This window comes from Ranitomeya imitator, chromosome 2 (assembly GCF_032444005.1).
Source record: "Ranitomeya imitator isolate aRanImi1 chromosome 2, aRanImi1.pri, whole genome shotgun sequence".
Lineage (NCBI taxonomy): Eukaryota > Metazoa > Chordata > Amphibia > Anura > Dendrobatidae > Ranitomeya > Ranitomeya imitator.
This window is the reverse complement of record NC_091283.1, coordinates 306,463,710-306,528,750: the sequence shown is the minus strand read 5'-3', so window position 1 is coordinate 306,528,750 and position 65,041 is coordinate 306,463,710. Positions and strand designations below refer to the sequence as shown.

General features: G+C 45.8%; 1 protein-coding gene across 2 annotated transcripts; it reads left to right on the top strand.

Moving 5' to 3' along the window:
- Positions 1-12,650: 12,650 nt before the first annotated feature.
- Positions 12,651-56,479, top strand: LOC138666943 (oocyte zinc finger protein XlCOF7.1-like). 2 transcript variants are annotated; one of them, XM_069755138.1, is made up of 7 exons: positions 12,688-12,748; positions 13,725-13,871; positions 14,001-14,180; positions 14,264-14,387; positions 14,471-14,568; positions 22,621-22,711; positions 53,737-56,479. In XM_069755138.1, the coding sequence occupies exons 2-7, from the start codon at positions 13,794-13,796 to the stop codon at positions 55,680-55,682; spliced, it is 2,517 nt and encodes an 838-aa protein (XP_069611239.1). In that variant the 5' UTR covers positions 12,688-12,748; positions 13,725-13,793; the 3' UTR covers positions 55,683-56,479. The 2 variants fall into 2 exon arrangements, with proteins under 2 accessions (XP_069611240.1, XP_069611239.1); XM_069755139.1 differs by lacking the exon at positions 22,621-22,711 and having other exon boundaries at positions 12,651-12,748.
- The last annotated feature ends 8,562 nt before the right edge of the window (positions 56,480-65,041 follow it).

Below are 65,041 nucleotides of genomic sequence, written 5' to 3'. Positions count from 1 at the left end.
ACAGGGCGTTGCCGGCAACTGAAAATGACCAGACGGAGACATGTGCCTCTGTATGGGGGATCAAGCAGATCTCTGGCCCCCGTTTATTGTGTATGACTTTTCATAGTTATAGAAATTATACTTCAACCAATCAGCATAAGAACACGCTCACAGTTCTTAACCTATAAGAATGCAGGAAAAACTTAACCCATGAGGATACAGAAAAAAACGGAAACTACAGATATGGTCGTGTCTTTTTGGCATAGAAAAGACATACTAACAGGTGCCTCAGTCTTGTATAGCGATACACCCCCGAGTCCCCTCCCTGGCACGAGTCAGAACACTCAAGGTCTTTATACCAATTATGAACCATAGCCTAGTTGAATAACAGACTTAAGAAAAACAAGATAAAATTACTTCATGGCAGCTGTAACCTTTTACCTAATTAAATAACAGAATTTATCTTTAACCAACAAGAAAATGGAGTCAAAGCACAAAATGGAGAATCTTTCTTAATTTGTTCCTTCACACATTCAGCTACACATTAAAAACCTCAACAAACAGAGGAAACACTATACAGTAATGAAGTATGTAATTACCCCATTCCCCGCTATGCAGTCCAGCAAAGTTCTTAGCTGCATCCACTTGAAACAAGAGCTGCACTCGGTGCTGTTCGGAGGTCCTTGGCGAAATAAAGAAGCAAGTAGAGCTGCAATGTAGCAAACAGGCGGGCCTGGACGGTGACGTGTCTGAACACAAAAACCAATGCAATATGGGCACAGGTACAGCAGCGTGTGACGTCACATAGTCCACAGAGCAAGATAACCAGTCCTAGTCTTACACGTTTTGGAAAACTCAATTTCCTTCTTTAGAGGATGTAATGCCAGTGGGTTTGTACCTTGTTTCTCCGGTGTTACTCTGCATGTCTCTGCTTTAACCCTTTGCTCCTCTCCGCCTAACTAGCAGGGATACTGTTGTCTGTTACCTGTATGGATGCAGCTCAGTTCCCTGCTCCTCTGTGTAGCTGTACATGTGTTGTGATGGCTTTGCTCTGCTGCGTGACCATCCGCATGTGCGGTTCCTGGCTGCCGCTGTGGAAGCTATCCACGGGTTGCAAGGCCCTCTGCAGCTGGTGCATGACTTTCCACATGTGTCCAGGCTTGCAGCCGCTGTCAGGTGCCCTAAGCCTCAGTTCCTGTGTTAACTGTTCTGTAATGGTTTCTGTTTGTGCTTAGGGTGGTCGTGGCCACACCTTCCCTGCTTTTATTAGGGTTAGTGTGTGCACCTGAGTTGCCTTCCCCAGCCTATTCTTGAGGGGCAGCTCCTACATAAACTCCCTCTTTCCTGTTGGGCGTTGCCAGAGCTTTACAATAAATCTGAGTCTTGCCATGTGTGTGCGGTGTTCAGCTCCTGTTCTGTCTGCATTCAGTTCTGGGAAAGCTGACCCTGTTCTTCCGCCTGCTCTGGGGGCTGAGTACCCAGATCCGCCTTTCCTGGAGGTTACAAATCCAGGCCCGTTTCTGTTATGTTTTGTTTTCCGCCTCCTTGAGGGCTGCATTCTCAGGTCCAAACCCTTGATCCTGTTTCCATTCCTGTACCCTGTCTGAACTGTGTCCTCTGTGTTATGTTCCTGAAGTCCCTCTGTGTCTGAAACCCTGTACCCAGTGACTGTGAACTAACCTGGGTTCGTCCTTTAAAGATGGAATCCGGTGTTTTTGCTGAGCTTTTACTATGCTGTGCTCAGCCTGCTATGCAGTGCTAACTCAGTCTGGCCCCAGTCCAACTCGGCGGTGCTGGCACATTCCAGCTTGAGTACCTTCCTAGGTCCGATTTCTGGAGCCTGACTGCCGTAGTTAGAGACCTGACAGCCACTGTCTGGAGATGGTGTCCAATGGCTGGAGACTGGCGACCGCTGTCTGGTTCCCGGAGACCAACAACCGCTGACTGGTTCTGTGCCATCCGTGTCCCAGCTGATGACCTAGGCCAGCACAGCGGTGTCCCGATGTCATGCCAGTGCTCCAATGTCCTGCCTGTGTCCAATGTCCTGATGTCCAGTCTGTGCCCTGATGTTCAGCCTGTGTTCAGATGTCCTGATGTCCAGCCCGTTTCCAGATGTCCTGATGTCCAGCCTGTGTCCAGATGTCCAGCCTGTGTCCTGATGTTCAGATGCACAGCATATGTCCAGATGTCCAGCCTGTGTCCAGATGTTCTGCCTGTGTCCCGATGTCCCGCTGGTACCCCGGGGTCCACACTGTGATGTCTGTCCTGGGTCGGTGTCTGATGTTATCCTGCTGAGCCTGTGCTATGCTTAAGGCCTGATAGAGAGGCAGTCCTAGTATGCCCATGCTAGATGACCCTGGATTACATCAACCTGTGATGACCCATGCTATTGTCCGATGTCTGTCCGAGGTCGGTGTCTGATGTTCTCCCGCTGAAGCCTGAGAGAGAAGCCATCCTAGTATGCTCGTGCCAGATAACCCTGGACAGCATCAATCCGTGATGTCCTCCTGCCTTCGTCTGTTTCCCTGAGACATGTACCCTTTCTTGACGTGAGTAATCTGGAGCCTGGCATAGTTATGTTCTGTTTATGTACTGTGATTTTGTTAAACTTTATCTTTGTTACCTGATATTGTGCGGTCAGGGGTGGATTAAGGGTAGCCAGGGCCCCGGGCTGTTCACACACTGTGGGCCCCCCCGGTCATGTGACGGGGGTCATGTGACGGGGGTCATGTGACGGGGGTCATGATATACCCGAACCAGATTATACCAGAAAAATGGCCGGGCCCTACTCTACTGTAACCTATTAAATATTTGTTAAAATCTGCAATACAATTTAGGTATATCTTGACCAATAATATCACATACAAGGAACAAATACAACCGCACCGTGACCAGACCACAAATTACAACCACAGTGATCGAATAATATCACATACAAGGAACAAATACCACCGCACCATGACCAGACCACAAATTACAACCACAGTGATCGAATAATATCACATACAAGGAACAAATACCACCGCACCATGTCAAGACCACATATTACCACTTGGTGACCAAATAGCACATACAAGGGACAAATACCACAACACCATTTCCAGACCACATATTACCACCACATAGTGACTGAGTACCACAATACTGATCAGTAATAAAAAAACAAAAACACAATACTATCACCATAAGTGCCAGTATTCACAGGAGATCTGTACTTAGTATGCAGTGTCTGTGTAGAGGTAATACAGTGATCACTGGTGACATTGTACACAGGACCGCTGTATATAGTATACAGTGTATAGTGTCAATGTATAGGCAACACTGACTCACCAGTGATGTCTCTAGGTGAACTCCTTCATCTTTCATCCAGCACAGACTGCCATCATTTCTTCCAGCCAGGACTCGTTTCTGCAGGAAATAACACAGTTATCTCGAGCTCCACTTGCAGAACACATTACTTAATTTTTCACAACTTCTACATTACACCACATGAAGAAAAAAAGGCGATATAGTGTCACTCTGCACAGTATCAGGACCGCTCCCCCATTTAAAACAGTATACTCAAAAAATAAAATAAATACATCACTGCAGTAATAATATCCCTTAATTAGCCCCTATGGTAATAATATTCCCCACCCTGGCTCCGTTTATCTCATTCCTGGCTCCAGCCATATGTTCTCCCATCCTGCACTCATGAGTATCCATTCTACCCCATATGATCTCCACATCCTGCCCCATCTGTCTCCATCGTATCCATCCTGCCCCATGATCCAATCCTGCCCCATGTCTCCAATCATGCCCCGTGTCTACATTCTGCCCATGTAAAGAAGCTGCGGAGACACCATCACGTGTTTCTCGACGCAAGCAGTGAATAGCCAGGCCTTTCCCCGGGAAGGAACAACCACGGGAAGGGCAGCATCCTATGAAGGAAAGCCACCTATGCCAAGCATGGTATCCATCCACAGACAGCTGTTTCGGGGTTTTTGCCCCTCATCAGTGTGGAGTAGGAATCTGGCTATTAGGAGCAGTGCCTAGTAAAAAGGCTATAAAGGCACAGATGATTGGCCTCGGGGAGACCAAAACATCCAACACTGCGGAGACACCATCACGTGTTTCTCAACGCAGTGATTCCAGAACACTGCCCCCATCCCTTATGGGAAATATGCAGATGCATGTAAAGAAGCTGCGGAGACACCATCACGTGTTTCTCGACGCAAGCCGTGAATAGCCAGGCCTTTCCCCGGGAAGGAACAACCACGGGAAGGGCAGCATCCTATGAAGGAAAGCCACCTATGCCAAGCATGGTATCCATCCACAGACAGCTGTTTCGGGGTTTTTGCCCCTCATCAGTGTGGAGTAGGAATCTGGCTATTAGGAGCAGTGCCTAGTAAAAAGGCTATAAAGGCACAGATGATTGGCCTCGGGGAGACCAAAACATCCAACACTGCGGAGACACCATCACGTGTTTCTCAACGCAGTGATTCCAGAACACTGCCCCCATCCCTTATGGGAAATATGCAGATGCATGTAAAGAAGCTGCGGAGACACCATCACGTGTTTCTCGACGCAAGCAGTGAATAGCCAGGCCTTTCCCCGGGAAGGAACAACCACGGGAAGGGCAGCATCCTATGAAGGAAAGCCACCTATGCCAAGCATGGTATCCATCCACAGACAGCTGTTTCGGGGTTTTTGCCCCTCATCAGTGTGGAGTAGGAATCTGGCTATTAGGAGCAGTGCCTAGTAAAAAGGCTATAAAGGCACAGATGATTGGCCTCGGGGAGACCAAAACATCCAACACTGCGGAGACACCATCACGTGTTTCTCAACGCAGTGATTCCAGAACACTGCCCCCATCCCTTATGGGAAATATGCAGATGCATGTAAAGAAGCTGCGGAGACACCATCACGTGTTTCTCGACGCAAGCAGTGAATAGCCAGGCCTTTCCCCGGGAAGGAACAACCACGGGAAGGGCAGCATCCTATGAAGGAAAGCCACCTATGCCAAGCATGGTATCCATCCACAGACAGCTGTTTCGGGGTTTTTGCCCCTCATCAGTGTGGAGTAGGAATCTGGCTATTAGGAGCAGTGCCTAGTAAAAAGGCTATAAAGGCACAGATGATTGGCCTCGGGGAGACCAAAACATCCAACACTGCGGAGACACCATCACGTGTTTCTCAACGCAGTGATTCCAGAACACTGCCCCCATCCCTTATGGGAAATATGCAGATGCATGTAAAGAAGCTGCGGAGACACCATCACGTGTTTCTCGACGCAAGCAGTGAATAGCCAGGCCTTTCCCCGGGAAGGAACAACCACGGGAAGGGCAGCATCCTATGAAGGAAAGCCACCTATGCCAAGCATGGTATCCATCCACAGACAGCTGTTTCGGGGTTTTTGCCCCTCATCAGTGTGGAGTAGGAATCTGGCTATTAGGAGCAGTGCCTAGTAAAAAGGCTATAAAGGCACAGATGATTGGCCTCGGGGAGACCAAAACATCCAACACTGCGGAGACACCATCACGTGTTTCTCAACGCAGTGATTCCAGAACACTGCCCCCATCCCTTATGGGAAATATGCAGATGCATGTAAAGAAGCTGCGGAGACACCATCACGTGTTTCTCGACGCAAGCAGTGAATAGCCAGGCCTTTCCCCGGGAAGGAACAACCACGGGAAGGGCAGCATCCTATGAAGGAAAGCCACCTATGCCAAGCATGGTATCCATCCACAGACAGCTGTTTCGGGGTTTTTGCCCCTCATCAGTGTGGAGTAGGAATCTGGCTATTAGGAGCAGTGCCTAGTAAAAAGGCTATAAAGGCACAGATGATTGGCCTCGGGGAGACCAAAACATCCAACACTGCGGAGACACCATCACGTGTTTCTCAACGCAGTGATTCCAGAACACTGCCCCCATCCCTTATGGGAAATATGCAGATGCATGTAAAGAAGCTGCGGAGACACCATCACGTGTTTCTCGACGCAAGCAGTGAATAGCCAGGCCTTTCCCCGGGAAGGAACAACCACGGGAAGGGCAGCATCCTATGAAGGAAAGCCACCTATGCCAAGCATGGTATCCATCCACAGACAGCTGTTTCGGGGTTTTTGCCCCTCATCAGTGTGGAGTAGGAATCTGGCTATTAGGAGCAGTGCCTAGTAAAAAGGCTATAAAGGCACAGATGATTAGCCTCGGGGAGACCAAAACATCCAACACTGCGGAGACACCATCACGTGTTTCTCAACGCAGTGATTCCAGAACACTGCCCCCATCCCTTATGGGAAATATGCAGATGCATGTAAAGAAGCTGCGGAGACACCATCACGTGTTTCTCAACGCAAGCAGTGAATAGCCAGGCCTGCCCTTCCCGTGGTTGTTCCTTCCCGGGGAAAGGCCTGGCTATTCACTGCTTGCGTCGAGAAACACGTGATGGTGTCTCCGCAGCTTCTTTACATGCATCTGCATATTTCCCATAAGGGATGGGGGCAGTGTTCTGGAATCACTGCGTTGAGAAACACGTGATGGTGTCTCCGCAGTGTTGGATGTTTTGGTCTCCCCGAGGCCAATCATCTGTGCCTTTATAGCCTTTTTACTAGGCACTGCTCCTAATAGCCAGATTCCTACTCCACACTGATGAGGGGCAAAAACCCCGAAACAGCTGTCTGTGGATGGATACCATGCTTGGCATAGGTGGCTTTCCTTCATAGGATGCTGCCCTTCCCGTGGTTGTTCCTTCCCGGGGAAAGGCCTGGCTATTCACTGCTTGCGTCGAGAAACACGTGATGGTGTCTCCGCAGCTTCTTTACATGCATCTGCATATTTCCCATAAGGGATGGGGGCAGTGTTCTGGAATCACTGCGTTGAGAAACACGTGATGGTGTCTCCGCAGTGTTGGATGTTTTGGTCTCCCCGAGGCCAATCATCTGTGCCTTTATAGCCTTTTTACTAGGCACTGCTCCTAATAGCCAGATTCCTACTCCACACTGATGAGGGGCAAAAACCCCGAAACAGCTGTCTGTGGATGGATACCATGCTTGGCATAGGTGGCTTTCCTTCATAGGATGCTGCCCTTCCCGTGGTTGTTCCTTCCCGGGGAAAGGCCTGGCTATTCACTGCTTGCGTCGAGAAACACGTGATGGTGTCTCCGCAGCTTCTTTACATGCATCTGCATATTTCCCATAAGGGATGGGGGCAGTGTTCTGGAATCACTGCGTTGAGAAACACGTGATGGTGTCTCCGCAGTGTTGGATGTTTTGGTCTCCCCGAGGCCAATCATCTGTGCCTTTATATTACATTCTGCCCATGCCTCCAGTCCTGCCCCCAGTGTGTCCAGCATATTACCCCCAGTGTGTCCAGCATATTACCCCCAGTGTGTCCAGCAATCTGCCCCAGTATGTCCAGCATATTGCCCCCAGACAGTGTGTCCAGCAATCTGCCCCAGTGTGTCCAGCATATTACCACCAGTGTGTCCAGCAATCTGGCCCAGTGTCTCCAGCATTGCCCCAGTGTGTCCAGAAATCATCTGCCCCAGTGTATCCAGCATTGCCCCAGTGTGTCCAGCAATCATCTGCCCCAGTGTCTCCAGCAATCATCTGCCCCAGTGTCTCCAGCAATCATCTGCCCCAGTGTCTCCAGCAATCATCTGCCCCAGTGTCTACAGCAATCATCTGCCCCAGTGTCTCCAGCAATCTGCCCCCAGTGTCTCCAGCAATCTGCCCCCAGTGTGTCCTCCAGCAATCTGCCCCAGTGTCTCCAGCATTGCCCCACTGTCTCCAGCAATCTGCCCCACTGTCTCCAGCAATCTGCCCCACTGTCTCCAGCATTGCCCCCAGTGTGTCCTCCAATCTGCCCTAGTGTCTCCAACATTGCCCCCCAGTGTGTCCTCCAATCTGCCCCACTGTCTCCAGCATTGCCCCCAATGTGTCCTCCAATCTGCCCCAGTGTCTCCAGCATTGCCCCCCCCCAGTGTGTCCTCCAATCTGCCCCACTGTCTCCAGCAATCTGCCCCACTGTCTCCAGCAATCTGCCCCACTGTCTCCAGCAATCTGCCCCACTGTCTCCAGCAATCTGCCCCACTGTCTCCAGCAATCTGCCCCACTGTGTCCTCCAGCATTGCCCCCCCCCCAGTGTCCTCCAATCTGCCCAACTGTCTCCAGCATTGTCCCCCAGTGTGTCCTCCAATCTGCCTCACTGTCTCCAGCATTGCCCCAAGTGTGTCCTCCAATCTGCCCCAGTGTCTCCAGCATTGTCCTTAGTGTGTCCTCCAATCTGCCCCAGTGTCTCCAGCATTGCCCCCCAGTGTGTCCTCCAATCTGCCCTACTGTCTCCAGCAATCTGCCCCACTGTCTCCAGCATTGCCCCCAGTGTGTCCTCCAATCTGCCCTAGTGTCTCCAACATTGCCCCCCAGTGTGTCCTCCAATCTGCCCCACTGTCTCCAGCATTGCCCCCAGTGTGTCCTCCAATCTGCCCCAGTGTCTCCAGCATTGCCCCCCCCAGTGTGTCCTCCAATCTGCCCCACTGTCTCCAGCAATCTGCCCCACTGTCTCCAGCAATCTGCCCCACTGTCTCCAGCAATCTGCCCCACTGTCTCCAGCAATCTGCCCCACTGTGTCCTCCAGCATTGCCCCCCCCCAGTGTCCTCCAATCTGCCCAACTGTCTCCAGCATTGTCCCCCAGTGTGTCCTCCAATCTGCCTCACTGTCTCCAGCATTGCCCCAAGTGTGTCCTCCAATCTGCCCCAGTGTCTCCAGCATTGCCCTTAGTGTGTCCTCCAATCTGCCCCAGTGTCTCCAGCATTGCCCCCCAGTGTGTCCTCCAATCTGCCCTACTGTCTCCAGCATTGCCCCCAGTGTGTCCTCCAATCTGCCCCAGTGTCTCCAGCATTGCCCCCAGTGTGTCCTCCAATCTGCCCCAGTGTCTCCAGCATTGCCCCCCAGTGTGTCCTCCAATCTGCCCTACTGTCTCCAGCATTGCCCCCAGTGTGTCCTCCAGCATTGCCCCCCAGTGTGTCCTCCAATCTGCCCCAGTGTCTCCAGCATTGCCCCCAGTGTGTCCTCCAATCTGCCCCAGTGTCTCCAGAATTGCCCCCCAGTGTGTCCTCCAATCTGCCCCAGTGTCTCCAGCATTGCCCCCAGTGTGTCCTCCAATCTGCCCCAGTGTCTCCAGCATTGCCCCCCAGTGTGTCCTCCAGCATTGCCCCCCAGTGTGTCCTCCAATCTGCCCCAGTGTCTCCAGCATTGCCCCCAGTGTGTCCTCCAATCTGCCCCAGTGTCTCCAGAATTGCCCCCCAGTGTGTCCTCCAATCTGCCCCAGTGTCTCCAGCATTGCCCCCAGTGTGTCCTCCAATCTGCCCCAGTGTCTCCAGCATTGCCCCCCAGTGTGTCCTCCAGCATTGCCCCCCAGTGTGTCCTCCAATCTGCCACAGTGTCTCCAGCATTGCCCCCCAGTGTGTCCTCCAATCTGCCCCAATGTCTCCAGCATTGCCCCCCAGTGTGTCCTCCAGCATTGCCCCCCAGTGTGTCCTCCGGCATTGCCCCCCAGTGTGTCCACCGCACCGATAACTGATCCAAAAAAAAAAACAAAAACAAGCAGTCTCCTCACCTGTCCGCGCTCCAGGCGGCGAGCTCCCTGCAGCAGCGCACACTCGCCGGCGACTGACAATGACGTCAGACGCCGGCGACGTGTGCGCTGCGGCCGACATCAGCTGCCAGCCTCCAATTGGCTGGCGGCTGTTGTTGTTAACTATTGATGTGCGGGCGCGCGCCCGCACATCAATAGGAAACCGCCGCAGCGCCGGAAGGGGCCCTGTGAGCAGATGAGAAGGGGCCCAATGCGGGCCCCCTCTCTCTGCCCACTGGGTCCGGGGGGCAAATAAACGCCGCCCGGCGGGCAGTCACAGAGGATTATCAGAGGGTTAATCTGCGGTAGCCCAGGGCCCCCCCAGACCACTGGGCCCTGGGCTACCGCCCATATTGACCCTCTGACAATCCGCCCCTGTGTGCGGTGTTATCTAGTTCTGCATGTCACCATCTTGTCCACAAGCTCAGCTGCCACAGTCCCTGCTCACTGCCCTTCCCTAGTCTGGGTAGGTCCAGGTTCCCTTCTGTGGTCCAGTGGGTCCACATTCCATTCCCACCTGGGACGCTCACCCCACGTCATCGTGGTCTGGCGACGTGGATGCGTCTGCGTTCGCAGCTGTAACAAAGGGGACTGGTAGCAAGCTATACTGAGAGGCTTTTGTGTCCCTTTAATGCAGCAGAAAATGTAAGTAAAATATGCAAATTATTGATATGCAAATACTGCCTGCACTTCAGAAGATGAATATATAGATGCATACACACATCATAAGATATTAATTGCAAAATATATGGGTGTCTACAAAGGATACACACAGCCATCTGCACATGCTGCCCGCAAGAGGGAAAGACATGTTTAAAAATCTATATACAGTATCCACATCTCAAGTCAAAACTATAGACTCCACAGCTAAGCTCTATGGGGCTAAGGTCAGGCGAGTTTGCTGCCAATCAAGCACAGTGATACTGTTGTTTGTAAACCAAGTATTGGTTCTTCTGCAGTGTGGACTGGTGCCAAGTCCTGCTGGAGAATGAAATTTTAATCTCCAAAAAGCAAGGGAAGCATGAAATGCTCTAAAGTTTCCTGGTAGACGGCTGCACTGACTTCGGTCTTGATAAAACACAGTGGACCTACACCAGCAGATGACATGACTCCCCAAACCATCACTGATTGTGGTACTTCCCACCAAACCTCAATTAGCTTGGATTGTGGCCTCTCCACTCTTCCTCCAGACTCTGGGACCTCGATTTCCAAATGAAATGCAAAATTTACTTTCATCTGAAAACAACACCTTGGACCACTGACAACAGTCCAGTTCTTTTTCTCCTTGGCTCAGGTAAGACTCTTCTGGCATTGTCTATTGGTCAATAGTGGCTTGAGACAAGGAATGCGACACTTGTAGCCCATGTCCTGGAGATGTCTGTGTGTGGTGGCTCTTGAACGAATGACTCCAGCAGCAGTCCACTCCTTGTGAATTTCCCCAATTTTATGAGTGGCCTTTTCGTAGCAATCCTGTCAAAGCTGCGGTTATCCCGATTGCTTGTGCACCTTTTTTTTACCACACTTTTTTCTTCCACTCAACTTCCCATTAATATGCTTGGATACAGCACTCTGTGAACAGCCAGCTTCATTAGCAATGGCCTTTTGTGGCTTACCCTCCTTGTGGAGTGTGTCAGTGACTGCCTTCTGGACATCTGTCAAGTCAGCAGTCTTCCCCATGATTGTGGAGCTACTGAGACAGACTATGGGACCTTTTTAAACGCTTAGGAAGCCTTTGCAGGTGTTTTTTGTTAATTATTCTAATTTACTGAGATAATGACTTATGGGTTTTCATTGGCTGTAAGCCATAATCATCAACATTAACATAAATAAATACTTAAAATAGATCACTTTGTTTGTAATAACTCTAGATAATATATGAGTTTCACTTTTTGTATTGAAGAACAGAAATAAATTAACTTTTTGATGATATTCTAATTTTGTGAGAAGCACTTGTATTTGAGTTAGTCTGGAAAAGGGCTGTTGGTTTAATGTAACATCAGCAGAAACTCTCCCTACACTATGTCCGTGTACAATGCTCCAAACATGGCGTCACCAGGTCTTATACAGACTTGATGGTACTATGCGGCGGGCAGTCACAGTAATGCCAGTAGCCAACATGTTTATGTCATTACTGTGTATGGCGGGCAATCCCTGAGTGTTTATTGGCCGTCTAATAGGTGGTAAACATGTGAGTGTGACCCCCAAATACATGGATACTTGATCAAGTACTGAGCACGCTCTCCCATCACCACACACCAACCTTCTTCATGCGTATCAAATTATAAGCCCCTCTAAGGTCAAGGATAGAAAACCATTTAGCCCCCAAAGGCTGATTGTAATCATGGCTCTGCTCCATCCACCTCGTACACACGGCTCTGCTCCGTACACCTCGTACACACGGCTCCGCTCCATCCACCTCGTACACACGGCTCTGCTCCGTACACCTCGTACACACGGCTCCGCTCCATCCACCTCGTACACACGGCTCTGCTCCGTACACCTCGTACACACACGGCTCTGCTCCGTACACTTCGTACACACACGGCTCTGCTCCTTACACCTTGTACACACACGGCTCTGCTCCGTACACCTCATACACACAAGGCTCCACTCCATACACCTTGAACACACACGGCTCTGCTCCATACACCTCGTACACACACGGCTCTGCTCCTTACACCTTGTACACACACGGCTCTGCTCCGTACACCTCATACACACAAGGCTCCACTCCATACACCTTGAACACACACGGCTCTGCTCCATACACCTCGTACACACACGGCTCTGCTCCTTACACCTTGTACACACACGGCTCTGCTTCGTACACCTCATACACACAAGGCTCCGCTCCGTACACCTCATACACACAAGGCTCCACTCCGTACACCTTGTACACACACGGCTCCGCTCCGTACACTCCGTACACACACGGCTCTGCTACATCCACACTGTAAACCCCTCCTGACCCCACACATAAACTTCCCCTCATCCAGCACCATGACAACCAGCACAGCAGAGTCCTGCATACACTGAGGCCCCTGATCATGTGACCCCTGACTCCTCCCCTCCTGTGACCTCATGACAGGTCCTGTGTGCACAGAGCTGCCATATAGGTGGAGTGCGGGTGGAGGGTCCACACCAGATCTGTAGCAGGTAAAGACCCCAATATCCACAGGTGTCCCTTCTAATTGGGGGAAACTATCACCTCTAATAATCCTCGGACAGTTCTGACAAACACAGTAAAGTGCCCCTTTATGGAGGTGACAGAGTCTGTTTAGTCCCTTTAGCTTCATAGTATCAGCTCTAATCCAATGGGGAGAGAGCGATTTACCCTGAAGAGTCACAGATTGTGGGGTTGTTATAAAATGTTATATTTAGGGGGTTTGTGTTGTCTCCTTATAAGAATCACAATGGTTTTGTTGCTTTTCCGCTGATAGATACAAACGACCCAACTATGAAAGTCGGGAACCAAGGAAACATGTATTACTCTCATAGTTCGGGGCTCATATACAGTATTGTCGGGAAACCTTCATATAGAGGCCGGTGGTGATGGAGTCAGTGACGGACTCTGGCCAAATCTGTTCCTAGAGCCGTAGTAGAAGATGAAGATGTCGTCCTCATCATGAAGTAGTTATTTCTCCTGTCACGTGTAATGAATATCTCCTGCAGTATTACTAATGCCGATTCCAGGGTCGGTAAATGAGACGAGAATTAGCGTTATGGAAGATGAGTCTATGAGGAACGTATTCAGCTGCCGACTCCGAGGAAGAAACTGCTTGTTGTCTGTGGCCTAAATATATAGGTTTTATTAGTAGATGGAAAGAAGAAAACTAAACACTGTAAAATAGCAAATATACCATTGCTGCTTGGGTTCCCGCCAGTCTCTGTATTTTCTGCTCAGTCCTAACGAAGTTATGATTCTTACAGCCAATCAGTCGCCAAAGCAGTGAGTAACATAGGCAGTGATTGGGAGCATGGAGGAGATGTCTTAGTCAGCAATTCAACTTACGTTCCAGTCCATACAAGACTAGAGAATACAACATCTACAAGTTCTATCTTCTTATATGTTTCCCCTTATTATCTACAGGATTTTTATGATGTTACATCGGCTCATCTTCTTCTCATTCAGGTATCTACAATATCCAATCCTCTGTGAAGATCTACTATTGAGGGAATTTTCCTTATTAACCCATCAAAGATGGATATGGACAGAGACAAGATGGCGGAGAGGATATTACACCTCACCCTAGAGATTCTCTTCCGGCTTACTGGAGAGGTGAGAGATTCTGATGATGTCACATTACATCATTCTTATCTATGGGAATAACAGATGGACAGAACTGGAGAGGTGAGGACTCTGGAAATGTCTGTAGTGAGAATTATTAATGTTTCTCTCCATAACCAGGATTACACAGTAGTGAAGAAGACCTCTAGTGAGCGCTGTCAGGACCCTGTGTCTGAGGGATGGGGAAGACCCCTGAGCCCAATCACGGGGCCTCAACCTCACCCCCTGATCCATGAGGACATCAATGACCAGAAGATCCTAGAACTCACCTACAAGATGATTGAGCTGCTGACTGGAGAGGTGACACTGCTGGGAATGCTGGGACATTATACAGTAACGCTATGAAGGGATCGGGGGGATGACGGTATCATTGTATGTGTCAGGTTCCTATAAGGTATCAGGATGTCACCGTCTATTTCTCCATGGAGGAGTGGGAGTATTTAGAAGGACACAAAGATCTGTACAAGGACATCATGATGGAGATTCCCCAGCCCCTAAAATCACCAGGTAATGGACTGGACTAAATACAGACAGCCTATAATTATCTGTATGTAAAGAATGAATTCAGTCCCTGTATGTGTTTCCTCCAGATCTATCCAGTAGGAGGACAACACCAGAGAGATGTCCCCGTCCTCTTCTACCACAGGACTGTAAACAAGGAGATACCAATGTTCCTCAGGATCATCAGGTAATAATAATAATATAATAATCTTTATTTTTATATAGCGCTAACATATTCCGCAGCGCTTTACAGTTTGCACACATTATCATCACTGTCCCCGATTGGGCTCACAATCTAGAATTCCTATCAGTATGTCTTTGGAATGTGGGAGGAAACCGGAGTGCCCGGAGGAAACCCACGCAAACACGGAGAGAACATACAAACTCTTTGCAGATGTTGTCCTGGGTGGGATTAGAACCCAGGACCCCAGCGCTGCAAGGCTGTAGTGCTAACCACTGCGCCACCGTGCTGCCCAGGTAGATAGAGAGGTGTCATGAGATCTCCCCTATGATGTGTAGACAACTGTGAAGGTTTTGTGTTCAGTTTTGTTCTATCCACCAGTAGTATTATGTTGTTTTTTTTTATTATCGCTAACAGCACCCACTGAGAGAGGGGATCCGCCCCCAGGAACAGGAAACCTACAGATAAAAAGGGGCTGTCCCTCTCACCTCCTCAGTTGGTTTCTTGTTCCTGCGGGAACCTGCACAGGAAAGGTTACCTGGGCCTGTGCATGCCACCTGTGTGGTGTCTGGGGAACAGCAGGGGCTGCGGCACCAGAAGCAGCGTCTGGAGATCCCTGCCTGTCAGACTTCCCCCTCGTCTGATGGCTGTCCTGGCTCACGCGGTGCAGTAGGACCAGACCGGCACTCATCTTGTGGAGCGGGATGCGTGCATCGGCTGCCCTGCTCTTCCATCGGGCAGTGCTTCTGAGTTTAGGCCCACGTATGCGCACTGCCCATTCAGCATTACTGAACTGAACTGAAATTGCTTGGGTTCACTTCCTGGGGTCCGGGGAGGCTTGTTCTGGAGATGGACAGGCTGTAAGTATAAGATCCGGCGGCCTCCTGCTGCCAATGTGTCCCAAAGATGTCCTCTCCAGGAGAATCTGAGGTGCACCCACAGGTGGTGGAAGTGCAGCCGGACAGCAATCCCAAGAACAGCATTGGGCGCTCCCAAGAGGGCAACTCCACTAACAAGAGTGTACGGAGTAAGCTGTACCATCTAGAACTCGTGCTGTGCCTCCACTTCCAGAACCGGTACCACATCACAGCTTCACTGGGTGAGTGTAAGGGTACCGTCACACAGTGGCATTTTGATCGCTACGACGGCACGATTCGTGACGTTCCAGCGATATATCCGTGACGTTCCAGCGATCTCGCTGTGTCTGACATGCTCCTGCGATCAGGGACCCCGCTGAGAATCGTACGTCGTAGCAGATCGTTTGAAACTTTCTTTTGTCGTCTAGTGTCCCGCTGTGGCGGCATGATCGCATGGTGTAAGAAAGGTGTGCACGATATTGTATACGATGTGCGCATAGTAACCAACGGCTTCTACATCGCACATACGTCATGAAATTATCGCTCCAGCGTCGTACATTGCAAAGTGTGACAGCAGTCTACGACGCTGGAGCGATAAAATGCCACTGTGTGACGGTACCCTTACATGACTCTGCCTACTAAGCTGATTCACCTTCTTTCTGTGTACCTCCCTTTCAGGCTAAGAAAACTAAAAAAGCCAAGCACAAAGAATGTGCCTTGTGCTCACAACCCCTTCCTGACCTCTATCTTAAAAGACTGTGTCAGAGTTGTATTAGCCAGACTTTAGAGGAGGAGTCCTCAGTTAGATCTGCTGATATACGATTAATGATGAGAGGAACTTCAGTCCTTAGGATGCTCAAACAGGCCTAACAAACATAAGTCTAAAGCAAGGAGTGTTACCCCTGTCTCCAGTTCTGCTTACGGTAGTGACCAGGCTGGATTCTCTGGTGCTTCTGATTCATCGTCATCTGGTGAAGAAGGGCTATCTTTTTTTTCCCATAGAAAGTATGGATAACCTGGTGAAATCAGTTAGAAATATGATGGGGCTTTTAGTGGTGAAAGAGGTTAGATCTACAAAGGAAATTATGTTTGCAGGTCTCTCGCAGAAAAAGATACGAGCTTTCCCGGTTATTGGTGTGGTGAAGGATTTGGTCAGGATGGAATGGAGCAAGCAGGGACAGCGCGAGGGTTCCTCTCTTCATCTTCCAGGAGGAGGTATCCCTTTGTCCCTTTGAGGAAGATGACCTGACAGCTTGGTCCAAGGTTCCCAAGGTGAACTCCGTAGTGGCCTCGACTTCTAGACATTTTGTCCTGCCTGTAGAAGATTCTGTGGTCCTATCTGACCCTCTAGACCAGTGTTTCTCAACTCCAATCCTCAAGACCCACCAACAGGTCATGTTTTCAGAATTTCCTTAGTATTGCCCAGGTGATGGAATTAATGCTTGAACAGGTAATGAAATTATCACCTGTGCAATACTAAAGGTACCGTCACACATAGCGACGCTGCAGCGATACCGACAACGATCCGGATCGCTGCAGCGTCGCTGTTTGGTCGCTGGAGAGCTGTCACACAGACAGCTCTCCAGCGACCAACGATCCCGAGGTCCCCGGTAACCAGGGTAAACATCGGGTAACTAAGCGCAGGGCCGCGCTTAGTAACCCGATGTTTACCCTGGTTACCATCCTAAAAAGTAAAAAAACAAACGCTACATACTTACCTACCGCTGTCTGTCCTCGGCGCTCTGCTTCTCTGGTCTGGCTGTGAGCGCCGGGCAGCCAGAAAGCAGAGCGGTGACGTCACCGCTCTGCTTTCCGGCTGACCGACGCTCACAGCCAGAGCAGGAGGAGAGCAGAGCACAGCGCTGGAGGACAGACGGCTGTAGGTAAGTATGTACTGTTTGTTTTTTTACTTTTAGGATGGTAACCAGGGTAAACATCGGGTTACTAAGCGCGGCCCTGCGCTTAGTTACCCGATGTTTACCCTGGTTACCAGCAAAGACATCGCTGAATCGGTGTCACACACGCCGATTCAGCGATGTCTACGGGGAGTCCAGCGACGAAATAAAGTTCTGGACTTTCTTCCCCGACCAGCGATCTCCCAGCAGGGGCCTGATCGCTGCTGCCTGTCACACTGGACGATATCGCTAGCGAGGACGCTGCAACGTCACGGATCGCTAGCGATATCGTCTAGTGTGACAGTACCTTAAGTAAATCCTGAAAACATGACCAGTTGGTGGGTCCTGAGGACTGGAGTTGAGAAACACTGCTCTAGACTGCAAAGCAGAGACATTTCTTAAAAGATCATGGGAGTCCTGCACCAGAGCCTTTAGACCGGCTATATCCAGCACATGTACAGGAAGGTCAATGCTTGTTTGGGTGGACCAGCTGGAGGAACAGATCAAGAAAGGATTGTCTAGAGAGAGGCTGATGTCCTCTAGTCCAGTGATTTTCAACCTTTTTTGAGCCGCGGCACACTTTTTATACTTAAAAAATCCCGAGGCACACCACCAACCAAAATGGCACAAAATGGTGCGTCCAGGTTTGAGATGAAAGTCTGCAGTCATTCTATGCGACTGCAGGCTTCTGAATTCTCACAGCGCAAGCACTGCACACTTTCAGGATTCTCCCTTGCCTGTGGCCAGAGTGGACGGTCATGACAGCACAAGTATGTGATTTGGATACTTCTGGCCACATTCTAACTAGACGTGTCCGGCCTCAGTCAATTCATTTTCATTGAATGAGGCCACACATGTCTAGTCAGCACGTGACCGCATGTATGTAAATCACCAACATCAGAGAATTATGATAGCAGTGTGCACTGTGAGAATTCAGAAGTCTGCAGTCACATAGTATGACTGCAGACTCATCACAACCTTGGACATCCCCTTTAATGTTCCTAACAAATAAAAATGAGAATTAGTATCACAAAAAAAAACACATTTACATCCAGGTACCTGATAGATGACGTTGTTTGTGCAGTCGCCTCTTTCTGTTCATCTTCACCTTGTCCAGATGCCATGATGACTCTTCTCATCCACCGGCAGAGCTCGTTTCTGCAGACTTCCGTCTTCTCCTGTCTTCTGCAGCACATCCTGACACAACACCCTTAAAGATAGCAGTGTTATTATAATGCTCCGGAATAACAATATCTGCCCTAGGCTGAGCCCCTGAGTAAATAATTGCCCCTCACTTTATTCCCAGCACATAATATGACCCTCACTGTCCCTCTTATGGTACATGCCATCCACACTACCCTCTCTCTCTTTTCCATACTTCACACTGCCTTCTCATACGTTGTCCCTCATAGAGAGCCCAGTCTCTCTACTGTGCCCCTTCATTACACGCCTCCTACTTGGCATACTGTCTCCTCCTGGCTGTTACCCTCACACTACTCAGTATCTATTATGTGTCCACTCACACTTTCATCCCCCCATACTGTCTGCACACATTTCTAATAGCCTCTTCCTGTACATCCCCCCCTGCTAACATACCCCTTTGCTCTCTCCATATTTCCTCCTCACACATTCCCCCCTCACACATTCCCCCGACCCCCCATACTGTCCTCACACATCCCATCACCAATGCTCCCAATACTGTGTCAGCACACATTTTTCCCCTCGCTACTGTGTCCACCCCCATCTCCCCACTCACCCCCACAGAATATATCCACTGCCCTTCCACAGAATAAATGCACCCTGCCCCACACATGCTAAATAAATTCCAGCCCCCCCCACGTACACACTGAATAAATCCCCCCCACACACTGAATAAATCCCCCCCACACACTGAATAAATCCCCCCCACACACTGAATAAATCCCCCCCACACACTGAATAAATTCCCCCACTCACTGAATAAATCCCCCCCACACACTGAATAAATCCCCCCCACACACTGAATAAATCCCCCCCACACACTGAATAAATCCCTACCCTCACTGAATAAATCCCCCCCACACACTGAATAAATCCCCCCCACACACTGAATAAATCCCCCCACACACTGAATAAATCCCCCACACACACTGAATAAATCCCCCCACACACTGAATAAATCCCCCCCCACACTGAATAAATCCCCCCACACACTGAATAAATCCCCCCACACTTAATAAATTCCCCCACACACTTAATAAATCCCCCCACACACTTAATAAATCCCCCCACATACTCCCCATAAACCCACCCCACGCTGAATCTTCGGTGTCTTCAGCTCCACAGCACAGGAGCACTTACCACCAAGTGTCTTCTGTCTCCTGCGCGCCGGATAGTGACGTCAGCAGCGTGATCACATGACTTGATCATGCTGCTGGCGTCGCTCTGACCCAGCGGTCAGAGCCTCAATTGTACTCGCAGCTGGTAGATGTCTGCGAGTACAATTGATCTCCGGGAGCCGGCGCGCTGCAGCTTCTCTGTGCCGGCTGTCAGCTTGACAGTCGGCACAGAGAACAGCTGACTCCCATTCCCCGCGGCACACCCGACCATGTGTCGCGGCACACTAGTGTGCCGCGGCACACTGGTTGAAAAACACTGCTCTAGTCCATTGATCAGGGGAACTACAGCATATCTAGCTGATGCTTCTGTGGACTCCCTACGCCTGGCAACAAGGTCAGCTGGTCTTGTGAATTCTGTTCGTCGTGTCCTATGGCTGAAGGGCTGGAAGGGGGATGCGCAAAGTCTAAATTGTGCACAATTCCATGCCAGGGTGAGTTCCTGTTTGGCAGCGTGCTCGATTAGATCCTCACCAAGGCGGGAGAGTGACAAAAAGGGTTCCCTAACCAGTCTGTTCCGTCCTACAGGAGGGCCTTCAGAAAGTGACCATTCGGTAGAAGGTGGAATTATGAAAACTGAGATCGCTGGGAGACAAAGGAGACCAAACAAAAAGGTTCCCATTTTAGCGGATCCTCTCCCAGGAAGAGTAATAAATTCCATTGACCCTGACCCTCCTGTGGGCGGCAGGTTAAAAATTTTTTGACACAGATGGCGGGAGATCACTTCTAATCCCTGGACCCTGGGCTTAGTAACATCGGGGTTGAAACTAGAGTTTTGTCCGAATCCCCTCAGATTCCTTTGTCATCACCTCTCTTAGATCCCCGGCACAACAGGAGCCTCTTGAGTTGGAGGTTTTATGTCTGTTATCTAAGCATGTCGTGGTGGAGGTCCCGGGAGACCAGGAGGGAAGGGGATTCCATGGGTAGTGAAACCGTCCAGGATAGTTACTACGGATGCTAGCCCTGATGGATGGGGAGCTCATATGGATGATAACCTGGCCCAGCGGCAGAGGTCCATAGAGGAGGCTGATGACTCCTCAAATCTAAAGGAATTAAAGGCAGTCAGTCATGCTCTACATCACTTTCTCCCACAGCTGCGGGGGACGCATGTGAGAGTTTTGTCGGACAATACCTTGTCAGTTGCATACGTAAATTGGCAAGGCAGAACTTGATCAAAAGTGCTGATGTCTACTGTGGTGGATATTCTCGAACTGGCCGAAGCCCATCTCTTGTCTCTCTCAGCCCTTCACATCAGGGGAGTGGAAAATCTTAAAGCGGCTTCCTCAGTCGCCATACGTTATATCAGAGAGAATGGGGTCTCAGTCACCAAGTATTCAGGAATTTAGTGGACTTGTGGGGGCTTCCGGAAATGGACTTGTTTGCTACCAGGGACAACAGAAAGGTCCAAAGATTTGCCTCCCTGAACAGGGCAGATCAGCCGGAGTTGGTCGACTCCCTCCAGTTCCCTTGTCGCTTCAGTCTGGCCTATGCGTTTCCTCCAATGATGGTGCTTCCACAAGTCATCAGGAAGATCAGGGACGAGAGAGCAAGGATAATTCTCTTCGCTCCTTTCTGGCCCAAGAGACCTTGGTTTTCATGGCTCAGGGCCATGTCCATATCCGACCCCTGGATCTTCCCATCAGATCCGGGCCTGCTCTCTTGGGGTCCATCCTGTCATCCTTGGGTGAGAGGTCTCCACTTGACGGCGTGGAACTTGAGGCAGTTGTTGAAATTAAGGGGGTTTTCTGACAACCTGATTAGTACCAGTCTGCAGAGTAGGAAAGAATCCACAACCAAGATATACAGTAGAGTGTGGAGGAAGTTCCTTAATTTTCATACTGGGCCTTTTTCTAGTGAGGTTCCAGTTGCTGCAATTTTCGAGGGTTGGGAGCTGGGTTTTTCAGTTAACACATTAAAGGTTCAGATATCAGCTTTGGGAGCCCTATCTAGTCGTAATATTGCTGGAGTTAGATGGGTTGCATGGTTTATTTCAGCATGTGAGCGTAGTGACTCTGTACACATTGCTCGCTTGTCTCCCTAGGACCTGAATCTGGTCTTTGATGCCCTGATAGGTCCGTCGTCTGTCTGTCGCATTAAAGTACATGTCATTAAAGTACATATTAAATATCCCTGAAGGCAGAGTAGGGCTCTGTTTGTGTCTTTTCAGAGCCACAGGAAGGGGTTTGGAGTCACAAGGAGCACTTTATCACGTTGGATCACAGATACAATCTGTCTGGCTTATTCAGCAAAGGGTGAAGGTCCTCCGGATGGAATAAGGGCACATTCGGCACGGTCTATGGCATTCTCCTGGGCTAAGAAGGCGGACATCTCGATTGATCTGATAGGTAATGCTGCAACATGGTCTTCACCATCTACCTTTTACAGCCACTATAGACTCAATTTGTCATCATCTTCTGACTTGGTTTTCAGGAGACCTGTCCCCAATACGGTGGTCCCTCCCAGATGATGGTTCTCTGAAGTCTCTCAGTGGGTGCTGTCATGGCGAGAATAAAAAACGGATTACTTACCGTAATTGTATTTTATGGAGTCCATGAAAGAACCCACTTCCCTCCCTTAGTAGCACATAATAGAGATGTGTAAGTAATTCACTCTGGGTGATGGTGGTATATGTTTATACATATTGAGTAGTTTTTATGAAGATGTTCTAATGTTTTCTTGGCGGTTCCTCTTGTACTCTGTAATCTAACTGAGGAGGGGAGGGGGACCACCCCTTTTTATCTGTAGGCTTCCTGTTCCTGGGGGTGGATCCCCTCTCTCAGTGGGTGCTATCGTGGACTCCTTAAAATACAATTACTGGTAAGTAATCCGGTTTATCCTGTTTGTAATAAGAATGGTGGAGATGGCAGGATTAGAGCTGATCATAGATGTGACTTCTCCATCTGTCTGTGACTTTTACAATATTTGTTTCAGGGTGAAGATCTGACCCATATTAATACTGCAGAGACATGTGTGAGGGGTGATGAGAGGTGTAAAGAGAAGATTCCTCCAGATGACTACCCAGGTGAGTAGTAACCACTAAATGCAGAGAAGTCACAGATTCTTCTCAGCCACTGGCTGTGGCTGCTTTATCGGTGGTGTAGTCTGGCTGTATCACAATCGTGTGATCACCATTTTGCCTCTAGACCACAACATTCTCCTCCACCCAAAACTGTTCAAATGACTTTGGACTTTAAAATCCCTTTCTATAGAATATATAGCCTGGAGGGCCAACCTACACCCTGAAATCAGGAGATGCTGGTCGTAACCTGCCCAGATCTGTAAACTGCAAAGTCAAATGACAGTGTACGTAGAATGTGCTGACAAGTTAGAAAGCCACTTGAAGAAAAATACTATGATGGGCCTGTAAGAGAAATCGGAGGGTAATGATGCTGTTGGAATCCTATAACCCTGTTATCTTATTGGATGAATTTATCTTCTCCCCCTTCTGTGCTGCTGAATGTGCTCATATGGTCCCTACAAGACCAGGTCCAGTCTTTCTGGACAAACTTTGCTTTTATGATCGACAACATTAAATGTGCAGTGAGGGCCAAGTGTGAATTTCTGTACTGTAACAGTTTCCCTTTATACTGAATTTTAAATTTTACCCCTCGCCACGACCGCATCCACTTGAGAGAGGGACCCGCACATAGGAACAGGAAACCTACAGAGATAAAAAGGGCGGTCCCCCTCTCCTCAGTTGGTTTCCTGTTCCTATCGGAAATCCCTGGATTCCTACAGATGGAGGTGGTTGGAGCACCTCCAGATTACCTGAGCCTGTGCACCCGCCTGTGTGGTCCTCTCGATAACAGCAGGGGCTGCGACATCAGTAGCAGTGGCAGGGGAGCCACTGCATGCAGCCTCCCCCCTCGTCTGGTCACCATCCGGCAGGTTCCGGGCGACAAAGCCTGGCCTATGGAGGAGGCATGTGTGTGGGGCCGATCTTCCAGTTACCAGTGGTGGAGTGCGCTGCTAGGAGGCGGTGGCGGCTGCGTTGAGCGGGTAAGTCCGTGCTGCTTCATTGAAACGGAAGTGGTCGGAGCACTTCCGGTTCGCGGCAGGCGGCGCAATGCAGATGACTGCGCAATTGAAATGGCAGGCCAGGGCACAGAGCTATTCGCTCAGTATGCTGTCCCCGTCGCATAACGAGCATCCACCAGCGGTGGAGCAAGATAGCGCTGTCAAAAGCAGCGCTAAGGGCTCAAAATCATCGGCAAAAAGGAGTGGTCGTTCCATGGAAGGATCTGACACTCACATGAGCAGTAAAACGAGGAGTAGAGATCCAGATCTACTCAGACCCCACACACCGTCTCCACCTCCAAAACCGGTATGATGATGATGAAGATGATAGCTTCACTGGGTGAGTGTTTATGATCCTCTACCTATAAGCTGATCCCTTCCTTCTCTGCCTCTCCCCTTAGGCCAAGAAGACCAATAAATCTAAGCATAAGGAGTGTGCTCTGTGTGTGCAACCCCTGCCCGACACGTATCTTAAAAGGTTGTGTCAAAGCTGTATAGATCAGACCTTACAGGATGAGGCGGCTGTTACGATCACAAATATCAGAGCCATAATAAGGCAGGAGATCAAGTCTCTGGGATCAAAATCCCTAAAGAAACCTGGAAGTAAGCGCCTTTCTCCCGTCTCCAGTTCAGAGTCTGGAGAGGGCTTAATCTGATCCTCCAATACCTCAGGATCATCTCCCAGCTCTTCTGAGGATGAAGGCGGGAGCATGTTTTCCAGTCGACAGTATAGACAACCTTATAAAATCCGTTAGGAACACTATGGAGTGTCCAGATACTAAGGAGGTCAGGTCGGTTCAGAATATCATGTTTGCAGGACTAAGCCAGAAAAAACAGCGTGCCTTTCCAGTCATTTCCGCTATTAAAGACCCTGTCAAAAAAGAATGGGACAAACAGGGCAAAGGGTTTCTCCCATCATCTTCCAAAAGGCGTTACCCTTTTAGTGATGAGGAATTAGCAGTGTGGTCTAAAGTCCCTAAGGTAGATGCGGCGGTAGCATCCACCTCAAAGCAATCTTCCCTTCCGGTAGAAGACGCAGGAATCTTACTAGATCCACTAGATCGTAAGACTGAAGCTCCCCTTAAAGGATCTTGGGAGACGAACACGGGAGTCTTTAAACCGGCCATATCAGGCACATGCACAGCTAGGTCACTATTAGTTTGGATAGACCAGCTGGAGCAACAGGTAAAAGGCAAGATCACATGAGAAAAAATTCTCCAGACAGTTCCACTGATCAGAAGTGCTGCGGCATTTTTAGCGGACGCTTCAGCGGATTCTCTCCAACTGGCAGCGAGATCAGCAGGCCTGGTCAACGTGGCTCGTCAAGCCCTCTGGCTGAAAGGATGGAAGGGGGATGCACAGTCAAAATCCAGACTATGTAAAATCCCGTGCCAGGGTGAGTTCCTGTTTGGAAAGGTTCTTGACGACCTACTCAATAAAGCAGGAGAAAGAAGGAAGGGATTTCCTAAACAGTTTCTTCCTTCTTATAGGAGAGCGTTTAGAAGACGGCCATTTAACAGGAGAAGGCCATATGAGCCACAAAGGGATCGCTGGGAAGCAAAGGAAACAAAACAGAAAGGTGCCTTATTTAGTAATCCCGAAACATCCAGATGTGGTAGATACCATCAGTAATGAAATCCCCGTGGGTGGAAGACTGAAATATTTTCACCACAAATGGGAAAGTATAACTTCAAACCAGTGGATCCTTCGTCTAGTAAAATCCAGACTAAAATTAGAATTTTCCCAACTACCAAGGGATAATTTTATTGTAACATCACTGAGAGCGCCGGAACAGCAAGAAGCGCTTCAGTCATCTGAGTCTTTTGGCTAAGAATGTTCCTACAGAAGTACCAAAGGATCAGGAAGGGAGAGGATTTTATTCCTCTTTGTTTCTGGTTCCTAAACCGGATGGTTCTTTTCGTACTATAATTAACCTAAAAAGATTAAATTCCTTTTTGCATGACCACACCTTCAAGATGGATTCAATAAGGTCCACTATTAAACTTTTGTTTCCTAGATGTTTCATGACGGGTCTAGATTTGTAGGATGCATACTACCATCTTCACATCTATGCAGAACATCAACAATACCTCAGAGTGGCGGTCAACCTACAGGGCTGGATCCGTCACTTCCAATTTACGGCTATGCCATTCGGCCTTTCCATAGCTCTTCGGTTTTCACAAAAGTCATGCTCGAGGTGATGGCTTATCTGCGTCATCAGGATACGTTAATCGTACCTTACCTAGATGACTTTTTAATAATTGGAAATTCAGCCTCGCAATGTTAAGAACGTTTGGCTAATACCATTTCATCTTTGCAGGCTTTAGGTTGAATTGTGAACTTCAAAAAATCCAGGCTTCATCCAGAAACACTTCAGTCCTTCCTAGGACTAATCTTGGACTCTGTAAGTCAAAAATGTTTCTTACCAGAATCCAAAAAATTAACCATAATTTCAAAAGTTACTATGGCAAGGTCTAATCCTCAAATGTCCCTAAGAGATGCCATGTCTCTTTTAGGCTCACTCTCCTCCTGCATCCCTGCGGTTCAATGGGCCCAATATCATACTAGGGCCTTGCAACATGAGATTCTGTATGCACAATCACATTGTCACGGTCATTTAAATACAAAAATTACCCTATCAAAAGACGTGATTAATTCACTGCATTGGTGGTTTAGATAAAAATCATTTGTCCAGAGATGTCTCATGGACAATAATCTCCTCTAAAATAGTCACCACTGACGCAGGCCCAGAGGGGTGGGGAGCCTATTTCGGTAAAAATATAGCTCAAGGTCGCTGGAATACGGTAGAGATTCAGCAGTCCTCCAACTGGAAGGAACTAAAAGCGGTTAATTATGCCTTAAATGCTTTCCTTCCTCAGCTCCAAGGATCCCATATGAGAATCCTATCAGACAACACAACAACCGTCGCATATTTAAATCGTCAAGGCGGAATGTGATGAGGAAGTCTAATGTCTTCAGCGGCAAACATTTTCAACCTAGCAGAACCCAATTTTCTGTCACTCACGGCTCTCCATATTAGAGGAGTAGAAAATTCAAAAGCCAACTTCCTAAGTCGCCATGCACTCCGCCAAGGAGAATGGACTCTCAATCCTCAAATATTCAGGAGCATAGTGAAGATATGGGGTCTTCCACAAATCGACCTGTTCACCACCAGAAAAAACAGACAAGTGCAGATGTTCGCCTCCTTAAATGAAGTAGATCATCCAGACATAATAGACTCGCTCCAGTACCTGTGTAACTACGACCTAGCCTATGCCTTTCCTCCAATGATGCCGATTCCGTTGGTCATCAAGAAGATAAGGGAAGAAAAGGCCAGGATCATTCTGACAGCACCATTCTGGCCAAAAAGGCCTTGGTTCTCTTGTCTTCGAGCGATGTCAGTTTGCGATCCTTGGATTCTGCCAGTGATCCCAGACCTACTGTCTCAGGGTCCATTTTACTATCCACAAGTGAAAGGCCTTCACCTAACGGCGTGGAACTTGAGAGGCAAATACTGATATTAAGAGGGTTTTCTCAAGAACTAATTAACACCTTACTGTTAAGCAGGAAGAAATCTACAACTTTAGTATACAGTAGAGTATGGAAAAAGTTCCTGACTTTCTATACAATACCCTTCTCTAGCAAGGTTCCTATTAAAGCCATGCTAGAGTTCCTACAAAAAGGCCATGCATTGGTTTTGTCAGTCAATACATTAAGGGTTCAGGTGTCCGCTTTAGGAGCCCTCTATAGTGCTAACATAGCGGGGGACAGGTGGATAGCAAGATTCATTAGAGCATGCGAAAGATGTACCCCAGTACATATCCCACGTTTACCTCCCTGGGACTTGAATCTAGTTCTTGATGCTTTAACTGAACCCCCTTTTGAACCCTTACATTCTATTTCTCTAAAAAATCTCACGTATAAGGTCGCCTTATTGATAGCCTTGACCTCGGCCAGAAGAGTAGGGGACATCCAAGCTCTCTCCATAGACCCTTCTTTCTTTTTTTTTTTTTGAAAATCTGTTTATTAGAGTTTTATGAAACAGTACAAATCATACATTTCCAAATATTGATAATACAGTAATGTAACAATGTTAATGATATTGTATCCCAAAACCCTCCCTCCCCTACATAAACCAAAACATGAACCTCCAGACTCTGCGTACACTTGACCATAGAAGTATCTTGTGAATTCTGTTGTCGGGCTCCCTCCTGTGGTCATGAATGGTACTTCGGCTGGTTCTGTCCATGGACTTCCTCTGGTGGGTGTTTCTGAGTTTCCTTCCACAGGTGACGAGGTTAATTAGTTAGCTAACTGCTCTATTTAACTCCACTTAGATCTTTGCTCCATGCCACCTGTCAATGTTCCAGTATTGGTCTAGTTCACTCCTGGATCGTTCTTGTAACCTGTCTTCCCAGCAGAAGCTAAGTTTCAGCTTGTATTTCTTTGGTTTACTATTTTTCTGTCCAGCTTGCTATTTTTTATTGTTGTCTTGCTTGCTGGAAGCTCTGGGATGCAGAGGGAACGCCTCCGCACCGTGAGTCGGTGCGGAGGGTCTTTTTGCGCCCTCTGCGTGGTCTTTTTGTAGGTTTTTGTGCTGACCGCAAAGTAACCTTTCCTATCCTCGGTCTGTTCAGTTAGTCGGGCCTCACTTTGCTAAATCTATTTCATCTCTGTGTTTGTATTTTCATCTTTACTCACAGTCATTATATGTGGGGGGCTGCCTTTTCCTTTGGGGAATTTCTCTGAGGCAAGGTAGGCTTTATTTTTCTATCTTCAGGGCTAGCTAGTTCCTTAGGCTGTGCCGAGTTGCATAGGGAGCGTTAGGCGCAATCCACGGCTATTTCTAGTGTGTTTGATAGGATTAGGGATTGCGGTCAGCAGAGTTCCCACGTCCCAGAGCTCGTCCTTATTATCAGTAACTATCAGGTCATTCCGTGTGCTCTTAACCACCAGGTCCATTATTGTCCTGACCATCAGGTCATAACAGTACAGGTGGCCCAAAGTACTAATGCATCTCAATAGAGGGATAAGAGAAGTTCTGAGACCATTTTTTTTTCTTTGCAGTGTGTTTTGTCTCTCTTTTCCCCTTTACCTCTGGGTGGTTCAGGACACAGGTGTAAACATGGATATTCAAGGTCTGTCCTCTTGGATGGATAATCTCACTACAAGGGTACAAAACATTCAAGATTTTGTGGTTCAGAATCCGATGTCAGAGCCTAGGATTCCAATTCCTGATTTGTTTTTTGGTGATAGATCTAAGTTCTTGAATTTTAAAAATAATTGTAAATTGTTTCTTGCCTTAAAACCTCGCTCCTCAGGTGACCCTGTTCAACAAGTAAGGATCATTATTTCTTTGTTACGTGTTGACCCTCAAGACTGGGCATTTTCCCTTGCGCCAGGAGATCCGGCATTGCGTGATGTTGATGCGTTTTTCCTGTCGCTTGGATTGCTTTATGACGAACCTAATTCAGTGGATCAGGCAGAGAAAATCTTGCTGGCTCTGTGTCAGGGTCAGGATGAAGCGGAGATATATTGTCAGAAGTTTAGAAAGTGGTCTGTGCTCACTCAGTGGAATGAATGTGCCCTGGCAGCAATCTTCAGAAAGGGTCTCTCTGAAGCCCTTAAGTATGTCATGGTGGGGTTGCCCATGCCTTCTGGTCTGAATGAGTCTATGTCCTTGGCCATTCAGATCGATCGACGCTTGCGTGAGCGTAAAGCTGTGCACCATTTGGCGGTACTATCTGAGCATGGGCCTGAGCCTATGCAATGTGATAGGACTTTGACCAGAGCTGAACGGCAAGAACACAGACGTCGGAATGGGCTATGTTTTTACTGTGGTGATTCCACTCATGCTATCTCCGATTGTCCTAAGTGCACTAAGCGGTTCGCTAGGTCTGCCACTATTGGTACGGTACAGTCTAAATTTCTATTGTCTGTTACTCTGATTTGCTCTTTGTCATCCTATTCTGTTATGGCATTTGTGGATTCAGGCGCTGCCCTGAATTTGATGGACTTGGAGTATGCTAGGCGCTGTGGTTTTTCCTTGGAGCCCTTGCAGTATCCTATTCCATTGAGAGGAATTGATGCTACGCCTTTGGCCAAGAATAAGCCTCAGTACTGGACCCAATTGACCATGTGCATGGCTCCTGCACATCAGGAGGATATCCGCTTTCTGGTGTTGCATAATCTGCATGATGTGGTCGTTTTGGGGTTGCCATGGCTACAGGTTCATAATCCAGTATTGGACTGGAAATCTATGTCTGTGTCCAGCTGGGGTTGCCAGGGGGTACATGGTGATGTTCCATTTTTGTCTATTTCGTCTTCCACTCCTTCTGAAGTTCGAGTTTTTGTCGGATTATCGGGATGTATTTGATGAGCCCAAAGCCAGTGCCCTACCTCCTCATAGGGATTACGATTGTGCAATTAATTTGATTCCTGGTAGTAAGTTTCCTAAGGGCCGATTGTTCAATTTATCTGTGCCAGAGCACGCCACTATGCGGAGTTATATAAAGGAGTCCTTGGAGAAAGGCCATATTCGCCCGTCGTCATCACCATTAGGAGCAGGGTTCTTTTTTGTGGCCAAGAAGGATGGTTCTTTGAGACCTTGTATTGATTACCGCCTTCTTAATAAAATTACAGTCAAATTTCAGTATCCTTTGCCGTTGCTGTCTGATTTGTTTGCTCGTATTAAAGGGGCTAGTTGGTTCACCAAGATAGATCTTCGAGGGGCGTATAATCTTGTGCGTATTAAACAGGGCGATGAATGGAAAACAGCATTTAATACGCCCGAGGGCCATTTTGAGTACCTGGTTATGCCATTCGGGCTTTCTAATGCTCCATCTGTGTTTCAGTCCTTTATGCATGACATCTTCCGAGAGTACCTGGATAAATTCCTGATTGTGTATTTGGATGATATTTTGGTCTTTTCGGATGATTGGGAGTCTCATGTGAAGCAGGTCAGAATGGTGTTCCAGGTCCTTCGTGTGAATTCCTTGTTTGTGAAGGGGACAAAGTGTCTCTTTGGAGTTCAGAAGGTTTCATTTTTGGGGTTCATTTTTTCCCCTTCTACTATCGAGATGGACCCTGTTAAAGTCCAGGCCATTTACGATTGGACTCAGCCGACATCTGTGAAGAGCCTGCAAAAGTTCCTGGGCTTTGCTAATTTTTATCGGCGCTTCATCGCTAATTTTTCTACTGTTGCTAAACCGTTGACTGATTTGACCAAGAAGGGTGTTGATGTGGTCAATTGGTCTTCTGCAGCTGTAGAGGCTTTTCAGGAGTTGAAGCGTCGTTTTTCTTCTGCCCCTGTGTTGTGCCAGCCAGATGTTTCGCTCCCGTTTCAGGTTGAGGTTGATGCTTCTGAGATTGGAGCAGGGGCTGTTTTGTCGCAAAGAAGTTCTGATGGCTCGGTGATGAAGCCATGTGCTTTCTTTTCTAGAAAGTTTTCGCCTGCTGAGCGTAACTATGATGTTGGTAATCGTGAGTTGTTGGCCATGAAGTGGGCATTCGAGGAGTGGCGTCATTGGCTGGAAGGAGCCAAGTATAGCGTGGTGGTCTTGACAGATCACAAGAATTTGACTTATCTTGAGTCTGCCAAACGGTTGAATCCGAGACAGGCTCGATGGTCGTTATTTTTCTCCCGTTTTGATTTTGTGGTTTCGTACCTTCCGGACTCTAAGAATGTGAAGGCTGATGCCCTGTCAAGGAGTTTTGTGCCTGACTCTCCGGGTGTTCCTGAGCCGGCGGGTATTCTCAAAGAGGGGGTAATTTTGTCTGCCATCTCCCCTGATTTGCGGCGGGTGCTGCAAAAATTTCAGGCTGATAGACCTGACCGTTGCCCAGCGGAGAAACTGTTTGTCCCTGATAGATGGACTAGTAGAGTTATCTCTGAGATTCATTGTTCAGTGTTGGCTGGGCATCCTGGAATCTTTGGTACCAGAGATTTGGTGGCTAGATCCTTCTGGTGGCCGTCTTTGTCACGGGATGTGCGTTCTTTTGTGCAGTCCTGTGGGACTTGTGCTCGGGCTAAGCCCTGCTGTTCTCATGCCAGTGGGTTGCTTTTGCCCTTGCCGGTCCCGAAGAGGCCCTGGACGCATATTTCTATGGATTTTATTTCGGATCTCCCCGTCTCTCAAAAGATGTCGGTCATTTGGGTGGTTTGTGATCGCTTTTCTAATGATCTAACGATTTTCTAATGATAAAGATGGTCCATTTGGTACCTTTGTCTAAATTGCCTTCCTCCTCTGATTTGGTGCCATTATTTTTCCAGCATGTGGTTCGTTTACATGGTATCCCGGAGAACATCGTTTCTGACAGAGGTTCCCAGTTTGTTTCGAGGTTTTGGCGATCCTTTTGTGCTAGGATGGGCATTGATTTGTCTTTTTCCTCGGCTTTCCATCCTCAGACAAATGGCCAAACCGATCGAACTAATCAAACTTTGGAAACATATCTGAGATGCTTTGTTTCTGCTGATCAGGATGATTGGGTGTCCTTTTTGCCGTTGGCTGAGTTCGCCCTTAATAATCGGGCCAGCTCGGCTACTTTGGTTTCACTGTTTTTCTGCAATTCTGGTTTCCATCCTCGTTTCTCTTCAGGGCAGGTTGAGTCTTCGGACTGTCCTGGTGTAGATACTGTGGTGGATAGGTTGCAGCAGATTTGGACTCATGTGGTGGACAATTTGACATTGTCCCAGGAGAAGGCTCAACGTTTCGCTAACCGCCGGCGCTGTGTGGGTCCCCGACTTCGTGTTGGGGATTTGATTTGGTTGTCATCTCGTTATGTTCCTATGAAGGTTTCCTCTCCTAAGTTTAAGCCTCGTTTCATTGGTCCGTATAAGATTTCTGAGGTTATCAATCCTGTGTCATTTCGTTTGGCCCTTCCTGCTTCTTTTGCCATCCATAATGTGTTCCATAGGTCGTTATTGCGGAGATACGTGGCGCCTGTGGTTCCATCCATTGATCCTCCTACCCCGGTGTTGGTTGAGGGGGAGTTGGAGTATGTGGTGGAGAAGATTTTGGATTCTCGTGTTTCGAGACGGAAACTCCAGTACCTGGTCAAGTGGAAGGGTTATGGTCAGGAAGATAATTCTTGGGTTTTTGCCTCTGATGTTCATGCTGCCGATCTGGTTCGTGCCTTTCATTTGGCTCATCCTGGTCGGCCTGGGGGCTCTGGTGAGGGTTCGGTGACCCCTCCTCAAGGGGGGGGGGGTACTGTTGTGAATTATGTTGTCGAGCTCCCTCCTGTGGTCATGAATGGTAGTTCGGCTGGTTCTGTCCATGGACTTCCTCTGGTGGGTGTTTCTGAGTTTCCTTCACAGGTGACGAGGTTAATTTGTTAGCTGGCTGCTCTATTTAACTCCACTTAGATCTTTGCTCCATGCCACCTGTCAATGTTCCAGTATTGGTCTAGTTCACTCCTGGATCGTTCTTGTGACCTGTCTTCCCAGCAGAAGCTAAGTTTCAGCTTGTATTTCTTTGGTTTACTATTTTTCTGTCCAGCTTGCTATTTTTTATTGTTGTCTTGCTTGCTGGAAGCTCTGGGACGCAGAGGGAGCGCCTCCGCACCGTGAGTCGGTGCGGAGGGTCTTTTTGCGCCCTCTGCGTGGTCTTTTTGTAGGTTTTTGTGCTGACCGCAAAGTAACCTTTCCTATCCTCGGTCTGTTCAGTTAGTCGGGCCTCACTTTGCTAAATCTATTTCATCTCTGTGTTTGTATTTTCATCTTTATTCACAGTCATTATATGTGGGGGGCTGCCTTTTCCTTTGGGGAATTTATCTGAGGCAAGGTAAGCTTTATTTTCTATCTTCAGGGCTAGCTAGTTCCTTAGGCTGTGCCGAGTTGCATAGGGAGCGTTAGCCGCAATTCACGGCTATTTCTAGTGTGTTTGATAGGATTAGGGATTGCAGTCAGCAGAGTTCCCACGTCCCAGAGCTCGTCCTTATTATCAGTAACTATCAGGTCATTCCGTGTGCTCTTAACCACCAGGTCCATTATTGTCCTGACCACCAGGTCATAACAGTATCTCATGGAATTGGTGAGTTACCACCTATCCGCTGTAATAAATACCATTGAGTATTTTCAAACTGTGCTCTCAGTTTCTCCCTAGTCTCTAAAGGGAGCGATGGAATAAATATAGCCCATGTGGAAAAGAATTTGCGTACTTGTTTTTCTTTGTTGGTCAGTGCGTCCAACCACTCCATTCTGAATATGAACTGAATTTTTGTGCGAATGAAAGGGAGCGAAGGGACCAAAGGACTCAACCACTGGTGCAAAATACTCTTCCTAGTTGCTGAAGCCCATATCGTAAGTGTTGCCTTGATGTGTTTGGGTAATTTGCGAGATGTCTCATCTAGGATATTAAAAATGGCCCATTGAGGAGTAAGTGTGAAGCCCACCTCATAAATTTTTTGCAATTCTTTATGTACTTCGCCCCATAGTCCCCGAATTTGCGGGCAGCTCCATAAGTGATGATATATGTCAGTATTATGGGCTTTACATTTGGAGCATAGGTAGACGATGGATGGGGACATCTTAGATTGCAGACAAGGTGTGATATAGGCTCTATGTAATATTAAAAGTGCTATGTCAGTATAACTGCTGTATGGCACAGTCTTTCTTTGTGTCATGGTAGCCTCAAAGAGGTCACTCACCTCCAAGCATGGCATATCCCTCAGCCACCTCGCCACTCCCGTGGTTTTCCCTTCCCCCACCCATTTCCTACGCAATATTGAATAAATGTTACTTATAGAAGCCGGGTGAGATTTTGCATTTCGGATAAACCCATCTAAATTGGTCCTCCCCTCCACCATCCCCCCATTGACTGACATTTCTGTACCAAGCTACGCGCCTGGAGAAATAAAAACGGTTTATTGTTAAATAATGGGAATCGTTGTGACGCCGTTTCAAAGGATATTATTGAGAAATTAAGATCCAGGAGGTCTATTACCTGCCCGCATCCTTGGGAAGCCAAAAGCTTATAAAAAGACGGTACAGAGCCCCTCAGAAACCCCGGATTTCCCAAAAAGGTCTGGAAGGGGGATAGATTGTACCTTAGCTTACAAATCTTCCTACATTGTCGCCAAGTTTGCATCGTTTGCCATAGTGATGGGTGGTCATGTATTCCCACTGGGAGGTCCTCCCCGCCTAGATGTAATAAAGCCGGTAGCGAAATGTGTGGGTAAAATTGTTGCTCCAATTCAACATTTGCAAAGTGAGAAAGACCCCTAATCCAATCAATTGCATATCTGAGGTTAGCTGCTAAGTTATATCTTCCCAGATCAGGAAAATTAACACCACCCTCCAATTTAGTCGCCTGTAGTCTTGCGAGACTTATGCTTGATCTACCACCAACCCCCCAAATGAATTTTCGGAAGTTTAGGTTCAACAAATTCAGATCTGATCGAGTTAGGAGAAGGGGCAGAGTCTGAAAGGTGTATAGCAGTTTAGGAAAAACTATCATTTTAATTAAATGGCATCTACCAGAGAACGACAGTGTGAAGTGTTTCCAGGAATGGAGAAGATCAATTATGGAGGAGATTAGTGGTTTGTAATTAGCTCTATATAAAATAGATGGGTCTGCAGGTAACCGTATCCCCAGGTATTTGATAGATTCCTGGCACCAGTGGAATGGGAATGTGGGGTCGCTCAACCTCCCGGATCTAAAAACCGCCAAGGCCTCAGATTTACTGTAGTTAACTTTGAATCCAGAGCATCTACCAAAACTCTCTAAGATATGCATGATGGCCGGGATTGCTTTTTCCGGGTTGGCAATGAATAAAAGAACATCATCAGCAAAGGCTGAGATTTTTACAGATGTAGCTCCCACCCTCACCCCCTCAAAAGCTGCCTCGTTCTGTAGTGTTCTCAGGAAGGGGTCTAATGCTATGTCGAACAAAAGTGGAGACAAAGGGCAACCCTGTCGTGTCCCCCTCTGAATCTCAAAGGGTCTAGATAGAACATTGTTCACGGACATCATGGACAATGGCTGTCTGTAAACTGATTTGACCGCTTCACAAAACCACGGGCCAAACTCTCGGAATGATAGCAGATCATATAGATAATTCCATGCTACTCTATCAAACGCCTTGTCAGCGTCGAGACTTACCACAATAGTTTTCATATGTTTATTTGCTCTACTATAAGATATGGCGCTCACAGCTGTCCTAATGTTGTACGTGATGGATTTCCCGTGAATGAATCTAGTTTGTTGTGGCGATATCAATTTTGGAATTATTTTCTGTAGTCTATCTGCCAGGATTTTTGTGAAAATTTTAAAGTCTGAATTTAATAATGAGATAGGTCTATATCCCTCAACCTGAGTATGGTCTTTACCTGGTTTTGGGAGAACAATAACCACCGCCTCATTAAACCGGTCTGGCAGGTGACCAAGTCCAACTATCTTATTAAATAACTCACTCAAGTGGGGAGCTATACATGTACCTAGGATCTTATAGTGTTCGTTGCTGAACCCGCCTGGGCCTGGTGCTTTGGATACTTTAAGTTTAGATATAGTCTGTACGATTTCTGAAGGTGTTATTGGGGAGTTAATGGTTTCACTCTCTTCCTCTGTGAGCGCTGGAGCAAGGTGGTTTTTGAGGAATTCCCCACTCCCTCCTCCTGCCTCTGACCTATATAACTCGCTGAAAAAAGAACGAAACTCATCCACTATCTCTTCATTTTTATTTAAAGTGTGACCATTACGTTGTTGTATTTTGTATATTCTCGTTGGTTTCCTATATGGCCTTGTGAGAGATGCCAACACCTTCCCCAGCTTGTTACCCCATTTAAAATATTTTTGTTTTTGGTAGTCTAAGTTGAATAAAGCCATTTCATGGGCCAGAGTATCTGCCTCTTCCTTAGCCTTCAAAAAATTTTCCTTTGTCAGTGGGGTGTTATTTAGTTTAAAATCCTTGTAGGCTTGGGTTACTGATTTTTGTGTTTACTTAGCTCTATTCATAATGTCTTTTTTTTTTATGGCTGACATAGGAGATAATTTGACCCCTCAACACGGCCTTAGAGGCCATCCAAAACAAGTGTGCGTCATCACAGTGGACCTGATTATCGTTTTTATATACTCCCCATGACATTTGTAAGTATTTTCTAAAATCATCTGATTGGTGTAGGTATGAAGGAAAGCGCCACCTCCTCTCCTGGTGGATTGGGGATACTAGTTTGGATTGAAACGTCACCGGAGCATGATCTGAGATATGAATGTTTTGTATATTTGATTGTGTTACTAAGGGTAACAATGACTCGTGTAACAACCAGCAATCAATCCTGGCATGTGAATCATGTACATGGGAGTAATGAGAGTAGTCCCTCTCCAAGGGATGTTGTAGTCTCCATATGTCAATTAAATCAAAGTGATCTATTAGTGATTGAATACCACTATCCTGCACCAAACGATGAGTTTCTTTAGGGTTAGATCTATCCATGGAGATGTCTGCTACCTCGTTGAAGTCACCTCCCATGACTACCCGTGACGTATCCCACCCCGCCAATCTCTCTCTTAGTTTAACCTGAAACTGAACCTCAGGCGTGTTTGGGGCGTAAATGTTGGCTAGATTAAAACACATTCCTTCAATCATAATTTTGACCAGCAGAAATCTGCCTTGAGGATCTTCTAGAGTGTCAAGTATCTCATAATTGAGGCCATTATATATCAGTATAGCTACTCCTCGTTGTTTTTTTTTGTGTATGAGGCCTCAGCACAGAGTGTATATTTTCTGCTTAACAGAGAGGGATGACTACCCTTAATCCAATGTAACAAAATAGAAGAGAAAATCCAGCTTCCAAAAATATCCAATTTATTAAAGTTAAAATCCAAGGTCCAAAAACATGGTTCACAGGAGAGGAGATAGCAGCATGCTACGCGTTTCGAACACTAGGTTCTTTTTCAAAGCTGCCTACTATGCACCAGAATGAGGTTTAAATAGCAACTGTGACCAATCACAGTGAATTAATCCACACCTGATACATCAGTAATTATATACAATAAAAACGCAAAGATATTGCAAAAGAGAAAAACAAAGAAAATATATAATACAGACATATAAAAAACATATAATATAACTAAACAGCATTGATCTCTCAGTAATGAAACATGATTTCCTTGCGAGGATTTAAACCCATGGGATAGCAAGTGTTAAGGCAAAACATCCAGTAGGCTTCACGCGTCATTAAGCGTCTTTTCAGATCTCCTCCTCTGGCTGTTATCAGAAGCTTTTCAATGCCGACAACCCGAAGGAATGCAGTATCTCTTTGATGACTGATAATAAAATGCTTAGAGGCGTGAGACATAGAGCGATTATTATTAGTAGAAACAACAATGTCAGTGATATGTTCAGAAATACGCGTCTTTAACATGCGAGTAGTGCAACCTATATAGCTTAAATTACATTTAATGCATGTTATCATATAAACTACATTCTTACTATTGCAGTTAATAAATTGCTGAATTTTGTGTTCTTGTCTGTTACTACTATCAGTAAAGGAATGCATAACAATGGAATGCGCACATGTGCGACATTTAGAAGCACCACAATGATAAAAGCCTTTATGATGTAACCATGTGTGGGAGACCTTGCTAGATTTAAATAGGCTGGGTGAAAGAATATCAGACAAAGTGGTAGCCTTTTTTGCAATCACCTGACAGCCTGAAGACAGAATTTTGGAGAGAATCTCATCCTCATAAAGAATAGGAATGTTTTTCAAAATAAGAGATTTGATGTTATTGTATTGAGGACTGTATTTAATGGAGCAGAAATTTTTTTGGTTTTGATGCAATTTACTCTTATTTTTAGATAACAGCATGTCACTGCGTTTTTTATGTTGTACTATATTTTTGGCTCTATCCAGAGACCAATTAGAGTAGCCTCTTTTTTCTAATTTTTTACAACACAAATCAGTCTCTTGCTTTAAAATGCTAGCATCACTACAATTTCTGGTTATTCTAGTCAGCTCACCCACTGGTATAGACTTTATTGTATGTCCAGGATGACTGCTGGACGCATGTAAAATACTATTACCAGATAAAGGTTTATGAAATGTGGAAGTGGCAATACCAGAGCCAACAGTACTATGCAGCATCAAGTCCAAAAAGGAAATCATGTGTGAATTATGGCTGCATGTAAAACAAAGATTAAATTCATTAGAATTGAGATAACTGAGGAACTCCGGTATGGTAGATTCATCGCCACTCCATATGAGGAGCAAATCATCGATATATCTACCATACCAGAATATGTCCATCAAAAACGGATTACGATCCGAATAAAGAAATAATTCCTCCCAGTATGACATTACCAAATTAGCAACGGATGGTGAATGTTTGCCTCCCATAGAAACTCCTTTACATTGGAGAAAAAACTGCTGATCAAAGAAAAAATAATTGTGAGTCATTAAAAAAACAATAACCTGCAAGATATAATTGCACAAATCAATGGTGTAATTACTGTACTTATGCAAATGAAATTCAAGTGCTTGAATAACAATATTTTGTGGAATGCAGGTGTACAGAGAGATGACATCACAACTTATCCATTGAAATCCATCACACCATACAATATTAGAGAGCTGATGTAAAACATCTCTCGAATCTCTCAAGAATCCTGGAACTCTCGTAACCAATGGCTGTAAGAGGGAATCTACCCATTGACTAAGATGTTCTGTTAGAGAGCCCATCCCTGATAATATAGGGCGCATTGGTGGAGGTGTAACACCTTTATGTACCTTGGGTAAGCCATATATTGTAGGTATAATGGGGCAATCAACCTTTAGGTATTCAGCATGTGTTCTAGTAAGAACACCCAGAGCTGCACCATCATCAATCAAACTGAACAATTCCTTTTTGTAAGAAGATGTAGGATCTGAGAGTAATTTTCTATACGTGGTGCTGTCATTTAGGAGATCATTCATTTGTTCTTTGTAGACCAATGTGTCCATCACCACAATTAGGCCACCTTTGTCTGCCTTTTTTATAGTGATCTCGTCCATTTTTTTAATTTCATGGAGAGCTCTGCGCTGCTTCCAATTTAAATTACCTTTGTGAGTTTCTTGCTGGACATATGTATCCAAAGATCTTAAATCTCGTTCCATGACAGCCTGGAATCTGTCCATGCAGTCTACCCTCGAATGAATGGGGTAGAATGATGGATTTTTTGTTATGAATTGATCAGCTTGATTTACATCGCGATTCAAAGATACATTACAAAGGTAATTTAATTGGAAGCAGCGCAGAGCTCTCCATGAAATTAAAAAAATGGACGAGATCACTATAAAAAAGGCAGACAAAGGTGGCCTAATTGTGGTGATGGACACATTGGTCTACAAAGAACAAATGAATGATCTCCTAAATGACAGCACCACGTATAGAAAATTACTCTCAGATCCTACATCTTCTTACAAAAAGGAATTGTTCAGTTTGATTGATGATGGTGCAGCTCTGGGTGTTCTTACTAGAACACATGCTGAATACCTAAAGGTTGATTGCCCCATTATACCTACAATATATGGCTTACCCAAGGTACATAAAGGTGTTACACCTCCACCAATGCGCCCTATATTATCAGGGATGGGCTCTCTAACAGAACATCTTAGTCAATGGGTAGATTCCCTCTTACAGCCATTGGTTACGAGAGTTCCAGGATTCTTGAGAGATTCGAGAGATGTTTTACATCAGCTCTCTAATATTGTATGGTGTGATGGATTTCAATGGATAAGTTGTGATGTCATCTCTCTGTACACCTGCATTCCACAAAATATTGTTATTCAAGCACTTGAATTTCATTTGCATAAGTACAGTAATTACACCATTGATTTGTGCAATTATATCTTGCAGGTTATTGTTTTTTTAATGACTCACAATTATTTTTTCTTTGATCAGCAGTTTTTTCTCCAATGTAAAGGAGTTTCTATGGGAGGCAAACATTCACCATCCGTTGCTAATTTGGTAATGTCATACTGGGAGGAATTATTTCTTTATTCGGATCGTAATCCGTTTTTGATGGACATATTCTGGTATGGTAGATATATCGATGATTTGCTCCTCATATGGAGTGGCGATGAATCTACCATACCGGAGTTCCTCAGTTATCTCAATTCTAATGAATTTAATCTTTGTTTTACATGCAGCCATAATTCACACATGATTTCCTTTTTGGACTTGATGCTGCATAGTACTGTTGGCTCTGGTATTGCCACTTCCACATTTCATAAACCTTTATCTGGTAATAGTATTTTACATGCGTCCAGCAGTCATCCTGGACATACAATAAAGTCTATACCAGTGGGTGAGCTGACTAGAATAACCAGAAATTGTAGTGATGCTAGCATTTTAAAGCAAGAGACTGATTTGTGTTGTAAAAAATTAGAAAAAAGAGGCTACTCTAATTGGTCTCTGGATAGAGCCAAAAATATAGTACAACATAAAAAACGCAGTGACATGCTGTTATCTAAAAATAAGAGTAAATTGCATCAAAACCAAAAAAATTTCTGCTCCATTAAATACAGTCCTCAATACAATAACATCAAATCTCTTATTTTGAAAAACATTCCTATTCTTTATGAGGATGAGATTCTCTCCAAAATTCTGTCTTCAGGCTGTCAGGTGATTGCAAAAAAGGCTACCACTTTGTCTGATATTCTTTCACCCAGCCTATTTAAATCTAGCAAGGTCTCCCACACATGGTTACATCATAAAGGCTTTTATCATTGTGGTGCTTCTAAATGTCGCACATGTGCGCATTCCATTGTTATGCATTCCTTTACTGATAGTAGTAACAGACAAGAACACAAAATTCAGCAATTTATTAACTGCAATAGTAAGAATGTAGTTTATATGATAACATGCATTAAATGTAATTTAAGCTATATAGGTTGCACTACTCGCATGTTAAAGATGCGTATTTCTGAACATATCACTGACATTGTTGTTTCTACTAATAATAATCGCTCTATGTCTCACGCCTCTAAGCATTTTATTATCAGTCATCAAAGAGATACTGCATTCCTTCGGGTTGTCGGCATTGAAAAGCTTCTGATAACAGCCAGAGGAGGAGATCTGAAAAGACGCTTAATGACGCGTGAAGCCTACTGGATGTTTTGCCTTAACACTTGCTATCCCATGGGTTTAAATGCTCGCAAGGAAATCATGTTTCATTACTGAGAGATCAATGCTGTTTAGTTATATTATATGTTTTTTATATGTCTGTATTATATATTTTCTTTGTTTTTCTCTTTTGCAATATCTTTGCGTTTTTATTGTATATAATTACTGATGTATCAGGTGTGGATTAATTCACTGTGATTGGTCACAGTTGCTATTTAAACCTCATTCTGGTGCATAGTAGGCAGCTTTGAAAAAGAACCTAGTGTTCGAAACGCGTAGCATGCTGCTATCTCCTCTCCTGTGAACCATGTTTTTGGACCTTGGATTTTAACTTTAATAAATTGGATATTTTTGGAAGCTGGATTTTCTCTTCTATTTTGTTCTATTGTTTCACGTGAAGACTGCACGGCATCCGGGCTTCCCCCACAACAAATGCCTAGTAGGTGAGCTGGTTTCTCTCCATTTTTTTTTTTTTTTCCTTTCGTCTTAATCCAATGTGTTTCCTGAAGAAAAATTATGTGGAAATTTAGTTTTTGTAGAAAATGTATAACCTTTTTCCTCTTGACTGGGGAGTTTAGTCCATTGACATTCCATGAGCACCATTGCAAGGAGCGGATAGTGGTGTCTTTAGTGCCTGCCTGGTCAGTCATTAACCTATCCCTTTTCGGGTGACCGCCAGACCCACCTGCATAAGTTGTAAGTGAGATCTCCACCCATCCCAGCGAGTGAGCGTAAGATCTCCCAGGACCCAAGATTTAAGTGTACGTAAGCAGAGCCCTTCCCCCCTCCCAATTCCCTTCCCCAATTTAACTTTATAACAATAACAGATGTACTCAACCTTAGAGTGAGCATAACATAGAAAATAAACATGCCGCTTAAGGGCACAGGAGTATTATCATAAACACGATATCACATAATAATGACATATTAAAGTAGCTTTCTTATTCAGGAATTATTCAAATTAGAGTGAGCCCCGGGTGCTTCCCGAAGGAATTCCAGAGCCTTTCCTGGATCACTGAAGGACCGGTTTTTCCCCTCCATGACAAAGCGCAGGATCGAAGGATATTGCAGACTAAAGCGAATGTTTTTATCCACCAGTATTTTACAAGCAGGGTTGAAGGCTTTGCGTTTGGCTGCCATAGCGGCCGAGTAGTCCTGGAACAGTAGTAGTTTGTGGTTCTCATACAGCAGAGTACGTTGTTTTCTAAATGCTGCCAAGATGCGAACTTTATCTTGGAAGTCCAGGATTTTAAAGATGACTGGACGCGGCCTGTCCCCTTCTCCTCCCCTCGGGGGTCCTAGTCCATGCGCTCTCTCAACAGCCACGACGCCCGATGCTGGCGATACCCCAAGAGTTTTAGGCAGCCACTCAGATGTAATTTTTACTAGCTCCGGGGGAGGGATAGACTCTGGGAGGCCTATAAGTCTCAAATTGTTGTGACGGGACCTGTTTTCAAGGTCAGTAAACCTATAGGGAGGGCAAACAAAGTCAATACTCCGCCATAATATATATATAAGAAACCCAATATGAAAAAAGAAAGGCAACACTAGTGCCACGCACAAGTAAAAATGGTCAGGTAAACCATACAAAAAGTACATATAAGTATATGCCTATAAATGACCAAAGTAGGTGAGCTTGATTACTCCACATGCATAAATATCCAATTGAATGATTGTGCTAATAGCTAATAAAGCATAGGAGCAGCCACACCAACAATAGAAGGCTCTATGGCGTACCACATCAATAAGGAGGTTCAGGGTATAAACATGCAATTACTTTAATACAATCCTAGTACTGTAAGGAAACCCATACAGCCTATTGGGAATAGTATGTGCCGATATTTTTGGGGACGTCCCGTAAATATCTAGTAGATGAGGCCAAAAATAAATCCTTAAAGGTAGCAAAGGATAGAGGTGGATAGTAAGAAATATAACTGAAAACAATGAACCAACCTGCTGCTTGTGCGTGGAAAGAGGGGCCCCAATGCGCGTTTCGCATACGTTGCTTCCTCGGGGGGCGCACAAGCAGCAGGTTGGTTCATTGTTTTCAGTTATATTTCTTACTATCCACCTCTATCCTTTGCTACCATTAAGGATTTATTTTTGGCCTCATCTACTAGATATTTACGGGACGTCCCCAAAAATATCGGCACATACTATTCCCAATAGGCTGTATGGGTTTCCTTACAGTACTAGGATTGTATTAAAGTAATTGTTTGCATGTTTATACCCTGAACCTCCTTATTGATGTGGTACACCATAGAGCCTTCTATTGTTCGTGTGGCTGCTCCTATGCTTTATTAGCTATTAGCACAATCATTCAATTGGATATTTATGCATGTGGAGTAATCAAGCTCACCTACTTTGGTCATTTATAGGCATATACTTATATGTACTTTTTGTATGGTTTACCTGACCATTTTTACTTGTGCGTGGCACTAGTGTTGCCTTTCTTTTTTCATTGCATCTGTTTTACTGTTGTCTGTACTGTTGTTGTATTTATATACTCTTTTAGATTTTTGTCTTCAATAAAATTGTTCATTTTAGCTCGTTTGTCCATTCTTCTGTTTTCAAGGTCATCTACTTTGTCTATAAGATCCGAAATGATCTTTTCTTTATCATCTAGTTTGTCTGTGAGAGTTATGGTGGAGTCCTCCAGGTCTGATATTCTTTGTTCCGCATCTGTTATGCGTGCGCCCTGGGTATTAACTTGTGAGACTATTGTGTCCAATGAAGTTTGGAAAGCTGCCAAACGATTGTCTATCTCAGGCATCAGCCGTTCTATGATAGCGGTTGCGATTGACTGTGGGTTATCTGTATTGGTATCAGCTTTTTGTGATACCGGAGATGTGCCTGCCTGGTTACGTGTAGAACTTCTGCCGGCCTTGGCATTTTTACCCACAAATTTGTCCATGGTTAGATGGATGCCTGAAGTATTTGTTAAGTTGTCAGTGATATCTTTGTGCTTGGTAACTACATCTGGGGATGAGTTTAAACGTCTCTTACATCAGTGCATCAGGTGAGCTTTCGCTTAAAACTTTGTGCCGTCTAAAAATGTTGCATATACACTGTAGTTACTATAGGGCTGTGACAGGAGCCAGTACTGAGCTCCAGCTACGCAGTTTGTGCAGCAGGTGTGCTTCCTGCAAACTTTCAGAAACGTTTCTCTCCTCGCCTCACACCCCTGCTGGTGTTATGACTGACCCAGGTCAGGGGTGCTGCTTACCTTCTCCTGCACCGGCGCTGCTATCTCCTATAAGTCTCCATGGGGCAGTGTCCACAGTGTGGGGGGGGGGTCTGGCGCTCCTTCCGCTGGAGTACTCCAGGTCCCGCAGCCTTCACCTGCTTCCCCCGTGCAATGGTAATGTATATGTCCCCTGTGCCGCTCACCTTGTCCTAGCGGCGGCAGTTGCGGTTTGGCTCTCCTCTCCCCTCCAGCGGTGCGCAGTGCGCTGTGAGGACTGGCGCGCTTTCCAGCAAAATGGCGCCGGCTCACCTTCTCTTCCCGCGCTGATCTTCCTGCACCCCTCTGGTGCCGCTTACTGTCCTGGGACGCCTCGGATCCTCGTCGGTGACTCCTGCCCTCCTTCCTGGCTAAGATCGGTGCCGCTATGTGCCGAGCACTCTTTCTCCTCCGATCTCTTCACCGCCTCCGACCCTGCTGGCCGGGAGCGGCGCCGCGTGCTGCGAGGTATGTGGCGCTGATTGCGCCTCGTGACTCCCGGGGGGTCCGGAGAGCTGGGACTACCACGGGTGCCCCTTGTCCGGTCCTTATCCTGGTCTCCGGGTAGGAGAAATTGGCGCTTTGGCTGGAATTTGCGCCCTTGGTCCAGGAGCTCTACTAAGAAGCGGCCATTCACAAGCTCCGCCTCCCGGAAGTCCCCCGACCCTTCTTTCTTAATGATATACCAGGACAGGGTGGTTCTCAAGGCTGATCCATCATATCTTCCCAAAGTAGCATCCTGTAACCATAGATCTCAAGAGATCGTGTTGCCTTCCTTTTATGACAATCCATCAAATCCAGAGGAAGAGAAGCTACATATGTTGGATGTGAAAAGAGCAGTCTTAAATTACAAAGAGAGAACCCAGTCCTGCAGACAGAGTAGGGCTCTGTTTGTATGTTTTCAGGGTCACAGAAAAGGCCACGGGGTTACGAAGGCTACCTTGTCCCGCTGGATCAGAGATGCCATCTGTCTGGCCTACTTATCAAAAAGCAAAAATCCTCCAGAAGGAGTGAAAGCGCATTCGGCCCGGGCTGTATCATCCTCGTGGGCAGAGAATAAAGACATCTCCATCGAGCTCATATGTAAGGCCGCAACCTGGTCATCACCCTTGATCTTTTATAAGCATTATAGACTTGATCTATCTTCTACATCTGACTTAGCATTCGGGAGAGCTGTCCTCAGAATAGTGATCCCACCCAGGTGAAGGTTCTCTGTAAATCTCTCAAGTGGGTGCTGTCGTGGCGAAGGGTAAAAAGCCGGATTACTTACCGGTAATGCCCTTTTAATGAGCCACGACAGCACCCTGTCACTTCCTACCCTAGTTGCTATGTATGGTTACATATACGGTATATTTTGTTCATGGATGAATATAAATAAGATAAAATGTACAAAAGTTTATGGACATATATATTAATTTAACAATGGTGGTTCCTCTCGTACTCTGAAAAACAACTGAGGAGGAGAGTGGGACCGCCCTTTTTATCTCTGTAGGTTTCCTGTTCCTATGGGCAGGTCCCTCTCTCAAGTGGGTGCTGTCGTGGCTCATTAAAAGGGCATTACCGGTAAGTAATCCGGCTTTTCTTTTAAAACCAAATAACTTCAAGGAGAATTGTGATAAACTACATAAAAAACATTACACCTGTGCCATGATATATCTCTAAGCTGTGTGGTGCTGATGGCTGTAATATACAGTACAGACCAAAAGTTTGGACACACCTTCTCATTTAAAGATTTTTCTGTATTTTCATGACTATGAAAATTGTGCATTCACACTGAAGGCATCAAAACTATGAATTAACACGTGAAATTATATGTCCAAACTTTGGGTCTGTACTGTACATTTATTCACCCCTGCAGGAGATGTTTTGGCATGGCTCGAGCCCTGGTTTCATGGATTCACTCCACATCATAAAATACCATATATACTCGAGTATAAGCCGAGATTTTCAGCTCTATTTTGGGGGGCTGAACCCTCCCGGCTTATACTCAAGTCATACCCAGGGGTCGTCAGGGGAGGGGGAGCGGTGGCGTCTAATTATACTCACCTGCTCCTGGCGCGGTCCCTGGCTCCCCGGCACCCCAGCTTCTTCCTGTACTGAGCGGTCATATGGTACCGCTCATTACAGTAATGAATATGCTTGCTCTACCTCCCATAGGGGTGGAGCCGCATATTCATTACTGTAATGAGCGGTAACATTGACCGTTCAGTACAGGAAGAAGCTGCGGCGCCAGGGAAACAGGAACTTCACAGCTCCAGGAGCAGGTGAGTATAACGGGGAGCGCAGCGCTGCGCGATATTCACCTGCTCCCCGTTCCGGGCGCTGCTCCGTCTTCAGCGTCTTCTGCAGTGACGCTCAGGTCAGAGGGCGCGATGACGTGGTTAGTGCGCGCCCTCTGCCTGAACGTCAGTGCAGAAGACGCTTAAGATGGAGTGGCGCCGGATCGAAGTCAGGTGAATATTGAAAGTGCCAGGGGCCTGAGCGACGGAGAGGTGAGTATGTGATTTTTTTTTTCGCAGCAACAGCAAATGGGGCAAGTGTCTGTATGGAGCATCTTATGGGGCCATAATGTTTGTGCAGCTCTATATGGGGCAAGTGTCTGTATGGGGCCATAATCAACGTTTGTTTAGCACTATATGGGGCAAGTGTCTGTATGGGGCCATAATCATCATTTCTGCAGCACTATATGGGGCAAGTGTCTGTATGGATCATCTTATGGGGCCATAACGTTTGTGCAGTACTGTATGGGGCAAGTGTCTATATGGAGTATCTTATGGGGCCATAATTAACGTTTGTGCGGCATTATATGGGCAAATGTCTGCATTGTTATGACCTGGTGGTTAGGAGCACCCGGAATGACCTGATAGTTAAAACTCACACAGGACAAGCTCTGGGATGTGGGAGCTCTGCTGACCGCAATCCCTAATTCTATCACACACACTAGAAATAGCCGTGGAGCGCTCCTGACTCTACCTAGGCGCCTCGTGACAGCCTAAGAGCTAGCTAGCCCTAGAGATAGAAAATAAAGCCTACCTTGCCTCAGAGAAATTCCCCAAAGGAAAAGGCAGCCCCCCACATATATTGACTGTGAGTAAAGATGAAAGTCACAAACGCAGAAATGAAACAGGTTTCAGCAAAGGGAGGCCAGACTTACTAAATAGACAGAGGATAGGAAAGGTAGCTTTGCGATCAGCACAAAAAACTACAAAAGACCACGCAGAGTGTGCAAAAATACCTCCGCACCGACTAACGGTGCGGAGATGCCACTCTGCATCCCAGAGCTTCCAGCTAGCAAGACAAAATCATGATATCCAGCTGGACAAGAAAACAATGAACGAATTAGATACTATCAGGAACTTAGCTTCTGCTGGAGTAGACAGGTCACCAGAAAGATCCAAGAGCGAACTGAACCAATGCAGAAACATTGACAGCTGGAATGGAGTATCGATCTAAGTGGAGTTAAATAGAGAAGCCAACCAAAGGATAAACCACGTCACCTGTGTAAGGAACCTCAGAAGCAGCAGCTCCACTCACAGCCACCAGAGGGAGCCCACGGACAGAACTCACCGAAGTACCATTCACAACCACAGCTCGACTACAGAATTCACAACACTGTATGGAGCATCTTATGGGGCCATAATCAATGTTTGTGCCGCATTATATTGGGCAAATGTGTCTATGGAGCATATGAGGCATATTTTAATACGGAGCATCTTATGGTGCCATCATAAACTTTATGGAGCATTATATGGGGCTCCTGATTCAATAAGGATATTCAAAAACACTTAACCTACTGATGTGTCAATTAATTTTCCTTTTATTGGTATTTATTTTTACTTTTGACATTTACCGGTAGCTGCTGCATTTCCCACCCTAGGCTTATACTCGAGTCATTAAGTTTTCCCAGTTTTTTTGTGGCAAAATTAGGGGGTCGGCTTATTATTGGGTCGGCTTATACTCGAGAATATTCGGTACATTAGGCTTACAATCCTCAATAATTCTGATTAATGTACAATGTTTCCTGAAATGGGGGGCACTAATACTTTCTCTACTCTTCTAGACACGACTCATAATTTCTCCAGTGGTTCACTATAAATGGGTGCAACTCTGGTTTAGTGTTTGAGCTCTCCCCTCATACATACGTTGTTGTTGGGGATGTATCATAGAATAAAAAAACTGTCTATTTTTTTTACCTGTTCATCTGCATGATATTTTGATTGTGGTGGGATCACCCTGCCGCAGTTATCTGAGTCTGTAACTCCGTGGTAGTCCTTAATCCCTTTCCGACATTGGGTCACCGATGGGTTGGCATGACAACCAGAGGTCTCCTGGAGACCTATATGGTTGTCACTGCTAGCTTGCATGTGGTGGGAGCACATACAAGTGAGTAATCCTGCTACATCCAGGTGATCTGATCATCGCTTGTATGTAGCTGAGCCGATCGGGTTATGGCAGCTTCTAGTCCAAAATAGAAGTGTCCATGGAGACTATTGAAGCATGCCAAAAGTAGAAGAAACAAATGTTTAAAAAAAAAAATATAAAAGTTCAAATCACCCCCTTTTGCCCCATTTAAAACAATAAAAAAATCAAACATAAACCTATTTGATATCGCCGAGTTCAGAATCACCCAATATATCAATATTAAAAAAGAATTAAGCTGATTGCTAAACGGCGTAGCGACAAAAAAAGTCAAACTGCCAGAATTACTTTCTTTTTTTTTTGTTTCCATGACGTTGCATTAAAATGCAATAACTGATGATCAAAACATCGTATATGCACCAATAATGGTATAACTAAAAACGTCAGCTCAGTGCGCAAAAAATCAGCCCAACCCAAGATCATGAAAAATGGAGAAGCTACGGGTATCGGAAAATGGTGCTATTTATTTATTTATTTATTAACAAAGTTTGGAATTTTTTTTTTCACCACTTGGATAAAAAAGAACATAGACATGTTTGGTGTCTATGAATTCGGGTTAACCTGGAGAATCATACTGGCAGGTCAGTTTTAGTATTTAGTGAATATAGTAAAAAAGTAAGACAAAAAACAACTGTGGGATTGCCCTTTTTTTTCAATTTCACTGCACTTGGAATTTTTTTTTACCGTTTTCCAGTACACAATATGTTAAAACTAAGCTCTCGTTCAAAAATATAGCTCAACCCACAAAAAACAAGCCTTCATGTTACAATATTTAACAAAAAATAAAAAAAGTTATGGCTCTGGGAAGAAGTGGAGCAAAAAATGAAAATGCAAAACCAAAAATACCTTTGGTCTTTAAGGGGTTAAAAAGGTCTCCATTCCCTTTTCCAAATGCTTGAGATCTAGATTTATCAAGTGTTTGCTCTACACTATTGGGCTATATGCACACAATCCATTTTCGTGGCATTTTTTTTTTACGTCTGTAAATGCTCCAAAAATGCAATGGAATACTAAAGCAAGGGAAATCAAAGACAATCCTGAAGTGTACTGCACATTATCAGTAAATTTCTGTCCGTATTTGTATTGTTTTATTTTCTGCAGCATATCAATTCTTTTTGCGTTTCTGCTGCGTTTTTGACTCATTGACTTCAACTGAGTCAGTCAAATCTGCAGCAAAAACGCAGGTGTAAAAAGGTTTGCGGACTAGCTTCAGATTTGCTGTCAAAAATGCTGCAAATTGTCAAAGGGAAATACTGTCAAAAGGAGGAAGAGTGTAGGTGGAGAATATGTATGCGTCTGTGTGTGGGCGGAGAATACGTGCGTGTGTCTCTGTGTGTGGGCGGAAAATGTGTGTGTGTGTGTGTACTCATGTGACGGACATGCATACCCATGCATCGTCTGATGGGACTACTACTCCCATCTGGCTACATCTTTTGACAGGAGGTAGTCGCTCCCGCATTGTACCACTGAGCCACCGTGAGAGTTCACTGGAGTTGATTAGCTGATCAGCTCCGGTGCTCTCACTTACGGCATCGCTGCTTGGGAAAGTTCTCACACAGCGGTAGTGCCCTAAGTGAGAGAATCGCAGCTGATCAGCTGATGAACTCTGGTGAACTTTCACAGCAGCACAGTGATACACTGCGGGAATAATTACCTCTTGTCAATGTATCGCTGGAGGCCGGGTATAGCAGTCACATCTCCTGATGTGACTGTTCTACACGTGAGATCGCCGTGGGACACTTGGTATTAAATGGACTACGGCGGACAGGATGGTATATGTTGGTTTATTATTTTTTGGATTGTTTGCAGGAGACAGGGGAGTTGGAGATTAGGCATTCAATAAATATGGTACATTTTGATTCAATAAAGGAGTCTGTGATTATTTCAAATAAAAAACTTTATTCTGGGTGTCTGTGTTTTATACAATATCATTAGGGTTAGTAATGGATAGGTGTCTTATAGAAGCCTCTCCATTACTAACCTGTGGGCTTGATGTCACCTGATAATACAAAGGCGAAATCAACCCCACAAATATGAGCCCCACTTGCCAACGCTACAGGGCAAGTGGGAAGAGCGAGGCTAAGTGCCAGAACTGGCGCATCTGTAAGATGCGCCATTTCTCGGGTGGCTGAGAGCTGAAGTTTCTAACCTGGGGGCTGCCAATATCCATGGTGCCTTTCCAGGCTATTAATAACAGCCCGCAGCTGTCTGTCAAGCCTTAGCTGGTTCGAGCTTATAGGAGGAACCCATGTCAATTTTTTTTCTGGGGTTTCCTTGTAAACTAGCCAGTAAAGACTAAGCAAATAGCTGTGAGCTGATATTTATACTCGTAGCCTGCGAATCTTTGGCTATTGGCTCCTTCCCAGAATATTTACATCAGCTGTCGGCTTTCCCTCTGCTGGTTATGAAAATTATGCGGGAGCCCAGGCAATTTTTTTTTAAATATTTTGAACTATAAAACAGATATTGCATTTCATGCAGATTTCTGACAATTTCTTTTTTGTTACAGCATATGTAGGTTAATTATGTTAATGCTCCTAAATAGGCTGGTGTGTGTCTTTATTTAATATTAATGAGGATATCTGGCTGAAGAGGTTGAACATGGAAATTACATCACAATTATTATTTTTTTAAATATATCTTTATTTAGCTCTTTGGATATGCAAAAACACATAAAAAACCGCGTGTATTGTTAGCTGCGTTTTTCTGCCAAAAGATGCAGAAACCGTGTAGCAAATACGCAAAGTGCGCACACAGCCTTATATATAGTTTTATTTAAAAGTATACTTCTTGTTGAAATTAATGTGATAGAAAATATTGGCCTTTACGATAGTTTATATTGCTAAGAGCCACTGAGTTCCATACTCTAATTACCCCGAAGAGGTTTTGCCGTTAGTTACTCATTTTTTCTTTTTATACTTTAAAAAGACTGTTCAGCTTGATTATTTCAGTAGGTGTATTATGTAGTCACAGTTTTGCCCATCATCCTTTAACTTCTTTAACCCCTTTACATCTGGATTTACACACAGACCCCTAGGCTTGGGCCACATTGATATTTGCATTTCAGTAGTATGAGATGACAAGAAGAATAGTCAGGTAGTCTGGCTACAATCATGAGGGAAGAGAAAATACAAACTCAAGACACAAGAGTAGTCAATAAACAGGCCGGAGTCACAACAGGAAACAAATACCCAAGCTGGGAGCTGAGTACAGAGGACTGAACCAGAGAACCAGCCTGTATCTCGCAGCTTCCAGCAATATGCTTCAAGCTTTAGTGGGGTGCGGTGCTTTCCAGTTGGCTGAAGTAGGGAGCAGATTATTCTGGCTGGACAGCGTGCACACCCAAACTGCCAGAATGAATGGTACCCTGCCAGAATGGATGGTATCACAGGTTGCAGGCAACTTAAACTTGGTGGCTCGACAGTCTGCGCCCCCCAGAGCTTCTGGTTCTGATGTCTCCTCCATTACCAGCACCGCCTATAGAATGAATAAGCAGACGGCATAAGAGCAGATCCCAGAGAAGATGGGACACAGCATTTGTAAAAGCCCTAATATGACAAAATGTCAGAAATCCCCGTAAAGTGACTCCATTTTGGACAGTATAACCCTCTGTGAATTAATCTTTAGGAGTAGTGACAATTTTGACTCCACAGCCACTTTCCGCTAATTAGCGCGCAGTGGATGTTGGAGAGTAAAAATGGAAAATATACCATTTTATTACCCAGCACATAGTGCCCAGATTGTGCTCCAGAAGACACACGCACCATAAATTAAGTGTGTTCTTCTCGCTATAGTAATGCCAAATACATGGATGCTAAATGTGGTTTGAGCACACTGCAAGGCTCGGAAGCGAGGGGGAGATTTAACTTTGGAAGAGTTAATTTTGCTAGACTGGTTTATGGAAGCGATGTTGCTTTTCAAGCCACTAATTATGTAGAAACCTCTGTTTTTCCATTGACAGATGATGGACCTGAGAGGGGACTTGTTTTTTGTAAGATGAGTAGAACTTTTCATTGGTATTATTTTGTCTACATAACATTGTTTGATGGCTTTTTATTTCATATTTGGGAGGCAGCATGAACAAACTGTTTACTGTTGAACGCAACGCTCCACTGGTTCATCCTATGATGTTTTCTATTAGACTGTGAACTGTCATTTTGTTGGTCAATAATTCAAATATATTACATAACTTGCCATTTTTACTGACCGTTTAAGTAGAAATGTTCAAAAAATATTAAATTTGATATTTCGTGGAAAAATAATTGGTTTTATTCTTAGCAGATTACTGTACCAGGAGATCAGAGGGGCAGCTGTCATCTTCAATTTTTAAATCAGATGATCTTGAGATCACACGGGATACAATTGAAGTGAATGTCATTATGCCAGATATACCATCATGCCTTCACAGCAAAGATCTGTCATCTGATCCTTTGAAATGGGTCCTGTCTTCTGATTCCTTACCAAGTACTAAGGAAAATCAAAGTCACAAAATAAGCATTAAAAAACGAACTGCTCCTAAATCAAAGAAGCCGTTTTCACCTTCCGAATATGGAAATAGTTTTCCCCTTGAAAAGCATTTTCTTAAACATAAAACAATTCACACAGCAGAGAACAGATGTTCTTGTTCAAAATGTCGGCAATGTTTTAACCAGAAATCAGATTTTGTTATAACCCAAAGAACCCACTCAGGGGAGAAGCCTTTTTCATGTTCAGAATGTGGGAAATGTTTTAGCCAGAAATCAGATTTGCTTAAGCACCAGAGAACTCACACAGGGGAGAAGCCTTTTTCCTGTTCAGAATGTGGGAATTGTTTTAGCCAGAAATCAGGTTTGCTTAACCACCAGATAATTCACACAGGGGAGAAGCCTTTTTCCTGTTCAGAATGTGGGAAATGTTTTAGCCAGAAATCAAATTTGCTTAAGCACCAGAGAATTCACACAGGGGAGAACCCTTTTTCCTGTTCAGAATGTGGGAAATGTTTTAGCCAGAAATCAGATTTGCTTAAGCACCAGAGAACTCACACAGGGGAGAAGCCTTTTTCCTGTTCAGAATGTGGGAATTGTTTTAGCCAGAAATCAGGTTTGCTTAACCACCAGATAATTCACACAGGGGAGAAGCCTTTTTCCTGTTCAGAATGTGGGAAATGTTTTAACCGAAAATCGGTTCTTGATGACCACCAGATAATTCACACAGGGGAGAAACCATTTTCCTGTTCAGAATGTGGGAAATGCTTTAACCGAAAATCAGTTCTTTATTACCACCAGAGAATTCACACAGGGGAGAAACCTTTTTCGTGTTCAGAATGTGGGAAATGTTTTAACCAGAAATCAGATTTGCTTACGCACCAGAGAAGTCACACAGGGGAGAAGCCTTTTTCCTGTTCAGAATGTGGGAAATGTTTTAACCGAAAATCGGTTTTTGATTACCACCAGAGAATTCATACAGGGGAGAAGCCTTTTTCCTGTTCAGAATGTGGGAAATGTTTTAGCCAGAAATCAGATTTGCTTAAGCACCAGAGAATTCACACAGGGGAGAAGCCTTTTTCATGTTCAGAATGTGGGAAATGTTTTAACGAGAAAGCGCGTCTTGTTCACCACCAGAGAACCCACACAGGGGAGAAGCCTTTTTCATGCTCAGAATGTGGGAAATGTTTTAGCCAGAAATCAAATTTGCTTAAGCACCAGAGAATTCACACAGGGGAGAACCCTTTTTCCTGTTCAGAATGTGGGAAATGTTTTATCCGTAAATCGGTTCTTGATCACCACCAGAGAACCCACACAGGGGAGAAGCCTTTTTCCTGTTCAGAATGTGGGAAATGTTTTAACCAGAAAGCGCATCTTGTTCACCACCAGAGAACCCACACAGGGGAAAAGCCTTTTTCATGCTCAGAATGTGGGAAATGTTTTATCCTGAAATCGGTTCTTGATCACCACCAGAGAACCCACACAGGGGAGAAGCCTTTTTCATGCTCAGAATGTGGGAAATGTTTTAACCAGAAATCAGATTTGCTTAAGCACCAGAGAATTCACACAGGGGAAAAGCCTTTTTCATGTTCAGAATGTGGGAAATGTTTTACCCGGAAATCGGTTCTTGATCACCACCAGAGAACCCACACAGGGGAGAAGCCTTTTTCATGCTCAGAATGTGGGAAATGTTTTAACCAGAAATCAGATTTGCTTAAGCACCAGAGAATTCACACAGGGGAAAAGCCTTTTTCACGTTCTTAATGTGGGAAATGTTTTAAACGGAAATTGTATTTTCTTAAAGGAGTTGTCATCATGTTTTGCCTTGTTAAAATTTTAAAAAATCATATTCACCTTCCGTAGCAGTGCTGTTCCATTTGTATCGTCACTCACATTCCTGGGGCTCATATGAGGTTGTTGCATCACACAAACCCTGTGCCCAATCAGCCCCAGCTTCACTGTCCCTGCCCTCGATGTGTTGAACATGAACATGAAGCCAGTGCTGTGACTTCTCTTTGACTTCCTCTTATTGTTCGATTTGTCTGAAGGTGAGAACAGTGAAGGCAGCGCTAATTGGAAGCAGGGCTCATATGACATAAAAACCTGAGCCCCCGAAATGCAAGTGCTGACACTGCTGGAACCGCGCCAGCATGGGAGGTTTATAGAAGTGTTTATATTTTAACAGGACCAAACATGAGGAATGAGAATTCAAAATCCCATACAGAGGAAATGACATTATCATACCTAGAGTGTGAAAAATGAATTACTGGAAAATAGTATTTTGTTGACCATCAAAAATAACTCAAACTAAATACATTATTGACAAATTGTACAAAAACATATAACAGACAGACCTATTATTGAATGAGAAAGAGAAATTACTTTAGAAATTACTATATTTCTTGGTCTATAAGACACACTTTTTTATGAGATAATTTTTATTAAGAAAATTGCACAATAGTTTTTACAAAGAGACATCAGTAGGACAAAGATATTTTCAATGTTACATGGTATCATTATATGTTATTGTTCTACATAAAATATAATAAAGTTGTCTTCTTCCAAGGATTCGATTTTTTTGTTTTTCATTCAAACTAATACAACCATCCCTCCCTCGATAATACTCCAGAGAAATCTGTATTCATATTTTTTTTGTGGTGTGTATACATTAGAATATCTGCCATTCCGTTATCATAATTAGTTTGCATGTGTACTCGCCCTACTTATCTAATTTAACCTGGATTGATGATACTACAAGTGTTCATGAAGCCAGAAATTGCCATATGTTATTTCTCAGGAATACTCCAGATGGTAGACATCGAACATTCAACCAGGTTCCCCAGATGTTGTCAAATTTCCAACCAAATAATATTGTTTTGCTTATTTATTAACTTATTAACTGTCGGTGGTTGAGCATCTGGCCAATGTTGTGCAATAAGTTTGTAAGCTTGATACAATGTTCGCGAAAGATCTACAGCCATTGGGGATTCAAAACTTCATAATTCGTATCACATCTGTTTCCTATTTTAATGTATCTGTCAGGGATGGACTCCCATGCGAGACTGTGAGAGAGTTTCTGATAGATGTTTGAAATTAAGCCGGTCGTGTATTTTGCCGCTGCTATTGAGTCTAGTAAATATTTATTTCGTATATCCGGTGCCACAGCACTAAACTGAGCTAGGCATGCAGATCTAAGTTGTAGGTATCGAAAGACGAGGCCGTGAGGCAATCCAAACTCTTTTTTGTAGTTTGTTAAAGCTTTTAAGTGTTCCATTTCCTACTAACTGATCTAAAGTCTGAATTCCCCTTGATTCCCAACCTCTGAAACCAGTAAATTTGTCAAAGTCCACCAGTTGCTGATTTTGCCATAATGGGGTAAAATTAGAGTATTCCCTTATCCCCAACAGTCTCTCCTATGTCCCACACATTGTACATCATTGCTAAGGTCTCAACAGGATAACTCCTAGCAGTTGGCTGGAAGCCATCTTACAGGTGTAGTAATTATACTAAATAGCTCTGAAAAACAAGCTGGAGGGTATTTAGTATATGCTTGTGCTGCCCTTTAAGAATGAAGGAGTGTGCACATGTGTGTACTAGGTGCGCCGCTGCAGCACTCACACAACCAGGAAGCAAGAAAATGCAGATAATTGTGCCTAGGGTCTGGGGCAGTGAGTAAGCCGGCGTCCCTGCATGGAGGGGGAAGGGGACACCATGCAGGGATGTCAGTAGTAGTACTACAGACACACTACGCTGTCATGTATTAAAATCTTTCAGGGCACGCAAGGTCCTGATGCTCACGCCAGCATATGTCAAGGCCCGTTAGAAGTTCACCAATGGCCATCTGGTTGATCCAGAGGAGGCAAGGGAGAAGATCATGTGGTCAGATGAGACAAAATAGTACTTTTTGCTATCAACTCCTCTCGCCATTTTTGGAGGAAGAAGAAGAATGAGTGCAACTCCAAGAACACTGTTCCAACCATGGAGCATGGTGGGGAGAACATCATACTTTGGGGGTGCTTTTCTGCAAAGCAGACAGGATAACTGCACTACATTGAAGGGAGGATGAATGGGTTATGGATCGCAAGATTTTGGCCAACAACCTCCTTCTTTCAGTAGGTGCATTGAAGATGGGTTGTGGCTGGGTCTTTCAGCGTGGCAATGACCCAAAACACAAAGCAAGAGCAACTAAGGAATGGCTCCTGTTATGATCCGGTGACCTTGGAGCAGCATGAGAACTTTCACTGGAGAAGGTGGTCACTATACTGACCGCAATCCTGAACTTAACACCACAACTAGAAGTAGCCGTGGAGTGTACCTAACAATCCTAGACACCTCGTCACAGCCGGAGGACTAAATACCCCTAAAGATGGAAATAGGAATACTATCTTGCCTCAGAGCAGATCCCCAAAGGATAGACAGCCCCCCACAAATATTGGCGGTGAGTCGGAGAGGAAAAAACATACACAGGCAGAAAAACAGGATTTAGCACAGGAGGCCACTCTAGCTAAATAGGACAGGATAGGACAGAGTTCTGTGCGGTCAGTATTAAAACCCTTCAAAAATATCCACAGCAGAATATACAAAAACTTCCTACATCTAGCTAAAGATGTAGAAGCGTATATCTGCAACTCCAGCGAATTCTACAATCAGAGTAGGAATACAAACAAAAACAAGCACACAGCAGTGTGCCACAGACACAAAAACCAAACACTTATCTTTGCTGAATTTGGCAGCTAAGCAGGAGAAGCCAGAAAGTGATCCAAGACTTCACAAGGAACATTGACAACTGGCAAGGGCTAATGAATCCTGCACACCTAAATATCCCAGTCAGAATTGTAATCAGCAGATACACCTGGCCAGGACTGCGACTCAGAGACAACTGCATTCCCACCTACAACCACTGGAGGGAACCCAAGAGCAGAATTCACAACAGGCTCCGTAAGAAGCATTTCAAGGTCCTGGTGTGTTTAGCCAGTCTCCAGACCTGAAACCAATAGAAAATCTTTGGAGAGAGCTGAATATCGATGTTACACAGAAACAGCCCTGAAACCTGAAAGATTTGGAGCAGATCTGTATGGAGGAATGGGTCAAAATCCCTGCTGCAGTGTGTATAAACTTGGTCAAGAACTACAGGAAATGTCTGACCTCTGTAATTTCAAACAAAGGTTTCTGTACCAAATATTTAAAACGTTATCCACTACCCTAATTCGTTTCATTTTTTATTCATTAATCTATTATGGGCCAGTAAATGCATCCATACTCCTATTATAGATATATACCTTTATCATGCAGATAGCATCACTTGGTGTCTGCCAGATGCAACTCTGATGTTTTTCAATCACTTCTTGTCCCCAGGTGTACTGTTTTCTAATACTACAAGCTCCATCATGCGTTGCAGTGGCCTGTGAGCTAGCACTTAGCATGTCTTCTCCATTTTCCACACATATATATGTGTGTATACATAGACATATGCACACACATTTCCTATTTTGCATGTTTTATTATTATTATTATTATTATTCATTTTTATAGCGCCATTTATTCCAAGGCGCTTTACATGTGAATGGGGCAAATATAGACAAGTACAATAAACATGAGTAAAACAAGGCACACACAAGTAAAGGAGGAGAGAGGACCCTGCCCGCGAGGGCTCACAGTCTACAGGGGATGGGTGAGGATACACTAGGTGAGGGTAGAGCTGGTCATGTGGCGGTTCAGTAGACTGGGGATCATTGCAGGTTGTAGGCTTGTCGGAAGAGGTGGGTCTTCAGGTTCCTTTTGAAGGTTTCCGTGGTAGGTGAGAGCCTGATGTGTTGGGGTAGAGAGTTCCAGAGTATAGGGGAAGCACGGAAGAAGTCTTGGATGCGGTTGTGGGAGGACGAGATGAGAGAGGAGTAGAGTAGGAGATCATGAGATGATCGAAGGTTGCGTGTAGGTAGGTAACGGGAGACCATGTCACAGATGTATGGAGGAGTCAGATTGTGAATGGCTTTGTATGTCATTGTTAGTGTTTTGAACTGTAGCCTCTGAGCAATAGGAAGCCAGTGAAGGGCCTGGCAGAGAGGAGAGGCTGGGGATTAACGGGTAGACAGGTACATTAGTCGGGCAGCAGAGTTTAGGATGGATTGGAGTGGTGCCAGGGTGCTAGAGGGAAGGCCAGAGAGTAGGAGGTTGCAGTAGTCGAGGTGGGAGATAAGGGCATGTACTAGTGTTTTTGTGGTTTCATGGTCAAGTAATGTACGGATCCGGGAAATGTTTTTGAGTTGGAATCAGCAAGAGGAGGCAAGGGCTTGGATATATGGCTTGAAAGAGAGGGTAGAATCAAGGATCACCCCGAGACACCGAGCGTGCGGGACCGGGGAAAGTGAGCAGACATTGACATTGATGGATAGGTCGGGTGGAGGGGTAGAGTGAGGTGGGTGAAAGATGATGAATTTTGTTTTGTCCATGCTCAGTTTTAGAAAACGAGCAGAAAAGAAGGAAGAAATAGCAGACAGACATTGTGGGATTTTGGTCAGTAAGGAAGTGAGGTCGGGTCCAGATAGGTAGATCTGCGTGTCATCAGCGTAGAGATGATATTGTAAACCGTGGCATTCTATGAGCTGTCCCAGGCCAAAGGTGTAGATGGAGAAGAGTAGGGGTCCTAGAACTGAGCCTTGGGGAACACCGACAGACAGGGGGCGAGATGAGGTGGTGTGGGAGAGGGAGACACTGAATGTCCGGTCTGTTAGATATGATGAGATCCAGGATAGGGCCAAGTCTGTGATGCCAAGAGATGAGAGGATCTGTAACAGGAGGGAGTGGTCCACAGTGTCGAAGGCAGAAGACAGGTCCAGGAGGAGGAGGACAGAGAAGTACCGCTTGCTCTTGGCAGTTAGTAGGTCATTGGTCACTTTAGTTAGGGCAGTTTCAGTTGAGTGATGTGTTCAGAAGCCAGATTGTAACCGGTCAAAGAGGGAGCAGGAGGAGAGGTGGGAGGACAGTTCAATATGGACATGCTGTTCCAGTAGTTTTGAGGCATAAGGGAGAAGGGATATCGGGCGATACCTGGACACAGGATGGGTCGAGGGAGTGTTTTTTGAGGATAGGTGTGATTGATGTATGTTTGAAGGATGAGGGGAAGACACCGTTTGTAAGTGAGAGGTTGAAGAGTTGTGTTAGGGTTGGGATGAAGACTTTTGCGAGGGTAGGGATGAGGTGGGATGGGAGCGGGTCAAGAGTGCAAGTGGTGAGATGTGATCTTGATAGAAGGATGGAGAGCTGATCATCTGTCATGGTGGAAAAGCTGGCTTTGGAACAGGGCTGAGAAGTCAAGAGGAGAGGCATTGGGGGCTGTGGACAAAGCTTTGTCTGTTGTTTGTCACAGGTACATGTGTCAGATCACCAAACAAAAGTAAATATTAGATAAAGATAACACAAAATAGTTTTTAAATGAAGGTCTTTATTATTACAGGAAAAAAATCCAAACCTACAGGGCCCTGTGTGAAAAGTGATTGCCCTCTAAACCTAATAACTGGTTGGGCCGCCCTTAGCAGCAACAACTGCAATCAAGTGTAACACCCCAGGGTCCTGGTTACAGTGGCATTGCTTTCCTCACGGGGAGAGTGATGTTACGCTTGGAAGCGATGAAGGATATCTTTTATCAGGTAATCACAATACACACAACATGTTCACCCTCCAGGCCACAAGGGGGAGCTTTTGATCCTATCTCTAGGTGACTCCCCTGTGTATATATATATATATATATATATATATATATATATATATACACATACATACAGTATATTGTGGTTTGGAGGGAAAGTGAGTCAGATAGTGCCGGACAGCAGACTGCAGCAGAGGCAGGAAGAACATATGAGTGGCCGTGCAGCCACAAGAAAGTGCTGCAGCTCTTGGACAGAGATTATTATTGTTTATTTATATAGTGCCATTAATTCCATGGTACTGTACATGAGAAAAGGGGTTCCAGATAACGTTTACAGTAAACAAATTTACAATGACAGACTGGTGCAGAGGGGAGAAGACCCTGTCCTTGCAGACTTACATTCTACGGGATTAAACGAGATTATACTGAAAGCAGAACAGATTGCAGTGAGCGTCCAGGAGAGCGATGCACAGGAGATTGATACCAGTGGAGCAGAGCAGTGAATTAGCTACCTCCCTGGCTGGTGCAGATTACCGGTTGCCGGAACACTGAGGTTGTGAGGGACTCTAAGACTGACAGCAGAAACCGGCAGGACAGCTGGATTATATATCACCTGTTCGCCCTAATACCCAGGAGGCACAGTGACACATAGAGCCCGGGTCATGATAGAGATCCTGTAAAAATACTCGAGTCACCTGCCATATAGGTTTATGTCCCACCTTCATGGAAAACAAAGACAACTGTGAGGACCTTATCAGACATCATAGGCAGTAAGGGACTACAACACCACCGCGCTATGAGGAAGGCTTTTAACTCCACCTGGTAAAGGGGACTCTGGATTCGCTTCCAAGCCAGCAGGACCCTGCCTGTCCTGTGATCTGGTGCCCTGGACTGTGGCTGCCTGAAGTCTTCAGTAAACCAGGTAAAGAGACTGCAAACATGTGTCCTCATTCTTTACTTCACCATACACCATCTTCCATCCACACAACGGGAGCCCTGGGGATATACTTCACCTGTGGGAAGTTGTACCATCTAGCTCCCCAGAGGACCCCTTAAAGCAGCGTTGATGCCCACTGACAGAACACTACAGGTGGCGTCACGAATATGAACTTTAATCAATTTCCCTTTTACATGGGGGCCCAGGGCCACGAACCGGGTCGCCACCGTGACATCCCCCTGTGAACACCGGACCCGGTACCGGGTACCCCAAGGCCTTGGAGGATGACTCATTTTGGCATCACGAACAGGATGGACTGACCCTGAGAATCGGGTCATGTGTGCCTAAGAGACTGTGTTGTGCTGGAAGACTGTTAATTGTGAATTGCTGCCAAAACTGCCACCATCATAGCGCCACTAGGAGCGCTGGAGAAGAAAGGTGCACCATCATGGGCAGGGACTAGCTGTGGGGCGCGAAAGCAATGGCCGCCCACTCCAAATACTTTTGCACCATGAGGTCATGCCCATCAGCAACTGAGATCCGCCTCCTGATCCTGAATGGCAGGAGGAAGATGAAGCTCCGCCCCCAAAGGAGAGAGCGGGAACCAGATGAGGACGCAGCAAGGAACGTGAAGGATGACCTGGCGAGCAGACCAGACCCGGAGTGTGGGGTGGAAGGTGAGGACTCCCCCAGCCACCAGGATGGAATCTGCAGTGAGCTGTCACCAGAAGTACCAGAGTTCCTGAAAGAGGAGGTGAAGGAGCTGAGCGACCAACTCCTGCGGATGCAGCTGAGCGCCAAGACCAAATGGAAGGCAGCGCTGGGAGTGAAACTAGGAGCAGCGTCCTATCCGGCGGCCCCTGATAACAGCGGAGGAGACCGGCACCGTAGACACCACAGCAGCAGGTAAGGAGACCGACTGTGCCCCATTAGACGAGGAACTCCTAGTGGGCCCGCTAGCTGCACCACCATGTTATAGATCCTGACGGATTCAGATCCTGGGGGAATGGGACCAGGCCAATGGGATGGAATGCCTTATGAGAGCCCCGATCCCACCCACCAGTATGCCAGGCGAGATAATACGCCGAACAGAGAGTGTATCCCTGGGAAAACCCTGGGACAGGTCTAATGGGGTTCCCCGGGGCAGAAAGGCAAGAAGGAGAATTAATGGAGGTCCTTATCTGGGAGGAGTATCAGCAGCAGCTCGCCTATAAGTGGAAGGAAAAGGACAAGGCGTACCAGGGTGGGTGCAAAGCATTTGATGAAAGATCTATGCGCTAAGGCTCAGGCCCGCAAGGTCAAACAGACTAACCAGGCCCCTGCTGAGGCAGGGCACTGTAGTGGCCTTTAAGCTAAAAAGAGGATGGGGGTTCATCTAGGAGCCAGGCTTGTATGCTGAGGTGTTTGTCAACCGGGGAGATGTGAAAATCTCACCTCGGAGAAGGACACCTGGACAGGGACTTATATCCAGGGGACACTGTAACTTTCACTCGGCATTTTGGTGACAAGGGATGGTATGCCTTAAACGTAAGGAAGCAAAGACGCAGCTTTTAATTTAAAGGGTACCCGACCTAAGACACCAGCAGCACCACCTAGAGCCAAAGTGGTCACCACTACTGCTCCAATTTCAACACCAACCCCTAAAGCCTTCACCAAGACCACAGTGTGTACCATAACCACAACTGAAACAGCAGTGGCTACAGTACCAATGATCACGCATACCCAGGCCATGCAAACTCCTATTGCAGGACATGACCTGACTGTACACGAATACAAGACACATGATGTCTACCTGTCACCAGGCGTAACCTTGACTTATGATCTTCCCAGGCCAGGAAGTAACAGTGCCAAGTGTTGCCTTGGAAGCAGCCAAAATAGATAAGCTTGAATATGACTGTGAATAAGTTAACTGTTTGAAAGTTCGTTTTACCTGGCCAAGGTTTTTGCACTAAAGAGTTCAGTTGTTTAACCCCTTAGCGACCGCCGATACGCCTTTTAACGGCGGCCGCTAAGGGTACTTAAACCACAGCGCCGTTAATTAACGGCGCTGTGGAAAAAGTGAATAGCGCCCCCCAGAGGCCGATTTTCTCCGGGGTCTCGGCTGCCGGGGGTAGCCGAGACCCCAGAGAACATGATTCGGGGGGTTTTTAACCCACCCCGCATTTGCGATCGCCGGTAATTAACCGTTTACCGGCGATCGCAAAAAAAAAAAAACGCGATCTCTTTTTAATTTCTCTGTCCTCTGATGTGATCGCACATCGGAGGACAGAGAAAAGGGGTCCCAGGTGGCCCCCCAATACTCACCTAGCTCCCCCGATGCTCCTCGTGGCTCCCGGTGGGCGCCGCCATCTTCAAAATGCGCCCGCCGGCCGGCCCCGCGAGAATCTTTGGGGTCTCGGCTGCCGGGGGTAGCCGAGACCCCAAAGAGCATGATCGGGGTCGGTTTTACCGACCCCTGTTTTGCGATCGCCGGTAATTAACTGTTTACCGGCGACCGCAAAAAAAAAAAAAAGTAAAGTGTAATTCTCTGTCCTCTGATGT

Bases quoted from the DNA above. Each gene is read 5' to 3' on its own strand.
- LOC138666943 (XM_069755138.1), top strand. From the start codon at position 13,794: ATGGATATGGACAGAGACAAGATGGCGGAGAGGATATTACACCTCACC. The intron at 14,181-14,263 runs GTGACACTGCTG...TGTATGTGTCAG, and splicing joins TTGAGCTGCTGACTGGAGAG to GTTCCTATAAGGTATCAGGA. The intron at 14,569-22,620 runs GTAATAATAATA...TATTTGTTTCAG, and splicing joins ATGTTCCTCAGGATCATCAG to GGTGAAGATCTGACCCATAT.